The following is a 72,089-nucleotide window of genomic DNA, read 5'->3' as shown; positions in this document are numbered from 1 at the left end:
TTTGCTGGTCACCTGGCCCCTGCTCAGGGCTCACTTCCTCTTACCAACTTCTGCTTATTTTGACTGTTAAGGCTTTTGCAGAATTCTGTTGGAAAATTTGTGTTTTTGAAGTTCTCTTTCATGGGTCTGGACTCGTGGGTTGCTTATCGCTGTTGCATTTTAGCATTAGTATATCTCAGAAGTACTGGTTAACTATCAGTAACCCCCTTCTGAATTTTCTAAAACTTATTTTTTCAATTTAATTTTACTCTTCTGACATTTCTGATGTTTTTGGGAAGAGAGGTACATGCCTGTATTCAGTCAGCCAGCTTTGGTGGGGGGGCCACCCATTCCCTTCCACGGTAACCAGCAGAGTTCTGCTGGGAATCACACCAATGTCTGCCAGTGTGTGACTTCCAGAAGACAGTTTTTCCTTTGTTCTTAAAGTAGGGCAGCCCTATATCCATATCACTTGAATCTTTCCCATTCTCTGCAATTTTTCAAAGATGACTGCCAGCAGTCCTTTTGCTGAGATTGACAACTCCTTTTACTGCTCTGAAAAGTATTTCACTGGAACACTGAAAAAGGCTAAGTGGTTTTTATCATTCCTCACCTATTCAAATGAACTCCAGTTCTCTCTAAAATGTGATTGTTTTATCTTTTCAAATGCTGGAACTTTTCATTGAAGATTTTTTTTTTTTCTTGATAGAAAGAAGAAAGTCAGATGGAAGTTGCAGAGTTCAACTTTTAAAAAATATTTTTCACCTGTTAAACATAACACCATCATTACTAAGGATAAGGAATCATTTTTTGTCTTCATTATCTCTGACCTTTAATTTTTTTTTCCTCAAGGCTAAAGTCATTTAAAACTTTGGCATTCCTGGCATTATTCATAGAGGCCTGGTCACGACTCTAAATTTGTTCATGGTTTTGTACCTCTGCTACTACTTTTTGTACCTGTCCTTTTAAAGTCTGAGTGTTTGGAATAATTTCCCACACCATGTTAGCAGCTCAGGGGCATTAAATGTACAGAAAGAAATTAAAGATCAGAGAATAAGGAGTGAATTATTGGTGATGAAATATAAGCAGTATGAATAACAAATCCTGAAGAATGTGCTAGTAAAATATTGCATGTACAATAGCTCCCCTGCTGAGGTGGTGGATTCCGTCTGTCACCTCTGACCTGTGTGGTAATAACACTTTGCCACTGACAAGACATGAATGAGTCATCTAGACCCGCAGGTTTTACCTGACTTTCACCATGCGCAGAGTTTTACAGATTCCAAAGCGCTTTTATGTATGGGATCACATTTCAACTTTCTTTCTATTGTCAAAACAAGTCTTTGAAAGGAAGGAGGGAGCTAGTAGCCAGTGGAGAATTGACTGTATTTTCAGGTCCAGAAGAAGGAGCTGGGAGGGAAGGCAAGGTGAAGTCATCCACGGGGACACGCAGCAAGTGCCCTCCTTCCCTGGCTCTCTGTCTGTAACCACTTTTTCCCCTCTTTGAAACTCTGTCCCTGGCTTCATTAATACTACATTCTCTTGATTTTCCTCTTATTTTTCTGGTCTATCTCAGGCTGGCTTCTTCTTCTTCTTCTTTTTCTTTTTTTTTTTTTTTATTAAAAGTTGTCATCTTTTTGAAAAGACAAAAAGTTGAAATGGCCAAAATGTTATTTTTTTAATGGCACTTAATTAATCAGAACATTATTTTTGCTGTGTGAGAATTACATATAGATTGTTCAATATGAAAGCTGAAATTGGAGAGGAAAGAAAAGCAACCAGAGGTCTAAGGGTGAAAATGTGCTGAGATGGCCCCTCACAGCTCTAGAATAAAAGGGGGTTCTTAACTAAGGGCAGAAATACTCTGATGTTTTCTCGAATCTATTTAAAAATATGCTAAATATGCTTCTTATTGTATTTTAAAACAGTTTTGCTATGTTAAATTAGTGAATAAAATTCAGAATAATAATAGCCATTTGTAATAAAATCAGGGAGTCTAATTGGAAGTGCTAAGAACTACCTGGTGATGTGCAAACGGTAGACCATTACCTCCCCACCAAGTCGTGTCTGTCTATCTTGTTATTGACATAAAGGGGTCGGATCTGGCAGGTCTAATTTCTGTATCTATTAAAGTCTGCTTTAATTTCATTTGAAATGAATTTTATTGTCTACCTTCCATAGGCCACTTAGCTAGTCTGGTTGACCTTTTAGACTGAGTGTGGGGGTAGGGAAAAGGAGCAGAGATATGTGTATGTGTGTAGTTGGCAGGGCAAGGGGGTTGGGCAGGCAGTGGTTGTTGCTACAGCCTGTTCCCCAATCTCGACCAGTTCTTTTAAAAAACATGTTATTTTTCCATTAACAGATGACTAGATAAAGAAGATGTGGTACATATATACAATGGAACACTACTCAGCCATAAAAAAGAATAAAATAATGCTATTGGCAGCAATATGGATGGACTTGAAGACTGCCATTGTAAGTGAAGTAGGCCAGAAAAAGAAAGAAAAATGCCATATGATATCATTTATATGAGGAATCTAAAAAATAATGGCAATAATAATGACACAAATGAACTAATTATTATTTTGATTTCTTGAATATGTGTTAAGCATACCTGACTGTCCTTTATGATTGGATTACCACATTCTGTTGTTTCTTATTTTGCAGTTGGCTTTATTCCTTTGATAACTGTGTAAGTTAAAAAAGCTAGAGATCTAATCTGTTCTTAGAAGTAATAATTTGTACATATATGAAAACTAAAAAAAATGTGCAGTATACTGTATATATGTATTTACATGCAATGTAATGTGTATGTGTGGTCAAACTGTAATAATTCTACATAATAAACCTGAAAAGGTGGAATAATGTTATTTTTCCATCAGGAAGAGGGAAAATAGAATAAATACCTTAGGGAACCCTACATCAGTATGTCATAAAGAATTAGAACACATCCTTCTAAATGTAATTGAATGTATTTTTTATAATTAAAAAAAACATTTTTTTCTCATGATGAAAGTTATCCATATTCATTTATTTAACTTAGAAGACACAGATAGGCAAATGGAAGAAATAGCACTTATAATCCTATCTCCCACAGAAATCCTTTGCATGTCCTTCCATTTTTCCTGTACCAAATGGTATCATATTATATACCATATTTGTAACATTTTTTTCACATAGCAGTGTTGTTAATATCCTTTGATATCAATCAATATTTATCAAACCATAAAAAGTGATAATTCTTAAAATTCTAGCTTTCATTCCTTTGAAACTAATGATATAATCTTCAAGGCCACTCACACACCCTTGAACAGGCTACTAATGTATTCACATGGTTATGATAAGTTTCTTGTAAAATTTGCAGAAATCAAGTATTTAAAATTTTTTAACTTAAAGAGAGCCCTCTCAAATTTTATAAGCTTCAAGTCTCACAAAATCTGCATCAAGTGATGAGTTCTTTTCTTCCTAATTTTAATTCATTCAACAAATATTTTTAATACTTACTATTAAGTATTAAAAAGCCATGCACTGTTCCAGGGACTTGGGACACATTAGTGAACAAAACAGAAGGAAACCCTTGCTTTTCAGCAGCTTCTGCTGTAGTGAGGAGAGGTGGACAGTAAACATAAGAAGCAAGTAAATTATATGGCATTTTAGGAGGTGATAAGTACTATGGAAAAATAACAGGGAAGAGGACAAAGGAAATCAAGAATTTGGCAAATGGGGGGCAGTCAGGCAGAACTGAAAGGGATGAGTCAGTTCTCATAAAGAGGAGGCTATTTGTGCAAAGACTTGGAGCTCATATTTTTCTGAGAACATTTACACATCCTTTAAATTAGATTAGCTTTACAAGAAGCTGTGAGTTCTTCATAATGAGACACTACTTTTCAAACTACATAACTTTATCGACTATCTGTATTTAAATCCTGAAATTCTTTGCCTGTTAATAGATAAAGGTCTATGTTTAACTTCTGATTAATGTGATGAATAAAACAGCATTATGAAGCTCCATCTCTGGATTAAATGCATAAAAACTGTATCTGTAACCAGTATTAAATACATGTATGCATATACATGTGCATGTATACATACAGTTTAAAATTTTGTTGAAATGCATTTTTGCTTGGTAACAACCTTATAGTTCCACTGACTTAAAAGGAATAGATTTTAAATGGAAATTAGATAAATGACTATTCTGATTTCTTGACCCTTTCCCAATAATCTACAAGAAATTGTATAACTTTGATTTAAAAAATACACAATTTAAGACTTGTCTAGCAAGCACAACTCACAGATAGTAAAATCTGATACTTTTCAGAACTGCAGGAGTACACATTTGAATGACACAGAGGTTCCCAAATTTACAGGCCATTGGTGTACATCTTGAAAAACAAAGGAACCTTTCATCAGCTTAATGCAATTTCTACTAAACCTAAAAATTGATGACACTTTTGAATAAGCCTGATTTTTTTAAAGGCATCTATTTGTGTATAGATTTATGTATAAAAAGCCTGGAATAATGAGCAGCAGAATAAGAGCACTTATTTTTGTGCGTATCTGTAGTGAGCTTATTTTGTGATTATCTGTACCTTTTCCATAATGTGCTTGTATTACTTGAATAAAGATACAATTTTTTATGTTTTGAATGCATCCATATTTAACCTTCTTTTTTTCTATGCAGCCTCAGCTGTAATCCTCACTGCAGAACTTTATTGGAAAGTACCAAGGCAGTGTCTTTCTCTTAGCTTCTTGGTGACACTTTTGAACAATTCTGCTCCTTCTATCTTTCAACAACCTGTCCTCGAGTCATATCACTTCCATTAGTCTCGGCTGACTCTGACCTTGGGGAAAAGAGGTGACCATAAGGACACCGGGATACCCTATGACATTTCTCCTTTCGTTGATATGCTCAGCCTTAACCAACTGTCTGTTCTTTATTTTCACACCTCACAGTGGAGCTTTCTGTGTCCAACAAGGCAACCCAAATGATACAGGAGAGAACCCAGAGTAGGCACGTTTTTTCTTTTTCCAGTTCTATTGTGTAGAATTATTACAGTTTGACTGCACATACACAGTATATTGCATGTAAATACATATAAACAGTATACTGCACATTTTTTTTTAGTTTTCGTATATGTACTAATTACTGTTTCTAAGAACAGATTAGATCTTTAGCTTTTTAAACTTACATAGTTATCAAAGGAATAAAGCCAACTACAAAATAAGAATCAACAGAATGCAGTAATCCAATCATAAAGAACAGTCAGCTGTGCTCACACATATTCAAGAAATCAACCATCTTACTTATAAATAATAAGTAGCTCATTTGTGTCATTATTATTGTTATTTTTTAGATTCCTTGTATAAATTATGTCATATGGCATTTTTCTTTCTCTTTCTGGCCCACTTCCCTTTGAATGACAGTCTTCAGGTCTATCCATGTTGCTGCCAATGCCATTATTTTATTCTTTTTTATGGCTGAATAGTGTTCCATTGTATATATGTACCACATCTTCTTTATCCAGTCATCTGTTGATGGACATTTGAGTTGCTTCCATATCTTGACTATCATAAATAGTGCTGCTATGAACATTGGGGCCCATGTGTCTTTTTGAATTTTATTTTTCTCTGGATATATGCCCAGGAGTGGGATTGCTGGATCACATGGTAAGTCTATTTTCAGTTTTTTAAGGAGCCTCCATACTGTCCTCCATAGTGGCTGCACCAATCTACACTCCCACCAATAGTGTAGGAGGATTCCCTTTTCTCCACACCCTCTCAAGCATCAATCATTTGTAGACTTTTCAATGATTTGTCATTCTGGCTGGTGTGAGGTGATACCTCATTGTAGTTTTGATCTGCATTTCTCTGACAATTAGCGATGCTGAGCATTTTTTCATGTGCCTACTGGCCATTTGGATGTCTTCATTGGAGAATTGCTTGTTTAGGTCTTCTGCCCATTTTTGGATTGAAATGGGCACATTTTTTCTTTTCCCTTTGAGATGATACATTTGGATTTATGAATTCTTGTCAAGTGTAATATTCCCAATCTCTAATGGGAGAAATTTTAGGCAACTTCAGAGAGTTAAGTAAAGCCTGTGAATTAAGGAAATGTCCAAGGTCACATTTCTGGACAAAGTCAGGACCAGAATCCAGTCTCTGATCCCAGTGTTCATGTCTCTAAATCATGTCATGGATGTGAAACCTATTTGAAAAGCAATCTCCATGACGTACTCTTGACTTACTCAGAGAAGTAAGGAAAAATGTGCCACATAGTTCTCTTTTAATGTTCAAGTTCCTCTTCCTAAAGGGTTTACTGAATGACAGCTAACACTCAAGTTGGATGATTCAGAAAGATTGTTGCAGTGTTTAAAAAGAAATGCCCTGGGGGTTTTCATAGAAACTTCTACTTTCCTGAAAGTCTTATGACCTCATCTTTCTCGTTCTGCCCATACACACAAGGGTCACAGTTGATATGAATCAACACTAGATCAGTAAATTGGAAACAAGTGGAACAATGTCATTGTTGTTAGTATTAACAAAACATTAGCAAAAGAAATTGGTGTTGCTTTACTGTGAGCTACTGAAAGCAATAACTACTCGAGGGTAGAGCTATAGTTTCATCTACTTATTGACTTTTATGATTGTAATGCTACTTAGCAAGTTGTTAATTAACTCCTTAAAATCGTTAAGTGTATGCCCTTGATGTTAGGTAGGCATCCTCCAGCCCAAATGATAGATTTGCATGTAAATTCCCTGTAAATTTCACATAAAAATAAAGAAAAATAAGTATAGAAGTAAACATATTTGACAAAATTGCTGGTCAAATATCTTAAAAATTCCATGTGAAAATAAAGAAAATTTAATGTAAAAATAAAGAAAAATTGGTATAGAAAAAAAATGACATGTAAAAATAAATTTTCATGTAAAAATAAGGAAAAATAAGTATAGAAATAAAAATATTTAACAAAATAGCTAGTCAGATATTTTAAAAATTCCACCAGTAGAAAAAAATAAAAATAAATAAATAAATAAATAAATAAATAAATAAAGCCGAGCAGAGACGGAATACTCACAGTATTATAAAAAAGGAACTGATGGAGAATCTAGGCTATACTAAATTCAAGCCATTTTTGAAAATAGCACATGAGTGTAAAAACCCATTGACTTCCACTTAGATTTTTCCTTTTTCTTGTCCATCTTCCAAATTCCTTAGGCAACAGTAGCATAGTAACTGAATGTATTTTGTTGTTGGAGCTACAACATACACAAAAAAACAAAACATGGGAAGTCACATTAATGAAATACAATTTTGGGAAATATTTACTCTAAATATTTTTAACAACGGTTCCTAGAGGCATTCTGATGGAGCTTCTCCCCATCATACTGTGTGATGTGACAGATTTTTTTATTAAAAATCCCAAGGAAAAATTTTCATTATTTCCCTTTGGGGAAAACCCCCCACTATTTTAGTAACCTTATTGTGCAAAGTGCTTCCATCCTTCATCTTACATGGTGACATTTTCTCCTTCCTCTTTGGAAGTAGAAACGATCTGGTTATTACCTTTTGTAACTATTTAAGGTTGTCTTTTAGAGAAACTAAGAGCAATAAGTAGAATCACATTCCTGAGCTACAGCTCAAGACAATCTTTTGCCCTTAAAAATCATGAAACTATTTCCTTGTTTTAAGTAAAAACCTATGATTTATTACTTGACATGCTCACAAGTAAGTTATCACACTTTCACTTTGAATATAAAAATTATCCCACACTTTCCTGGACTGAATTAATACCAACATTCATAAATAAGACCAACAGTAGAAGTGGAAATAATAAATCATTAACCTTGTGAGTAGAAATTGTTCATTGTTTTTCCCTGTTGTGGTTATTAGCTAGAGTTTTCTTATCTGTAAAAATCACAAGTACACTGTGTATTGTGTTTCATGGGATAAAATGACTTTCTAAAACAATATCTTGGGTTAACTCTCACAACACCTCTGTTCGAAATGCATGATCACCCCCACTTTTACTGATGAGCAAAGTCATTCCCAAGAAGATAAGCAAGTAGTAGAAAGATGATTTCAACTTATCATCTTGACTCCAAACTGTAGGCTTTTCCCACAATGTCATTGTCTTTCCTTCCTTTTCAAAATTTTGTGTTCTTCCTCTCAACACCTGTCATTTCCAATTCTGAGGCAAAACAGTTGCACGAATATATTCCATGATGATTATTCCTTGTCTCCTCTTTTGAGGATCTCCAAAGCTGAGGGAGGAAGGATGTTTCTGATCAGTTTTTTCTATGTTACATAGCATTTCCTTTCCCCTAACCTCAAGAAATCCCACAAACAAGAAATGAAAGCTTACCCTCCACTTTTCTTACCCTTTATCTCCTCTTCCTCCTCCCCCTTCTCCATTCTGGTATTGGAAAAGAAATGGAGAGCACAGCCTTACAGACATAGTCTTTTTTTAGTGTGTCCTTTACATTTTTTTTTTAATTTGGTAAAAATCATGTAATAGAAAATCTACCCTCTTAGCCAGTTTTAAGTGTACAGAAGTGTTCACTATATTCACATTGCTGTGTAACAAATGTCTAGAACATTTCATTCTTCCAAAACTGAAACCCTATACCCATTGAGCATCTCTATTTCACCCTCCCCCCAGCCCCTGGCAACTAACTACCCTTCTGCTGTCTATTTCCATGACTTTGACTCCTCTAGACATTTCATAAAATTGGAATTATGCAGTATTTGCCCTTTTGTGACTGGCTTGTTTTACTCAGCATTTTGTCCTCAAGTTTTATTTGCATTGTAGCATGTGATAGAATTTCCTTATTTTTTTTTTTAAGGTGTGTGTGTATAACATTTTTTCTTTATTCACTTGTCAGTGGACATTTGGCTATCTCTTGGCTATTGTGAATAATGCTGCAATGAACATGGATGTGCAAATACCTTTTTGAGATCTTGCCTTAAATTATTTTGGATATACACCAGAAGTGGGATTGCTGGATCAAAAGGCAATTCTGTTTTCAGTGTTTTGAGGAATGTCTATACTATTTTCCACAGATGTTGTGCTATTTTATATTCCTAACAGCAGTGCACAAGGGTTCAATTTTTCTACATCCTTGTCAATACTTAACTATTTTGTGTTTTTCTGATAGTGCCCTTCCTAATGGCTCATTGTGATTTTGTTTTGTATTTCTCTAAGGATTAGTGAGGTTGCCCTGTTTTTTAAATTTAAAATGTTTTCTTTTTATCATTAAGTATATATTATGTGCTAGGCACTGTGTTAAGTGCTTTGCATGCAATAGCTCATTGCTTTTTAAAAGCCATCTTATGTCCTAGCCATCTTTACCTGATGGATATGAAGAAATTGAGAATTTGAGTTTAAGTAATTTTCCAAAGACAGAGAGTTGCTAAATGATGAAGCCAGAATTCAAAACCAGATCTGACACCAAATCTTGTATTTCTAACTACTGATCTATTCTCTCTCCACCTTTTGTTTTCCCCATCAATTCCCTAAGTCCATGATTGGTAACTGATACACAGTCTTACACAAAAGAAAGGGAAAGTAACGTTCACTAAGTGCCCATTTTGTGCTGCACATTGCTACATGCTTTCAAATGTGTGTATGTGCATGTGTTTTGGAGGGAAGTCCTCACATTTTTACACATACAAGCATTTATTTCATTTACATGGTTAGCATTGTAAGTCAAATAGTGCAATGGGAAGAAAATTGTGTTGGACTTCTTACCACAGTCTTTGCAAACTTGAAGGCCTTTTTGCCCCCTACTAGTAAATATACGGTCAGAAACTCCAAAAAGAAATTCCAATTCTAATTAAGGAGTTGATTATATAAAGAAGGAATATCATCAGGAAGAGGGTGCATAAAAACAAACTACAGGAAAGAAGATAATTAACCAGGAATAAAAGGAAAAATGATAAATGATTATGTAAATATAGGAGCTACCAGTTGTCCTGTTCTCTCTGACACTTGCTTTATTCCTGGTGTAAGATGCTTACAACTGCTCCCAGACAGTCTTTCTTGTTCCCCTCTATTGTGTGGCTGCACATCTTATTAGCTCTAAGAGAAATAGGTCAAGAATTAAAGATGTCATTTTGCTTATGTAAGTGACAAATTTAGAGCTGATTGTGACATTAATGGCGACCATAAACCCAAGAAAATTGGGCCATGTAAGATATGATTCTTAACTGTCTATAAGAAGCCCTCAGTACTGAAATCTTTAGCCCAATCTTCATTTAGTCATGAAAAGCATCAAGAGAATAGGAAACCAAAAAAAAATTATACATACGTTTATTATTCAATCCATTTCATCTGTTTTCTCTACAAACTTTTTTTCATTCATTTTGCTTTCTTTTCCTCTTCTGTGTGATTTATTAGTTCCTTCTTTCATACGCTACCTCTCAAGTTTTTGAATGTAATGTCATGATATCTTTTTTTCTTTTAAAGAAAATGGCTTATGATGGCAAATAAGAATGCAGTGCAAGTGAATGAAATAAGAACCATAGCTTCTCTGAGCACTTTATTTCTCTTGCTTAGTCTTAGTTCATTTTCACGTGTGAATAAAAAATACTGCAAACAACATTGGTAAACAAGGAATGCTGAAGCCATCAAGTCATCAGCAGCTGCCACCACCCCCCACAGTGAGGACAAGTAGGCAGCCCGGCCTCTGCAGCCTGAGTGGACTCAGGATGTAAAAAGGCAGGACACTGGGCCTGGATAGCTAGGTGCTTGTCACAGGAATGAATTCAGTGAGCCCAAATGTTTGCTTCCTCCCATGCATAGGAAAGCATTAAATTCTTTTAACTTGAGATGCCTGGTTTTCTTCAATTACCAAGTAATCTTTTAATGTTCCAACCACCCATTCTTTGTTGTAAAGCTCCTGTATATCCTGGCTCCTCCCCTACCTCTTGGGAGCAGTCCCTCAGGGAGATCTGAGAGGCTGTCATCCCAGCTCGAATCCTCCTGTCAAATAAAACATAACTCTCAACTTTCAGGCTGCGCATTTATTTCAGTCAATACTTTCGGCGACCTCACGAAGGGACCCAGAGCAGACTTCTCTCCTCCACCTGACCTCTACAAGGAACCAGAGCCTTGGCACCAGCAGAGGCCCTTTGCACCCATCTGCCTCTTTGGGGAGTCCAGGTGACTTTGAGTCTCTCCTGGTTCTCAGATCTTCCATATTTGTTGAAGATCCTTATTTGGCCGTGTATCCAAGGTACCTGGCCCTCCTGTTGAAAGATACTGGGGTAAATACCTACCCAGTGGAGATGAGCTGGGTGGGGCCTGGCTGAAAGATACTGGCATCTGGACTGAGTGGTTAGGTAAGAGGCTGGTCTAATGCTTCCCTCAATTTGGCTACCTCTGTTGAATTTGTTGGGATAAAAGTAAAATCTTAAGAGAAGCCATTCGATTCCAAAGATGGAGCCCCTCCTTTTGGCCAGCAGGGCTTTCTCAGGGGACTAGGAAACTTGAGGAGTGGTAGAGGCAAGGACCTCATGCCCTGCAGCTGCCCCTGTGGGGAAATCCACTAGCGATTTTATTCTGACAACCTGACTTTAGAATGGGGACTGGAGCTTTCAAAAGAAAAGAAAAAGAAATGAGAGATTACCAGCCTCCAACTAATACCCCAGCCAGGTTTATGTACATACAAAACTTACAACTTAATTGGGAATTAAAGACAATCTCACCCTGAAAATAACCAAGCCAGGGCTCTTTTATTGCATATGCAGTTAAGTTAAAAGACTCTGGCCTGATAAAAACAATTAAAAAAAAATTCTGACCTTACAAAAACAAAAGCCCTTTTAGGGGTGTTGACTGAAATAAATGTGCAGCCTAAAAGTTGAGAGTTATGTTTTATTTGGCGGGAGGACTTGAGCCGGGATGACAGCCTCCCAGATCTCCCTGAGGGACTGCTCCCAAGAGGTAGGGAAGGAGCTAGGATGTATAGGAGCTTTACAACAAAGACCAGGTAGTTGGAACATTAAAAGATTACTTGTTAACTGAAGACATTTCAAGTTAAAGAATTTAACGCTTTACTATGTATGGGAGCCGCTGATGACTTGATGGCTTCAGCATTCTCTGTTTACTGATATGGTTTGCAGTATTTTTCATTCACAGTGCTCCCTCTTGGTCCTAATTCGACCAATATTTTGGGAGGAATTTCATGACCAATTTTGTCCCACGGTGCTAGCAAGGCTCATTCCTAGATCAGGCAAAGATTCTGTTGACATGCCACTCAGTGCTAATTTTGGGATCAGGCCCTGTTGATACTCAAAAATTCTCTGGATCTCCTATCTTTCTAGTCTATTATGATCCAGGAAATATTTTTCTCTCATTGCTCATTCCCATACCTAGAATCACACTATTACGATTATTCTATAATGTGATTTTTTTTCCCCTAAGATATTTAGCCATCTTGTCAGAGGCCTAGTTACACATTGGGAAATATAAGAAACAATAATTTTATAAAATAGAATAAGTAATATTGTTAGTAATGTTAATAAAGTCATAAAAGCATAACAATTTAGAAACAAAGAACCCATTAAAACAATGATTAGTATAATTTAGTTGTAATCTGGTTGCAATAACCATCAAGTCCCAGGGGATCCAGCTGGGGAAGTTAAATTCTAAAAGGATCAGGTAGAGAGAGGAAGATAGATGTTCCATCCTTGTTTACAAAGGCGTACTTCATCAACTTGTAGATCATACCATAAGAGTAAAGGTTTTTGTTTGTTTGTCTGGAAAATAAAGAGTAAAGGCCAGTATGTTTCTCAAAAATCTCAAAGAAAACATAAGATTATCATTCATATTTATCAGTTCATTCAGTTTTATATAATTAATTTCTATATAATTAATTTCTATTATCTGGATGAAGTCATCAGGTTTCCATTAAAGTTTCATAGTTTACCCAGTTCAGTGATATGATCTAAAAGTTATCAAGAACATATTTGCTTAAAAGTCCCTTTTTTATGAATCTACCTGAAGATCTTCATTTTATAAAAACATCAGAGTACAACAATGACTTTATATAAATGACAAGACTTAAAATGGCACGGTTAAAGATTTGATTATAATGCAATTAACAAGCAAATTGGATATTTCTGAGATACAACATTTTAAGATAATAATTAGCATTATGACTGATACCAGGACATATTAGATTCTTAGGAATTTTATACAAATTTTAGAATAGCTATATTAGTGACTTTTCCCCCACAATATAACCTAAGTGTTATCCCCAATTACTTGACAATTTTTTAAGTAAGTCATTTAATATACCACATATGCCTAGTTAGTTTAATAACTTTGGAATATTTCAGGGACCCTGTGAAGCATCCCAAAGTTAGGTGGAAGTCAAAAGAACTTTAATCAAAATTTGATATTTGGGAAGCTTGTTAACAAGTTTTAAAATACTTGGTCAGATAAAATTATAGGTCACTGTGAAATAATAGTTATTCACTTAACCAAAGTGATAATGGTTTTAAAAACAGATACAAATCATTTAAAGCACACTCACACAATCTGTTATCAAAAGCAGCACTCTTAGGAACTTTGTTTTCTTAACATAGAGGATCAAAACCCAGTCTTATAGCAGCCTACTTGTAACGAAATCCATTTAGTCAATCCTGACCATACACAAAACTCTTTTCTCAGAATTTCTTCTCCACAACCTTCTATCACTTTCTGTATCCGTATTATTTTAACCCTTAATTCTCCCATTGAGAAACTACCAACTCTAAGTAGCAAAATGCAGTTTTATCTTTTATACCTTTTTTGCTGAAAACATGCATTTTATTTTTCTGCTGTATACCAAAACGTTTTCTTCATTATTTATAGTGGCTTTAATTATATATTTAAATTAGAACACTTAACTCTTAAAATCCTTAATTTCCAGTGAAAACTAGGAAATAAGCAACTATGAGCTGGTCTCTACAGTAGTGTTCTACAGATTGACAAACATAAATACCAATAATAATTTCTAAAATCATGTGCTTCTTTATAGGAAATCTCTTAGGGTGGCACCAAACATATTTATCAATGGTCCCAAATATCTTTAGCTTCTCTGTAAAGGAAAACTAACATTTAGTAATTAATTCTGTCTGCTGTCTGATTGGGTGACTTCTGTTATCCTCTCTTCTAAGTCACTCATTCATTCCTCTGCAAGGTCTAGTCAGCTTTTGACAACCGTTAGCTTGGCTCTTATCTCTGCCACCGAGTTTTCTGTTTTTAATTGGTTCCTCTTTATAGTTTCAGTTTCCTTTTTGAAGTATTCTCTGTCTCTATTCACAATCTCTCTTAGTTCCTTCAGTGCTTTGATCACTCTCTTTTTCTACTAGATCTTTTTCATGGTCTAGTAGACTGGCAAGGCCTATTGCATTGATCAGGGGATTTCAGGGGATTTCTCTTGTTCTTTTAATTGGAAGTAGCTCTTCTGCTTCTTCATTTTACTTCTATCTCTCTGGCTCTATGGATTATGGACAAAGTCTATTTTTGACCTAACTTACCATACTATTAATATTATATTGTATTATGTTATTTTCATTTAAATAGTTTGTCATAAACTATTTCTCTAATAAAGATATCATTTTTTAAATCTTTTTTTTTTTTTTGCTTAAGGTATAGTCAGTTTACAATGTTGTGTTGATTTCCGGTGCATGGCATCATTTTTGGGGTATAATTTTTATATGGATATCATTTTTATTAGCTATACAACTCTCCATCAAGTTGATGAATATTTTCTTTTGTTACTTGTGTTTGCTCTTACAAATAAAGGTGTAGTTGACATTGTCAAATATATCTTTTCATTCTTATTAAATTTCATCCTTAGGATAAATTCCTAGATATATAAGTGTTTAGTAAAGAATAATTTTTTAAAGTTGTCTTTGTTTCTGATAGGTTATTTCTTTTATTTAAAACATTTTCACAAAAATGCAAGTGATGCATAAATACATACCAGTTGAAAAATCTTTGAGCAACATAGTGAGGCACCTCCAAATAGTGTATATTTTACTTATTCTGGCTGGCCTTCATCTTTCAGGCTGTGTTTTCCTTAAGTATATTAACCCTATAGTGGAGAAACTGACACAGAACTAGTAACTGAAGAAATGATAGTTAATGAGTTGAACAATATCTTCTATCAAAAGATACATCATAGCTACGATGCCCTACTAAGAAAAAAGTACATATACTGTTATACAGATGAAATTTGAAAATAATTGGTATATTTTTCTAGGATTTCACAGTGAATACATTTGCAAAGAATACAGTCATGTTTGCTATGTTAGGATCCTTTCTTAAGGACCTGTAATAATTTAGCTCTTCATGAATTATAATTTGTATCTTCATCAACTCAGCTTTCTATTCTGGAAAGCCCTTAAACTAATCTTATTTCTCCTGATCATGAGCACTCCTCAGCTTTCTCACTCTCATGATGGTTGTTCATCCATTTATCCAACAGAGTTAAGTCTCTTCTAGATGCTGAGAATGTAGCAGTGTCTAAGAGACAGATAAAATCTCTCTTTCCAAAGAGCTTATATTATTGTTGAAGGAGACAGATAGTACAAGGCAGATAGGTGGACATTGTTAGGTTGTAATAAATACTATGAGATAGTAAAACAGGAAGACAGAGACATTACTTGGGCCATAGGTTGGGGAAAGAGGGCTGTAATTTTAGGGTGCTAATGAGGAGGCAAAAGATTTGTCCTGTAAAGTAGAAAGGTGACCAGAGGGACTTGGGTATAGTAGATGGGCAGAGACTAGCCTGCAGAAATTGTTGGGGCCTGATCAGGTTGGGCACCATGGGTTATGCTAAGAAATTGGATTATATTTTGTTTGCAAAGGCAACCTTACTTGTTAAGTAGGAGAGTGAAATAATGTGCTTTACTTTTTAAAAAGGTCATCTGGCTGCTGTATGTCTTGTCCAAAGTCAGTGATGTCTCGTGATGACATCCAGTGTGTAACATATATTAAATGCTGAACAACTGATTATCCATTCTAAGTCCAGTATCTGCTCCTATATAGTTTCTCCTACTTAACTGTGTCTTTTACCCACTCCCCTTACCACAAGGAAAATTCCTATTCTTAAAACTCAGCTGGAGCATTACCATTCTGGGAAGCCTTCCTAGTCTACGGGGCTGAGTGAAGTACCCTCCTCTGTACAGCTTTTGGATTTCGTGTTCACTCTGTTATAACATGACTATGCCTTATTGTAATTGTTACTTGTTGGATGTCCCTCCCTCTATACAATGCTTAGCAGTGCCTGTTTCTTTTTCTCAATGTTTATAGACTATGTCAGATGATCTGCACATATTCTGTTCCATCTAAACTGCCTTTAACTGTCAGTGTATTTCATTATTTACCCAACTTTGAAGCTGACTCTAGAGAAGGCGACCTCTCTAGAGAATCTTTCTGGATCAGCTCAACCCAACTATGTACCCCTTTGACACTATTAAAGCTTCACTCTAGATGATTCTTATTTTCTACTAAACAGTTGGCTTCTAACTACCTCCAAATTAAACCTATTTTTATTATTAGACATGAGTTATTTGAAGAAAGAATTACATCTTACCTATCTCTGAGCTCCTGGTCCCTATTGCTATGTCTGGCCCTTAGCAAACACTCAATAAGTGGTAATTATTGTGAATCTGAGATTCTTAGAGCAGTGATCACTGATATTTTCCATAAAGACAAACTAAATCATGAGAGATTTAGTTTCTCCATTCATAGTGTTTCCAAGGAACAAATACTTTTTAATTAGAAAGTATACTTCTACCTTTGCAATGATTCATAGAAATAAATCTTCACATGTGAAAAACTGGATAGTCTAGAAAGTTTAGTCTTATACACTAGAAAAAACAAATAACCTCTTTTTAGTAGTTGCTAAGAGCAATATATCTAATTTTTCCTAACTGGCAGTGATTTTGGTGATGATGTTCAAATGTAAATGCATAGAAATGAGTTTTCCTGCCTGTGCTAGAAGGTCCATCTCTCAGACTTGGAAGTTCAAGAAGAGTTCAAAGGGACTGAAGTGAAAATTAGAAATGTTCACACAGAGATGAGTCTGCGTTTTTAAAATTTTTTTATTTTTGAATACATGGACAGGCATAATAGGAAATTCAAAATTCAGCCAAATGTATGTCTGCACTGTCCCCCTTTCTGGTTAAAGGAGAAGCAGCTGAATGGCCCTCTGGGCAGGAGATCGGCATCCCGGCACCCACTTCCCTTTCCCTCACTCTCACATTCCTAAACCAGCAACAACCACAACCACAAAACAAGTGTAACTGGAAAGGATAACAACTAAACCAGTGCGCTGGCAGGGGAAGATGGGATTTTCAATCACAGTTATTGGAGAGAGACCAATGCTGGCATGGCCATGCTATAAGCTTACAAATCAAACACTCTTGAAATCTTAAAAAAATACTCAAGAATAGCAGAGGTGACCTTGCTTCCTTAATGTTCCATCAAAGGGGAGTGCAGAGGACTTGAGAAAGTCTGTGTTGGTTCAGGATTCATTTCTTCTGTCTCTGGTCAGTCTCTAGTCCTGAGTCTTAGGTCCTTCACAGGTTAAGGTGCTTATGCTTTAAGGAAGCATAAGGTGCCCGGTCTTCTCTGGCACTAACCAAGGCATAAGCCTCTGCATTCTTTCCATTAACACTGGGTGGACGCATGTGAATATTCTCAAACAAATGAATATATAAATGAGTGGGACAAGAGAGGAATTCTTGCCAGTGCCAGTTCCTGTAAGATACACTTACGATTTCATTACACTGAAGAGACAAGCAGGGACTCGTGTGAATCACTCCATGTGATCATGCTTAAACTGCACCAGGGGTGTCTTTATTGTGAGACCACACAAAGAGCCTGAAAAATGGGTGTGAAGAATGAGAGGCTTTACTTGTCATCAGCCAGATGCTCTACAAACACAAAAAGTGGTATTTCTAATGTAAATCTGCATGGCAGGAAAGAGAAACTTAGAAGGAACATGTAATGAGGTACTTTTTTTTTTTTTTTTCTGATTACTCCAGCAAAAAACAAAGACCACATAGGAACAAGATAGTAGGACAACAATTCCTCCAGACTTGCAATTTTGCTCAGTCACTTATTAGGAGTAAGAAGAGTGGGATACTGGTCGACAGGAGCAAGTGTGGCCAACTGAGATTTAGCACAACCGGCAGACCAGATAACCAGAGAAAATGATGAACTGCAGCCCAATTATCTTAAACTGAACAGAAGTAGATCTCCAGTCACCACTGGCAAGAGGAAGCGTGATGAGGTAGAAAAGCCATGGAGGCTGGAGTCACAAGACAAGATTGAGTCCTGAGCTCTGCTACTTACTACGATCTTGGGTAAATCTGGCAGGTCACTTTGAGCTGGTTTATTCAACTCAAAGGAAAGGCTAATGATGCCATTAGCAGCAATACCGTTACAGGGTTGCCTATAGGAAATGTGATAAAATGAGCAAGGCTAATTTGTTATTACCATTTCAGTAAAAATAGATTCCACTCAAATGATCATAAGAACTGCTGCATCACTATGACTCACAGTCCCAAATTAGAAACATTTACCCCAAATCTTCTTGCAAGCACACCCACACCCTAAACTCTTCTTCTCCCTTTGCAGTTAGTTTGCTGAACAGCTGTCTGATTTCCCACCATGATTCTAGCCAGCTGTTAAGCCAGCTAAGACAGCCAATCAAGGGATCTGAAGTCTACGACAGGACGGAACTTCAAGTACTTTGGGAAAGGCGATGTGTGTTAGTATTGACTTTTCACAGCCTGTTTTCCTGTGCTCATCAGTTGGCTCTTTCCCCCGTGGATTCATCCCCAGAGCACTTTTCCACATTTGTACTTCGCTTTGCAATTATCCTGACTAACAACTATGTGTAGTATGTGACTTTGCTGAGCTGCCTGCATGTAAACCTTGCTTTCCCACATCTTGGAAAAGATTGACTCTTTTTAGAGTCAATTTTAAAAAGATCATATTGACGCATAACTAGTGGAAGACAAACATGACCAGAGTCCCTATTTTACATTTGAAACCCTTGAACTAGGTTTATGGTTAAAAGCAAGACCAAGAGATAATCAAAAACACTTGGCAGCTGTGCGTTAGCGCCTCTGAATATAGGAAACTGTCGAGTTCCCATAGCTTTGAAAACAGCCCACAACAATTCGATTCCTAACCAGATGCCATAATGATTGATGAGTTCAGTTCACTGAAACAAGGCATGGCCACTTTAATAGGAATTAGCCCTGAACATGGCCAAGGACCTTATTACCAAATGTCTGGGGTGAAAAAGTAGGGAGCAAGGAGAATAAGAAAAGAAAATGACTGTAAAAAATGTTTTCATCTAGATCAGACATGCCACATGACCCTGAAAACTCATTGAACTAAAAGTTAATGGGAAACATATCATAGCAGTAAAAATACTTTCAAAGCAATATAGAAAAGTATAGAAGTGGTACAGAAAACAGCATAGTTCTTGTTCTATTTTAATAAAAGAAAAATATCTATTCTTAATAGCCAATACAAGGAAACCATCTCAATGTCTGTCAATGAATGAATAAAGATGTAATATACATACTGAATATTATACACATATACAATGTTCTGATTGGTAAAGTGCAGGAAAGTAAATCCATATTTTATTCAATCTTTTTATGTTCTTTTCCAACAATCAGAACATCTGGTCATTTAAAGCATATTCTCACTCTAACCACATAAATCAGTAAAGACTCATGTATTTGAAAGACAAATGAAGACTTCACAGAGCAAATACATTAGATATGCCACTTAGTTTTACGAAAAGCTATTAGAAATTCCAGAAAGGAAAGATACAAAGCCTTGTGCTTTTCTCTCTGTTCAAACAATCGAAGAGTTCTGCGGCTGTGACTAGTAACTGATAGATACAGTCAAATTTCCTCCGGGGGAAATTCCAGGCCTGACCCCTCTGCCTCTTCTAGTTTGAGAATGCCATTAGCAGAGTCAGTTAGCAGTCCTGTGTCAACAGGAAGTTCTCTGATTAGCTGAAATGGAGCTCTCTTCTCAGGCTTGACTTGAGCAAACCATAGTTTCCACCTATGATGTTGCTGGAAAGCCCAGACCGTTGTATCTAATTGCTTGGCATTGTTCCAGTAAAACAGGGCATATGGAATCTTGTATTTATATTTAAGGAGAAAGGGTGAGAAAGAGTGGTTGTGGTTTGGGATGGGAAATAAGGAAAGAAGATATGAATTTTCCCTGCGGGAAACAGTTTTGGTTAGGGAAACATCTTAACCAGTGTGAAAGTAGTTGTCAAGTTATTTCCTTGGGAATTGAAATCTTCTTCCCTTGCCTGATTAGACGATGTACTAACCTCCCTTTTTCCTTTCTGTAGCTTCAGTTCTGTCTTAGTCCTTCTGTATTGACTTCTAAAAGCCAAAGCTCCTTTTGAGGCTGGTAAATATGGCTAGCATTGCTTAAGGGTACTTTACTCTGAAATGGACTAATTCTATTCCCTAATGATTGTTACATGTGCACAAGATAAAAGAGATATTAGCAAAGAGGGAGGTTCTTTAAACAACTGCAATGGAGGAGATTTCTTTTTCTCTGCCGTTAAAGGCATACCAATTCTTAAAGAGTTTATCTGAAAGGCATTGATCATTTCTCACCATGAAGAAACTACTACATCTACTTGATATTCCTTTGGTAGAATTCTTACATTATCTTAGTAAAGGATGTGTTCATTCTTTGCCCATCACCCATGACCACACAAAATATTTAAAAGAGAACTAAATGGCAGGGTACAAATCAGGGGTAGAGCATATGACTGAAAAAGAGAACTGAAAAAAATGGAGCTTTTCAAATTTCATCTCCCCCCACCACTGGAAATGAATGTCCCCTCCTTACTTACATAGTTTTTTTTTCTTATGAAGAGTAAGCTGTTACAAATAATATCATTCTCCATTTTAAATTTCCTGATATAGTTCCAGAATCCTGGCTAACTTAAACTTTTTAAAATAACTTATAGATACAAAAGTATATATTGTAGAAAGGGGAGTAATCTTCAGGTTTGTCCATTTATTATTCTTTGGTTAGTCATTATCTGCTTACTGTCTTTCAGTAACATTTTCTTTATCTAGTCTTCTCTTTTCTTGTTCTTGGTGATCTCATCAATTTTTATAATTTTAAATAATGTCTATATGCCCTCTCTATTTTGATGACTCTCAAATTTATTTATCCAGCTCACATTTCTCTAATCACAGACTTGCGCTTGATATTTTGGACGTCTTGTTGCAATCTCAAACTCTTGGTATTTTTCATGCCAAACCTGGTTGTTCTCAGTTTTTTGTATATCAAAAAATGACAATATTATTTGACTACATTTAAAAGCTAAAAACTTGAGGCTCACCTTGACCCCTCCTTCCCCCCATTCCCATAATTCCATAGTCACTATGGGGACAAGACTTTTTGTTCTATCTCCAAAATATATCTTGACTCTGCCACTTCCCCCTATCTCCACCACCAAGACCCTCATCCAGGTCACACAGCCTCCCACCTAGACTACTGTATTGTAATAGCCTCCTAGCTCCACCTCCCTTCCTTCACTCTTGATCTCCTAAAAAATCTATATTTGCATGGAGTAGCCTGTGTGATTTGAAAAATAATTCAAATCATTGCATGACTACTCTTCTAAAAACCCTCAGAAGAGTTCCCTTTGCATTTAGGATTATACACACACAAACACACACACACGCCTTTCCATGGCCTGTATTGGGGCCCAGGGTAGGCCACCCCGAAATATGTACAATTAATGTTACTTAGAAAATGACTAATGCAAGAGGGACACTTTACCTTCCTTTCTGTCTCCTTGAAACAGGAAATAAACCTCCCAAATGAAAGGCACACTCCCTGCATCTGGAGGTGGAAACCCTTTATCACCAGAGGTAGGAATTTGGGGCAGAAAAGCCTGTATAAACAAACCTTGTTATTTCTTTACTAATTTGCTACCTGTTGCCGAGTCCAAACTCATTCTGCTCACTGCATGACAGGCCAATAAATCAGGAGATGAGGTGTTGGGACAAGGAATAGTGACTTTAGTCAGAAAGCTAGCAGACCGAGAGGATGGCAGACTAATGTCTTGGAGAACCATCCTGCTCTAGTCAGAATACAGGCTCCTTTTATACAAAAAAAAAAAAAAAAAAAAAAAACAAAGGAGAGGGCGAGGTAGGTTGTTGCAATCTTCTTGCTGCGGGCGTTCTTTGTTCTTGCAGCTGATCCTGTGGGCCAGGTCATGGTGTCCCTGTAAACCTCCAACAAAACAAAGGTTACTCTCTACCACACACCCAAGCCCAGACTCTGCTTCAGCCCCTTACTAAGTCAGCAATTAAAGCCAAAGTGTCTTTGTTCTCATAAAGTAATTTTTCCTTTGTCTAAAACGTGTAAAAGCTCCCTGTTTTCATCACTTCTCGGGCCCCATTTCTGTAAGATCTGTGTGCACGCAATTAAAATTTGTTTCTTTATCTCTTGTTATTCTTTCTTGTGTCAATTTTTACTATCAGTCTGGCCACAAGAATTCAAGAGGGGTAGAGGGAGAAATTTCCACCTTCCTGACACTTGTAAAATCCTATATGATCTTGGCTTCCCCACCCCATCTTTTATAGTTTCAGTCACACTGACCCCCTTCCCACTGCTTACTTAGAAAAGGCCATGATTTTGCCATCTCAGAGATTTTGCATTTCTTACTGTCTCAGGCTGAATGATCATATCCTAGCAAGGCTGGTCCCTGCTTCTCATTTAGGATTCAATTTCAATGATGCCTTTTTATCAGTTACTCTAAGATAAGTTTCCACTGCTAACTCATTATTACTATTTCCTTTTGACCATCAAAGCTCATAACAATCTGTAATTATTTAATATATTTATTTGGTTGTCTTTTTGCCCCACTATAATGTAAGCACGCTAAGGATGGATATGATGCCTCTCCTTATTACCACTGAAACTTATAAGCTCTAGTAATAAATAATAGGCACTAAATAAATCTCTCTTAATATGAGCACTCTCACTTTGTTAAGTATTTAGGTAATGGGGATCCCCAGGCAGAGAAGGTGGAGGAAGGGGAGGATGGTCCAGAAGATGGTGGTATGCTCTCCCTCAGCATAAAGAGGTTTTCCTTCCTCTAAATGAATGCCAGCAAGAAACCAGTTAGAGCCCAACAGACGCAACTGGGTGGTAGTGCAGCTGCATGGTACGGACAAGGACCTAACCTGACATGATGCATATACAGTTAGCATCGCAGTTTAGCCCCTCCATGGATTTTCCTGTGTGCATCATGGGTAAGGACATGCACAAAATGGGATGAGCATGACTAAACACTCCAGGGACAAGAGCTGTCAATCAATCAAGAGTCCATCTCTAAGCAAGGCTGTAAGAGGAGGGGGAATGCCGACCCCTCCTCTCTGCCCTTGGAATCAGCCTGCCTCCCTTTCTTGGGGGTGAACTTTCTCTTTGCTAATTAATCCTTTAAAATCTTTTGCTACTGAACGCTTCATCTCCCGTCTGAATTCTTATTTTTGGGGTATGACGAGAACTGGGGTCTTTTCACTTCTGTTTTCAGGGTAACAACTTCACACCAAAGTCTTGGTTATTTGGGTTGGTTTTTCAGCACAGTAAATTTATTGCCAAAGGCAATTCTATGTACCCGATGTACTGTGAGGCCGAACAAAACAAAATGTTGGAGTTTGGAGCAGAGAAAAGTTTATTGCAGGGCTAAACAAAGAGGACAGGTTGACTCATGCCTCAAAAAATCTTGAACTGCCTAAAGGATTTCAGCAAAACGTATTTAAAGGCCAGGTTCCTTTGGGAGGTTCTGAGGGGATGATCAGTTTCTTTGCCTTTCAGCTTCTAGGACTGCATTCTTTGTGTTTCTTGGCTTGTGGCTCCTTCCTCCATTTAAAAGCTAGCAGCAGAACATCTTCAAATGTCTCTGCTTCCTTGGTCACATACTTTCTTTTCTTCTGCAGTAAAATCTCTGTGTTACTTCCTCTTTAAAGATGCTTGTGATTATGTTTAAGGCCCTCTACGAAATTCAAGGTAGTCTCCCTGTCTCAGGATACTCAGTTTAATTGCATTTGCAAAGTCCCTTTTGCCATTTGAGGCAACATTTCCAGGTCCCAGGGATTGGGATTGGGGTATCTGCAGCAGCTGTCATCCAGCAGTAGGGGGCCCATGGGAGGAGACTTAAGCCTGGGGGCCAGGGAAGGCTGGTTGCAGTGGGAGATGCCAAAGATGAGACCTTCCAGAGAAGGCTCGATTAGCTAGTAAAGGGGAAGAGAAGAATGGTCTTTTTAAAGTAAAATAAATCAGAGAAAGCTGAGGCCCAGAGGACAGCTTGGGTTTATGGGAACTCTTGGTAGCTTGGGTTGATCAAGTTGAACAAGAAGAATTTGGGGAGATGAGAGGAGGGAAAGAAAAATAGAGGCCAGAATGTGAAGAGCTTGTGTCCTGGGGTAACGGAAAAATAATCAAAGTGTTTCAGAGGGGGGAGGGACAGACCCAGCTTGTGCTCTAGAAAGATAACTCTGGTTCCAGTTTGGGAAATGTACTGGGGAAGGAGCAATCATTCATTTATTCAATACTCAACAAACATTTTTTCCCAAACTACTAGGTTTTCAGCTGGATTTATAAAATCTATTTTAGTAGGGATAAGACAAAAAGAGGGTGATAAATAATTAAAGCAAATGTTTACAGTTTGAGAAATGGTACAAAAGGAATACATGGAGTGATGTAAGAGAGACTAACTCGGAACCCAGCTGTGGGTATGGTGCTAAGGGAAGGCTTTTCCAAGGAGATGAGATATGATCTAAGATTGGAAGGGTAAGAAGATGCCAGAAGATACCTGTCAAGAAAGACATTATTTGTGAAAGAAAGAGAATGGATGCCAGTAAAGCCAGCAAGAAGGAGAAGCCAGTGTGTGTTTTAAGTCAAAGAGTGACTTGGATCTGTTGACTTTTAAAATACTCGATAAATGTATAGAGAGATGCAGTTTATCTGATATATGATAATGCAATGAGGATGGAAAAAAATCAGATTAAAAATATACCTTTGGAAATAGAATTGACAAGACATGATTAACAGGATATAAATGGTGGGGGGTTCAAGAATAGAGTAAGGAGAAAGCTAGGGACAGAAAAGTAAAGCTTATCTGAATAGATGGTGGTGTGATTCACTGAGATACGAAAGCCAAGAAAGAAAGCGAAGTAGGTTTTGGGTACATGGTGCCATGAGGAAAGCAAAGGCCAGTTTTGGAATGTGAAGTTTTCTGGGGAGCATTCAAGTGGGCAGGCCTACTATGAAGCAAGTCTGGAGTTTAGGAGAAAGGGCTGGCTTTGAGAGTCACTGATATCTAGATGACAATGAAGACCATGGATGGGGGATGAGGTAGGACAGAGGAGGGGTACAGCATAAGAAGATAACAAGGCCCAGACTGAACTGAGTAAGAACTTGACAATGAGAGGACCAAATGTAGGAGAAAAATAAGGGATGTGTGATGTCACAAAAGGGAAGAGGACCCCTCTAAAAGGAGGGAAGGGTGAGCCACATCAAACAGAAGGACTGAAAAACTCCCCCTGGAATCAGAAACTAAGATGTGCTAGTCATTTTTGGCAAGAGACATTTCAGAAGAGTGGTTAAGACAGAAGCCAGATTAAATGGGCTAAAAAAGTGACTAGACAATGACTATGGAGATAAAAACAAACAAGAATTGCTTATACTTTTAAGAAGTCTGGCCACACTAACTTAAACTATTGGTGGGAGTGTAAATTGGTACAGATGCTCAGGAGGGAATTTGGCAATATTTACTAACACTTACAATGTTCATACTCTTTGATCCAAGTAGTTCAGTTTCTGGACATAATACTTAAAAATTGTGTGGAAGTAAATATATCTTTTCACATTGTTTCCAATAGCAGAAATTTGGAAAAAATTAAGAGTCCATCAATAGGGAATAGAATAGATATTGGTACATTGCATAATGGAATATCATACAGTGGTTTAACATAATGATGTAAATTGATAAATACTGACATAAAAATGTTTATGAAGCAAGTTCCAAAACAGTATGTGTAAGTAGTTTATGGGAAAAAACAAAATCTGGAAACCGAATCCTGGACTGTGAACTGTGGTTATTTGGCTGGGGTGGGGGGATCACTGCGTTCTCTCACTTTGTATACTGCATATGACTGGAATTCTTTATTTTTACCTGGTTACTTTAGAAAACAGGAGGAAAAAAAAGAAATTTGGCTGTAATGGAAAGAGAAAGGGGGAAGAAAAAGGTAGATGGAAAGGGAAAAAAACTTTAAATATATGAGAAAGTCTTGAGCCAGTTTAAGTCATGTGGGAAGGAACCTGTAGATGTGAGCAGTGGGAGTATGGTGTGAAGGAAAGCCACTCCAACAGGCAGGAGGAGAAACACAGAAACAAAAAATTGTTCTTAGGAGGAGGAGTGCTTCTGATATCATATTGAGAGAGTAAGAAGACAAAAAAAAAAAGGGTTTGATTTAAAATTGTCTGAGTTATCACCTAAAAGCATGAGGGTCATTTAATGATATCCTCCATTATTTAATATTTTTATGTTGTTTCGCACTTTTTATTGTTTTGGGCCAGCATTTCTCAAAGTGTGCCACTGAGACTTCCTGTGACCCTTTCAGGGGAGCGCATGAGGTCAGACATATTTTCACTATAATTCTAAGATATTCTTGCATTTCTCACTCTTATTCCCTCACAGGTGAACAATGGAATTTTCCAGGGGCTACATAGCACATAACTGCAACTGACTGAATGCATATACAAGAACCCACCTCTCTTCTATTTACTTTCTTTAAGCATTTAAACATTTGCAAAAATGTCATTCTAAGTGAAGTAAGCCAGAAAGAGAAAGAAAAATACCATGAGATTGCTCATATGTGGAATCTAAAAAAAAAAGAAGAAAAAGAAAGAAAAGAAAAAGACAAATGAACATAAATACAAAACAGAAACAGATTCATAGACATAGAATACAAAGTTGTGGTTGCCTGGGGGGAGGGGGGAAGGGACAGACTGCGAGTTTGAAATTTGTAGATACTAACAGGCTTATGTAGAATAGATAAACAAGATTATACTGTATAGCACAGGGAAATATATACAAGATCTTGTGGTAGCTCATGGTGAAAAAGAATGCAACAATGAATATATGTATGTTCATGTATAACTGAAAAATGGTGCTCTACATTGGAATTTGACACAACATTGCAAACTGACTATAACTCAATAAAATAGAATAAAAAACAAAAAGAAGATTTTTTTAAACTAAACCTATTCATAAACTGGAAATCTTCTGAAATAAATGCTGTTTTATCTCAACTGAAAGAATAAAAACATTTTGCAAAAATGTAAAACAATACCACTCTTCTCACCATTTTTTTTTTTCATTTTGGAAAATATAGTTATTTTTCATAGAGATGTAACAGGCATATTACTATAATTCTAAAATAAATGGATAAATATTTAAACTTTTTCTCAGTTTTAGATTCTACTGTGGATTGGTGAACATCACTGTGGAGACTTCTGCCTATGATTACTACCTTAGAGTATTGTTGGATGTTGCATTACTGAGTCAAAAAGTGTGGAGACAGAACTAAGTGTAATGTGGTATTCTGGATGAGATCATGAAGCAGCAAAAGGACATTAGGTAAAAACTAAGGAAATCTGGATCAAGAATGAATATTAGTTAATAATAATGTATCACATTGGTTCATGAGTTGTACCAAACATACCATACGGATGTCAGATGTTAATAGTAGGGAATACTGAGGACTGAGGATAAGGGAATCTATATACCAGTTTCTAAATTTTTCTAGAAATCATAAACTATTATAAAAAAAATAAAGTTTGTTTTTCAAAATGAAGTGTATTAGTGCCCTAGGGCTGACACTAACACATTACCATAAATTTGCTGGTTTAGGACCAAAATAGAAATTTATTCTTTCATAGTTCTGGAGGCCAGAGGTCCAAGATTATGTTGTTCAGAAGCCTACATTCCCTCCAAACGCTATCAGGGAGAATCCTTGTTTGCTCTCCCAGCTTTTGGTGGCTTCTGGCATCCTTGGCTTATGGCTGCATCATTCCAGTTTCGGCTTCTGTCTTCACATGGTCTGCTCCTCTTCTATCCGTGTCTTCTCTTCTGTCTTTTATAAGGACACCTTGTCATTGGATTTAGGGCTTACCAAATTAATCCAGGATGGGCCTCATCTCAACTTCCTTAATTTAATGACATCTGTAAAGATCTTTTTTTTCTAAATAAGGTCACACTCACAGGTTCCAAAGTTTAGGGCTTCAGCATATCTTTGTTTTAGTCCACCATTTGACACAATTCATGAAGCAATAACAATAATATAAAAGAATGTACCAGTCAAAAGCTGGGGAATAGTGCAAAAATAAGTTTGGTTTTAGAATGTACAATCTGGGTTCTTCTTTCTTACTGTACTTTGCCCACTGGGCTCTTTGCCCCAGAGGAGCACTCAGATTTAAATGTAACTTTCTTATACATGTACTTTTATAAATGTAAATTCGTTTACATTTACTTTGGTAAAAGACCTGGGAAGAGGGAATGGGCTGTAAGAGATTAAAAAGACTAAAGAGATTAGTGCACGTGTGTATTGTTTCCTGATGTACCTCTATGCTAAGTCCTGAATTGTGGCTGGAACACAAAGGATTTCAGTAAATTTTGTGACTCAGTGGTATGTCTCTGCCACTCTTTGGCATATGTATCTCTACATCTATCTATGAATCTATCTATGTATCCATCATCATCATTTTTAACTGTCCTAGAGGTATATATTTTCCTCTAAAACTAGTGTATAAGCAACTTGAGAACACAGGTCCACGATCATAATTCTTTCTAGACTGCACAGTCCCAACACATACATTTCTGCACGATGGGCCCAATAAAGATGGATTAATTCTGATATCACCCATGACTGATTCATCTGTGAGTCTTGCTCGTAGTTGGTATTCCCCCTTTTGGTTGGGATGACATTTCTTTTAGTGTAAAAGAATACACTGTTGAGTTTCTTATAGAAGCTGCTCTAATGTGTTATCAGGGATTTGGCAGAAGAGAAAGGAAGAATCTACTTAGTAAGAGAAAGAGTTCCAGAGCTAATTAAGGAAGTCAGGGTGGTCAGAGCATCTCTGTTTGACACAGCAGACTTCTTCCTACACTGTGCAAATTAATACCTCGGGAGGCCTAGGGGAAATCACTTAGACCTCCATAACCTCCCCTAATCTCAGCTTCCTCATCTATATGGTAGGGATAATAATAGTTCTACCCTCATAGTGTTTTCAGAATTAATGATATTTGCTCAAACACTTGGTAGGGTAAACCTAGTACAGAGTAAGCATTCAAAAAATGTAGCTACTATATTACTGTTAACCAATTCCAGTTACAAAAATTACCTCTCTGCTAAAGACTCTCACATTTAAATCTCATGTCTGGTGTTCTTTCATGATTTTCAGACCACTGCCTACTTGATGTCTACAACTGGATGTTCAAAAGACTTTTCAAATTTATTATATCCGAAACAGAGCTCTTTATTCCATTCCCCCCAAACCAAGCATTAATCAAAACCAAACTGAATCAAAACAAAATTTCTTCCTACTCTCTTTCCTATCTACTAAACCACTCAGGTTCAAAACCTAGCAGTAACCCTTTATTTTTCCCTCCCCTCATATCTAATCCATTACTAAACTGTATTGGTTCTAATCCTAAAGTGCATGTTGAATCTATTCATCTCTGTCTAAACCATCCCACTCGAGTCCTCACCTTCTAAGTGGAATCTCATTCTTGCCCCTCCCTTCCTCCACAACACACTCTTCACAGAACCATCAAGTGTGCATACATTTCTCTTAAAAACTCTTCAGCCATTTTCCATCATGTTTGGAATAAAATTAAACTCCTAAAGGCACTTCAGGTTTTGGACTGTGTTTGATCTTCAATCATCTCCTATCACTCTTCTCCACAGCCTTCTAGCCATATTGCCCCCAGCTCTTCTTTTTGCCTGGAAAGTTCTTGCCTCACTCATCAGCATGGCTGGCTCATTTTCCTCCATAATATTGAAGTGGGAGGGAAGGGGGCAGGCACAGCCATTGAAGGAATGTCACAGCCATTGAGGACAGGACAAAATGGTTGGGACCAAGATGGCAGAAGATCTGACTTCCAGTAGACCTTGAGCCTCATGGTGCTCCCACAGGGCCATGACAGTTCCTAGGCTGACCACAGAAGGTCAAAAAGTGGGCAGGAGGGCATTTCCTGGAAATCCTCATCCCTTCCTCAAAGTAGTTGGAATAATCCTGCTACTCACTAGCATGTGAAATTACTGAGCCCATAAAACCTAATAAATCTACACCTCTCAGTCTCGCTCCCTCTCACCTTTCTGAGATGGCCCACATTCAGCCCATGGAGTGTGTATCTAAGCCATTTTCCCTTCTGAGTGAGACAGACTGCACTCTGCCCATGGAGGGTGTACCTCTCTAAATAAACTGACTTTCACTTTACCAGGCCTTGCCCTTGAATTCTTTCCTGCGTGAGGCAAGAACCTATTCTGTTCCAACAATATTGCATGGTGAAGTGTCACTTGCTACAGTGCTTCCTACCACCCCAAGCAAATTAATTCTTTCCATCTCTCAAATCCTTTCTCTCTTGAGACTTTGTTCATTTAATTTTTAGCTCTTTCTATAATATGTAATTATCTTCTTTTTTAATTTGTTTGTTTGCTAAATCATTGTTTTACTCAGTCATGAAAAGCTGATTTTTTCTTTTTTTAGTTAAGGTTTGAATTAGGTTTTCAAAAATGCCTAATTTTGGGTAATTAGTATCAGGACAAATACAGATTTAAGAAAAAGATGCTTCTCACTGTTGGAGATAATTTCCTCCCTTCCTTTTCTTTTTTTAACTCAGAGCATTTACTTTAGAAAATTTTCATTGTAATTACTTTCTCATTTCTTTAGAATGTATTTAAATCCTTTTGGAGACTAGATAGGCCGTTGGTCATCTCTCGAATGCAGAAGTGTTTTTCTCAAGAGCTGGGGGGCCATCTCTTAGAAATGCAACACCAAGGAAGACAGTGTCCTTCCTATCTCTTAGTTTCTGTGAAAGGATCAGGGCCTAGTCTGGGGAGTTGGGTGCCTGGCTCCAAGTTGCTAAACTATCTTGTGTCATAAAGATATAAAAAGTTTATTTCTTCCTTTGGGTAAGAGCAATTAGCTAACACTTTTACCAGGTGAGTTCAGGATGATACATGTATGACAAACTGTGCTGTCAAGTCCTCTCACTTGAGAACTAGTTAATGTTTATCTTGAGAACATATATGAATAGGTTGTATTTGTTTGGCTGCATAGAAGGGTAACACTTATTTCTGTCTTCTAGCCAGCAGCCTGTGACGCTTATTGCATTGTGATTTAATGCTTATCCAAAACTAAACTATTGTTTTTCTACTACGTTTGTGGGGAAAATTTGTGGGCTGAGAAAAGATTTTATTTTTAATTCTATTTCCCCAACATCAGTGGTAAATATACTTTAAATTTAAAGAAAAAATTAATTTTTAAAAAATATTTTATTTATTTATTATTGTATTATTTTTATTTTGGCAGGGGGGAGGTAATTAGGCTTATTTATCTTCCGAGGAGGTACTGGGGATTGAACCCAGGACCTTGTGCATGATAAGCATGCGCTTTACCACTTGATCTGTACCCTCCCTCCAAGAGAAAAATTAATTGTTAAGTGATTAATAAAGTTATATCACCATTGGCAAATATGTAGTTAATTTTTTTTTTAGAAGTTCTAATTATCTTTTGTGGTGACACAACAGCTTCAAGGCAATTTTCAGTGTTCCAATCAATTTTCTTTTCTTTTCCCATTCTTTCATAGAAAATGCCTGTGCAGGTATAGTTCTTTAATTTCATTTGGCAATCAGTAAAATAATAAAAATTAACCCATAATAGCATTAGGAAAAGTGGTTTATGAATTAGTGACAAAATAAATCTTCTAAAGTAGTTTTATTTATTTAAAGAGCATATTTACTAGTAAATAAACTAGTACAGAGATATCTGACTTTCTCCACATTTGCTTTCATCACAGAAATATAGTAGACAGTTCACTTTATTCATTTAACAGCATAATTTTCTTTACACAATGATAGTGGCAAGACTGATAATACGACTTCCAATGGAGAAAAAAGTAATCTAAAAGAAATTTTATGTAGATTAGTGATTAGGAAATAGCATACCTCAGATAGACATTAATTTAGGAGTAAAGTAACTGGGTTATCTCACAGAACTTTAAAATCAACACCTTGTAAGGGAGGAAAAAGTTTTCCTTAACCTTCTTTGTTTTTTGTTTTTATTTTGTTTTTGGTTTTTTTTTTTGCCCATAATAGTATCACTATTTCATTCAATTATTATTATTATTATTATTATTATTATTATTATTATTATTATTATTTATTGAGTTATAGTCAGTTTACAATGTGTCAGTTTCTGGTGGACAGCACAATTTTTCAGTCATACATAAATATACATATATTAATTTTCATATTCTTTTTTACTGTGAGCTACTACAAGATCTTGAATACATTTCCCTGTGCTATATATAAACTTGTTTATCTATTCTATATATACCTGTCAGTATCTACAAATCTCTGACTCCCAGTCTTTCCCTTCCCACCCACCTCCTTTCCTCAGCCTTCTTATGGCTGGATCTGAACATTAAACTGACAAACATGGTTTAATAGGAGAAAAGCATACCAAGTCTATTAAATTGTTACATGTACATGGGAACCTTCTCAAGAGACTGAAGCACTGAAGAAGTGACCAGAACAGTGAGATTTCATACCTTTTAACAACAACAACAAAAAAAAGTGAAAAAGTGATAAGAGTTTGGGTTAAGAGTAATAAATGGTGAAGAGAAGACAACAGTCAGTTTAATGTCTGGTTTGTATAGATTTTTTGGTCCCCAACTCCCTGTCTCTGGTGAGAGGCCCTTCCTTCCTCCTGGTACAGGGAAGATGCATTTTATGTGGGAGTTTTGTGACCTGTTTCAGCAAAGAAGGGTGAGGCCTTCAGAGTGACCTTCCTGCATCTGCTGTTTGCTCCGACTGCTTCCGTTGAAGATACTCACTACGCTGTATTTTAGAGTAGCGTGTCCTGAACCCCATCCGCCTAAAACCAGAAGCCTCTAAAGTCTGCATCTCCTGCAGGTTCAGAATTTTAAAAACTGTCTTTTTTCCCCTCCAACACTGCTCAAGGGGGGAAAAAAATCCCTGGGATTGATTACGCTGTCAAAGACTGAGAATAACCTGTAATAGAGGCTATTTCTTTCCCAGGATTTTATTTACTCCTGAAACTGTCTGTTTACTGATGTAAAAGATGAAACATTTCTTTTTGTCAAAAAGGCTTTTCTCCAGTAAGCTTCTGTATCAGGAGGGATTTTATCTATAACATTCAGGAACAAGGTGCAGTTATTCATGTTTCTAAATTAATTGAACTGGCTCAGGCTCTTACCGGAGAGGGTTGGTGGGAATTCTGAATCTCGCTCACCCTTCAGAGCCCTGAATGTTGTGCCCAGCCTGGCAGGTGGAATGGCGGGAACGCTCAGGCTCCAAGGACCGCATCTGTACCACATCCACGGTACTCACTTGCTCTTTCGCTACCTGAAGTGAACAAGCCCAACTGTCCACTGCTATCAGCTCCTCCTATCCCCACCCCTCATCCTGGCAACTCTCGAGGGCTGTGCCTGCGTGGGTCCACTCTTTTAAACCCAAGAAAATCTTCTCAAACCACTGTCTACCCTCAGAGCATCAGGAAAACTGCTTCTCAATTGGGGCTTAAGACTTTCATGGGCATCGTCCTACCAAAAAAAAAAAAAAAAAAAAATTAGAAAATGTGTATTTTACAGCTACATTCTTACAAAGATTGGTATAATCCTAGATGTATATGTTGCTGTTATATTTACTTTTTTTCCTCCTAATTTTAAAAGACATTAAAGTTCAAGCATATTCATGGGCCTCAGGCTCTGAGCTGGCAGGTAACAGATAAGTGGATCAGACTCCAGGAATTGGGATCGTTTCCATCTTCTTCCCTTAGGATAGATTCAGCTCCATGGCTCATGATGAGCCTAAAATTCTAAACTGTTGACTCACTTCTGGGAGTAAAAGAGACTTTGAGTTTTGAGTATTTTTAACCTTTGTGGGAGGCCTGGGTGAAATATCTCTCCTTTGTTTGTGACAAAGTTATCCCCCCCAAAACTTGAGACAATTTTTCAAAAAATTTCCCCTTTAATCCTCATGCCATTCTGCTAAGCGGGAGAGGTGGAAACAAAGGGGGTAGCCATCTGCCAGCTGAGACCTTTCCTAGCGATTGCATCCTTTTTTCAACCCTTCTCACTGAGTGTTGAAAAACTACTAGGAAGAGAGCCTTGGAGGCAAATGTGAGGGAGGGAGGGGTAAGGTGAGAACTCAGTGGCCTTAGTGAGGGGGAAGAAACTTCAGACTGGAAGTGAAACATACTTGTGGTTGTTTTGTTGATAGGGTCCCTGTTCACCGAGGGTCTCTAAAGACCCTCAAAAAGGAATCAACCAAAGATTAGGGGAGTTAGAACTTCGGACAGTTTATCCACCATAACAAACAGCCTAGGTTAGCAGTTGAGAAAGAAGTGAGACAGTTTTCAAGAATGAACAGTTACTGGATTATTTCTGCAGCAGGACGTCCAGTTCTCCGAGGACGCCGTGAGGCTACCAGAAATCCTACCGATAAGCCCATCGTGAAGATCCGGGTTCACCTTTATAATAAAGATGGTTGTGTGATTAAAAAAAAAAAAAAAAAGCGGCAACGGGAGCGGGTGGGGGCGGGGCCGGCGCCTTCAACCAATGCCCAGTCCAGCGAGCAGCCGCGGCTCGGACTGGACTGTTCCTGCGCCTTTCGCGCCGCCGGCTGTGTCTCCGTCTGCCCCGCCGACCCGCGCCCGCCGGCTTCTTTCCGCAGCGCACCGACCTGCGGCCGGACGGGGGATGCGCACCCCGCCGGCCTCCGTGGGCCAGGGCAGCGAGGTGCCAGACCCCACCTCTGCTGACGGCGAGCTCCTCCTCAGGGAGCCCGGCTTCTTTCCCGAGGACGAGGACGAGGCTATGACGCTCGCCCCACCCGAGGGTCCCCAAGAGTCGGACATGGACGGCCCCATGGAGAGCACCCAGGGCCTGGAGGGGGCGGTCAGGATTCCTGCCGAGGAGAAGGACGCGGGCCTCGGGGCCCTGTTCCTGCCGGAGGACAAGTCCCTGGTCCACACTCCGTCTATGACGACGTCAGACCTCTCCACGCACTCCACCACCTCGCTCATCAGCAACGAGGAGCAGTTTGAAGACTATGGGGAGGCGGATGATGTGGACTGTGCCCTCAGCAGCCCCTGCCCCGACGACGAGACCAGGACCAATGTCTACTCGGACCTGGGGTCGTCCGTGTCCTCCAGCGCGGGGCAGACGCCTAGGAAAATGCGCATGCGTACAACAGCGAACTGCTGGATGTTTACTGCTCCCAGTGCTGTAAGAAAATCAACCTGCTCAATGACCTGGAAGCCCGACTCAAAAACCTGGAGGCCAATAGCCCCAAACGAAAGATCTCTAGCACAGCCTTCGGACGGCAGCTCACGCACAGCAGCAACTTCCGCAGCGGTAACGGCAGCACTGAGGACCTCTTCCGGGACAGCATCAACTCCTGTGACAACGACATCACAGAGAAGGTGAGCTTCCTGGAAAAAAAGGTGACAGAGCTGGAGAATGACAGCCCTACCAATGGGGACCTGAAGAGCAAGCTGAAGCAGGAGAACACGCAGCTGGTGCACAGGGTGCACGAGCTGGAGGAGATGGTGAAGGATCAAGAGACCAAGGCTGAGCACGCCCTGGAGGAGGCCCGGCGCCACCGTGAGGCCTACAGCCGGCTGGAGCGGGAGCGGGGCACGGAGATCGAGCTGCTCAACACCAGGGTGAAGCAGTTAGAAGAAGAGAACACTGAGCTTAGAACGACAGTGACTCGACTCAAGTCACAAACAGAGAAACTGGATGAGGAGCGGCAGCGTATGTCTGACCGGCTGGAGGACACCAGCCTGCGGCTCAAGGATGAGATGGACCTGTACAAGCGTGTGATGGACAAGCTGACGCAGATCCGCCTTGAGTTCCAGAAGGAGCGGGAGGCGACGCAGGAGCTCATCGAGGACCTGCGGAAGGAGCTGGAGCACCAGCAGATGTACAAGCTGGACTGCGAGCGGCCAGGCAGGGGCCGCGGCTCGTCCTCAGGCCTGGGCGAGTTCAGTGCCCGGGCCCGAGAGTTGGAGCTGGAACACGAGATCAAGCGGCTCAAGCAGGAGAATCACAAACTGCGAGATCAGAATGATGACTTGAACGGGCAGATCTTGAGCCTCAGCCTCTACGAGGCAAAGAACCTCTTTGCCACCCAGACCAAAGCCCAGTCTCTGGCTGCGGAGATTGACACGGCCTCTCGCGATGAGCTCATGGAAGCCCTAAAGGAGCAGGAAGAGATCAACTTCCGGCTGAGGCAGTATATGGACAAGATTATCCTTGCCATCCTGGACCACAACCCCTCCATCCTTGAGATCAAACACTGAGGCGAGGGGGCTGGCCGCAGAGTGGCCTCGGGACCCCTGGACCCTGGGATTCAGGGGCAGACCCCGCATCAGAATGCGGCCCGGGTCAGGCCTCACACACACACACACTGTAAATGTTTTGAGGATCACAGTTTAAAATTTTTCTAGTAGTTTCTATTTCATAGTAACTTCTAGTTTTAAAGATATACCTACCCAAATCTCTCTATGGGTATTATTTATACTTATTTTAAGGTTGTCTTCTGTTTAGTCTTTAATTTTCTTAGTTTTTTTTTCTCCAGATGTTAAATTTGGGGATCCTTTATACAACTGGTATCCTTAAATGTAAGACTTTGGTGGGCATAGTGCCTTGCACCAAGATTTTGTAAGCAGGGCCTGAGCAATACCATACTGTTTCTATGTAAGGAGAGAAGACATGTCTCTTATAATATTTTACTGTACTTCTTGCCAAGAAAAAAAAAGGTGTGCTTACATTGAAATACACATTTTAGCTTGAAAAAACAAAAGCCAATGCTTTAAAAACAGACCTGGACATAGAAATTATTTTGGTTAAACTTGTAGATTTCATATTTTTTCATAATAAATTATGTGTAAATACTTAAAAATATTTCAGTTATGTTCCTTAGTGACTAGGTGAATGGCTGTACCTAAATAGCGATGATTAATTGAGTTTCATCAAGTTGAAGAGAGGAAGCCTCTGGTATTTTGTAGGCTTTTTCCCTGGCCCAGCACCATTCAACATTTTAATTAGTAACTTAGAGGAAATCACAAAAGGTAACTTTGTCAAATTTGTGGACGACAAGCTGGGAGATTCCAGATTTAGGAATCAAAACTGCACACTGAATGACTGGAACTAGAGATAAAGTTAGGAAAACTAAGAGTGATGAAGGCGAAATGTTATACATGGGCCTAAAAACCCAAGGAGGAATAAGGCAAAACAGCATAGATATAAAATACAGAGGGTTTTTAGCTAAGGGTTATGTATCGATTCAGCAGTGAAATGTGACTGCTAAAAATGGGCTTTTAGTGTGTTAACAATGAGGGAAGAGCTGTCTCTACTGTGCTGCTAAGACCTAGCTGGATTGGCAGCACTGTGTGCAGTTCTGGGTACCATACTTTGAGAGGAATGGAGATTATGCCTCTTAAATAGCCACTGAAGGAAGGAGGGATTATTCTGCAGCAGGAAAAAATAAAATAAAATCATCAGAAACAGAAGTTTCCTGGAATCATGGGAAGTGCTGCCATATGGAAGAGGGGTTAGATTTACTCAATAGCAAAACTCACCTGAGTGTATTTTAAAGATCTAATTAGTTTTATTAAGTGATTTAAGAGTGGGGCAGCATCCCACCTAGTTAATAAAAGGGGCTTCAAAGGGCTACAGAAAAGGGGGAAGGTTTTTAAAGGCAGGACAAGGAAGTTGTAAACAAAAAGGGTTGTTTTGGGTGAGGTCATTTCTTTTTGGGGGACAAAAGGGGTGTATGTGAGGGACAAAAAGCAGATGGGGGGAGGTCTATATGGCAGATTACCTCACTGGTGCTGACCAGACAATTCCAGATGGACATTTCTAGAGAAGGCTGGGACTGCAATTAGGTTAGGTATTAAGCCCAGTTTGGTGATGTGAGCCGGGCTCAAGTGACTGTTTTGGGCCTTTGGTTTTCTTTTTAACAAAACTATCCCAAGGTTTGGACTAGGACCAATAGAGACATACAACAGGGAAATAAATGTTTAAATCAGTGTAGATGTTGGTGCCATCAAAAAAAAAAAAAAATCAATAGTCAATCTAAGAGAGAAATGGAAAATTTTATTTTAGCCAACCTGAGGATTATAACTTGGGAGACAGTCTTCCAGAAAGCCCTGAGGACTGTCCTGTCTGTTAGAGGTCAAAGCATAATCATATAAGCTTTTGAGACAAAGGGTTATACATCAAAGTTACATATTGAGAGTTTACATAGTCTAACAAGGCAAGTATTGTGTCATCATGACCCCTTACAGGATTGGGAAAGGAATATTATCTCCTAAGAAGTTACTTTGTGGGCCCCAGGAGAAAATAATAATAATACTAAAATAAATAAATAATAATCATAATAATTATTATTATTTGGAGAGTAGGCATTCCTGTGTCTTCTAAGGAGATCGAGTTACTGTACAATGCAGATGCATAATTCATAGTACAGGGGAGGGGGTAGTGGCTCAAATGATCAAAGAGATAATTTTATGTTTAAAAAATTTCTTGTCTTGCCTTAAAAATAATTGTATTTCATATAGGAAAGAACTATCTGGTAGAACTACCTGGAGATGAAGTACATTACCTTGACAGGCAATAAATTCCCCCATCATCAATGAAAGTTTTGATCACAAGATACATGTCCAATTTAACATCATTATTGTAGAGGAATTTGAGGCATATCTGATGAACAATTATTCCTTTCAACCCAGAGATTCACTGATTCTGACATCAAATTTTAAATGGTTAAGAACAAAGTTGGCAACAAGGGTAGAGGCGGTGTAGAATAATTTTTCAGAAAAAAGGATTAGAAGGGAGAACAGGTCAAGCAAAGGAATTTTGTTGTTAAAGGAAATCTGGGTGTAGGGATTGGACAAAAAAGATCCGCTGGAAAGAGAGAGAAAAGCAGGAGGTAGTTTGGGAAGGAGGCTCTGTGGGAGACGGGAGGCACAATTTTAGGGAAGAAACACATTTCTGAAACCAATGTTTGTGAGGGGGCTAAGCATGAAAGAAGTCTCCTGTTCTCCCATTGGTCCTACTTTTTCTTCATAAATTAGTAAATTGAGTAGTTATGTTGCTGAAAGATCAGCCCCTGTCCCAGATGGGCCAAATAACCCAGAGACAAGGTTTGGAGCTTAGAAGAAAAGAGGCAGCAGCTTTATTGCTTTGCCGGGCAAAGGGGACTCACCGCAGGCTGGTGCCTTCAACGCTGTGAGCCCACCTAGGGGATGGGGTGGGGTGGGTATAGAGCCAGAGCTCAAACAATAGAGCATCGATAACAATCAGCAGAATCATTTTCTCATTAGATGACTTAGAGTGGCGTCATGATGGCTCCAGGCCACCAAGTCTATAGAGGCTAGTGGTTGTCACTTTTTCAATCTCTTTACCTCATAAACACTCAAGGCGTGGTCTTCTTGGTGTTTAGCCTACTTTGTAAGGTTACAGTTCTGTGCCCTTCTCCCTGGAGATCGACTCAGATTCCTAGTATGGTTATTACTTTTGATTACTGAAATAAAGTAGAAACAGTAAGATTAATAGCTTTAGTTTCAACAATGGGCCGGGAGCTGTGAGTAGCAACAGGTTGGTCTTGTCAGTTGACCGTTTTAAGGGCAAGCCTAAGAATGAGCAATCTGTTAGCCTAAGTGTGGCCATCTTATTAACCTTCCTTCAAAAGTTGACCAAGGGAGAGTAAGGGCAGGCAGAGGATTAATGAGAGAGGGAAATAAAAGCCACCTTCTTCTTTACTATAACTTTCAGCATAATTTAGTCTTGCTTCTTGTCTCGCCCCACATCAGCTCAGCTCTTCCACCGTTAGAATTCGTTTGTCTCTTCTGAAGTTCTTCCTTAAAGAGCTGAGTTGTAGATTCTGATCTACTGATCTGATTGCTATGTTTAAGTGAAGTGATCATTTCAAAATGCAAAATGTGACTAAAATTGTTCTGGAAATTGAAGTTGGATGAAAAAAAAGTAAACATTTCTAGTTAAACTTCAGTCCTGAAGCTAGATTCTGAAGACGTGACAATCAGACAGAAGGAAACAGATCTTTGAACCTAAAGAGAAATTATTTCACTCAATTCTGTCGAGTTTCTTGAAATAAAGGACCTTAAACTTTAGCATGCATAAATGGCCTGGAGGGTTTGTTAAAACAGATTCCTGGACTCACTACCAGATTGATTTAAAAGGTCCGAGATAGGGGCCACGAGTTTGCATTTCTCACAAGCTCCAGGAGATGCTAATGCAGTTGCTTTGTGGACTACTCTGGGTAGCACTGTCTTAAAATACAGTGCAAAATGTGCCATCTTTACCATTATCTATCATTGTCTAGTTAAAAAAAAATACTATAAAATTTTGTTTTCTTCCTAGAGTGATTGAATCTTAAAATCATTCTCTTACTACTTCTGTGGCTCACATTCAGGTGTACTACCTATATTTTAGTACTTCAAATTGTCTTTTTATTTGAACACTACAAAATAAAAACTTTACATACTATAGAGATGTAGGTCACTTTCAAATGAAATACAATGAAAAGAACTGTAAAATTCTTGCAGAATATTTTTCTGTCTTCTTGTTAATAACAGATGATAAAGGGGATAAAGGATGATAACACAACTCCTTTACTTAATTAGAAGGCTCAGAATTAAAAAGAGCTTCCTTACTAGGTGACTCAAATGTTAATTTAGTGGTTTGCATATTGCCTACAACAATCCTATTTACTAGCTCTAATTTGCTTTACATCTTGAATATGATTTCAAGTATCTTCCTCCTCCCTTCAGCTTTCATTCCACTGAACCATTAATTAAAGAGATTCTTAGAAAGTGTCTGTGCCAAGCCCTATTCCATACTGACAGATCATACTCGGAATACCCTGTTGCAACTCCCCCTAAACATCGTGTTGTCAAACATGGGTTACAATGAAAACTGGCTGCTGAGATGGCAGCAGTTCTGTATTGGATGGGAGCTCACTGTAGATTCATCTTGATCCTTCACACCACCTTCTCCATCAATACATTGATGTTATCTGTGCAGGTAAAGTTGGCAGAGCTGAAACAAAGGATGGCTACATCTATGCCTCTCTTATATTAAGTTATGGGAGAGAGTGGCTGGCATGCATGGAGCCACAGGCATATAGGCTGACTGGAAACCTGTCTTTCTAGAGCTGGGCAAAGAAAACGGAAAAAACTGGGCAGAGCTCACTTTATCTAAATCCAGATACCATGTCATCAAACTGATATAAAAATCAATTTGAAACCATCAAGATTCAAAATAATTTAAAAAAATGTATAAAGGGGAAAACCTCCAAAAGAGGTTTTTTCCCTCATTTGCCAAATTAAATCTTTATCCAAACACTTTAAAAACAAGCTATGATAAAAGATAACTCATATACTTAGTTTCTGTCTTTCCCTATTAATTTCCATATTTCTCAGAGGAGCAGTAATGATGCACCACAGGTTAATACCCAGCTCCAAAATGGAGATTACAATAGTTACTTAAAAAAATATTTAATTGCCTCAAGGCCATTTACTCATTTTTATTTTTTCATACTATGGGTCATACTGTAGAGCCCAACTTGAAAGTCTGCACTTTCAAATGTATCCTGTATCACACGTTGTACTGACAGACATTTTCAGAAAAGGGCTATTATTCCTTCTAACTTTTCACTTTAGTGGCATAACCCACTAACCAGAAAAAAGAACTCACACTATATCTTTATTATTGGCATGAACAAGTTAAAATTTAAAAAGCAGTTCCGATAGTATTACGCAGCAATTAAAAAGGAGGAGTTATATCTGGACATGATCTGGAAGGCTGCATATGATGCAAAAATCAGGCTGCAGGATGATACAATGATGATAATATTAAGAAAAGATCTTTTCCCAAATGAACGTATACTTTGTTTTTATTCTTTTTTTTTATACACTTTAAATATGAGCCAGGAAAAAAGGAATAGAACCATACACATCTGCTGTTAACTTTGGTTACCTTGGCTGTTAGCTGAGGCTAGAAATGGGGGTAGAAACATATATAGAAAGATTAATTTTTTTCTTTATATACTTTGTATGGCTTTATCTTGGAAACAATTTTAAATAATTCAATAAATAACATTTAGAAGTGTAATGTGGATAACAGTTTAATGAACAATGCTTTTGGGAGGACTGGAACCAAGGACTATAGGGGAGGAATGCTTTACTAACATTTATTTAAGTATATAAAAGGTACATGTCAAAAAGCCAATTATCCTAGGAAAGTAATAAATAATCCACAAAGAAAGTGAATATGAAAATGGCTTCCTGAAAAACACATGAAACCTAAAGACACTGTTATGTACAAGAAAAATATAATTATTATATTAAAAAGATAGTTTCAATTAACCAGACAAAATAATTGAACTATGTAGCAAAATGTAAACTTTCTACTGTGTTAACTTAAAAAAAAATACTATAATGTCATGAAAAGAGACTAATATTTATCTGAAGAAGAAATTTCATTCAAGTTTTTAATACTCATGTGGATCTTATATAAACAATATGATCAAGGCAATAAAAATACAAAATACACTTTTATAAACTGAATTTTCTTCTTGAAAAAGAGTCACTTATAAGCTTTTATTCTGAAATAAATTTAAAGATGATAATTGAGAAACCACAAGTATCTCTGGGTAAGGCTGAAGACCCATTTGCTTGTTGTCCTTCAACTTCTGTACTATAACCTTGGCAAATTCTTCCCCTTGGATGTCACTGGTGTCCAGCAGTTGTCTGACTTTTGAGGTCCTTGTAGGTTTAGTACTAATGAGCTCATAGTCCTCCTTCATTATCAGATCCCTGGACAGAAGGGCATCCAGTGACTGGTTAAGGCAGGCTTCAGTCATCTGGCTCACAATGTCTTCTCTCTTACTCTGAATCCACTGCTGGGCTATACCAGTCTGAAATCGCTCTGTGGGAGGGCAAGGGATGACAAGCAAAAAGGTGGGGACATGTATACGGCTATGAGTAAAATCAGATGAAAAATGAAATAATAAAGCATAAAATCTAATTTTACTAAGATTGTGCTAATATGGAACATTACCAATATTTTGGCGGATGCTATTAATTTTCAGGAAACATTCAGATACCTGGGTTACCTCCTCCCTTCCCCTCCAAGAGAAAGCACAGCCTTTTTATATGCTATAAATCATGGGGGCAAATATCAAGATTTTTTCAAGTCTTTTTTTTTTTGAAACATAAAGGATACCTGCACATTTGTTAAATAAAAGTATATTTACCTTCAGTAACATATTAAGTCACATCTCCTCTTAGCACTCCCTTCCTAAACAGAGGTTCATGGAATACCATTTAGCCCTATTATTACATGTCAACACTCACATCTTTTGGAGTTGGAGATGCTTTTCTGCTTATGGTACATATTTATCATACTGAAGAATTAAAAACAAACTGATTGCATGGCAAATCTATAAACCTACTGAACATATAGCTGTGAGGTGGCACCATTTATGAAGGGTTTCACAGTAGATATCTACCTGAATTTCCCTCAGCTGAGAGTGGATTTATTATTGCTAAAGAACACGGGGCAGTCTTGTGATCACAGCATGCTGCCCTCTGAGCCACAGAAATGTTACTGTTCCAACTGTGATTTACTGGACACTGACGCAGCACAGAAAAATCTTGCGTTTTTCCTGTAAAACAAAAACATCTTCCTTAGGGGGTAGTGTAATCCCTTAGCTATTACTATTGGCTAAAATATAAACAGCTGAGTCATACAGAAGGTAATATTCAGTGTCTTTAATTTTTCACTGCATAAGCTGGTTCATAAACCTAATTCTACAAGTAAATATTTTTTTAGAACAAAAAAGGGTTTATGCTGAATGTTTTTACCATACTCCTGTCTATGCCTGCCTGTCCTATGTACATCATAAACCATGGAACTTCACTTCTTCCTCTAGTCCCATATTTTTTCCTTGTGTCATCTTCATCTTTTGCATTTTGAATGTATCCTCTAAATTTATATACATGACACGTGTCTTTCCATACTCTCTTTTGGTCATCTTATTTAACCTCAGGGCCTCAAATCACCTCTCTTCCCAAATCCATGGAATTAGATTTTCTGTCTTCACTGAACCTTAGTCTTACATTTTTCAACAGCCCACTGGCCATCACCCTCATATGTGCTGCTGAGCACCTCAAATTAAAAAAGAAACATTAAATTATTCACTAATTATTCATTAAACATTAATTATTCATCTTAACCCTAAACCTGTTTCAACTCCTATTTCTATTAATAACATCAGTGTTCTCCCAGTCACCAGGCTAAACAACTTGTTCAGCTTTATCTTTTTGTCTCTCTTTCGTCCTGCAAGTGAAAAATCATCAAGTCCTATCAGTGTGTCCTTGTAACATCCCTTACACCATTCTCACCTTTCGGACTCTGGGGCAGGTCTCATGACCTCTCACCTGCACCACAGTAATAGACCAACAGTCTCCTAACTGCTCTCCTCACCTCGGGTCTCCTTTTCTTTCCAAAATATCCTACGTATTCCAGCCAGGATGAATCTTCTTAAAGCAAAACATTTTAACACATCACACCCTTGCTCAAAAATTTGCAATAGTTGCTCCCTACCCCGAGCAAAAGAGCCGGAATGGCTTAGCCTCGCGTCCTAGAATTCACGATGCTATGACTCCACCCTCTTGATCTTTTATCTCCTTCCATTTACCCTCTTCACCAGCTAAACCCAACTACTCACTGTTCTCTGTGTTTTCTTGCTTCTTTGCCTCTATGTTGTTCGTTCTGCCTGGAAAGCCCATCCTGTATAACTACAGGATGTCCAACCTTCAGCCAGATATAACTTCTTCATGATGACAACATGGTGTAGTAGAGTGACATGAAAATATTTATCAAAAGACCTGGCTTCGAGTCTTGGATTTGCCAGCTACTAACTATGATCCAGAAGTCTTGATCCTAAGAATCTGTAAAATGAGGAATATCTCCCTCACAAGGTTGTTGTGAAAGTACTTTGTAAAAACTGTCACTGTCTCACTGTATCACCATAGTCCTGTATCCTTACCCCTTTCACAACACATTGCTTGCTATTTCATACTATAATTACTTTGAAATGTTTCTCTTCTTTCTTACAAGAGATTCTTTTTATATCTTTCTGTAGTGTCTAACATAATGATCTTTATATTTAAATGTATTTGTTTAACATTGCACTACTATTTCCACATCTTTAGACTGTCATTTTTTAAAAATGAGTTATGAATGCAAATGAAAGACATGTTCCACACAAACCATGACTGTTTGCCAAGAATATGACCTTGAAAGAAAATGAAAAACTTGCAAGTAATACTGATTGGAAAAATTTACATACTAGGTAAAAAATCATTGTCTTGAGGAGCTGACAGGAACCCCGAGGTTCTAGGAGAACCAGTAGTTTTACGGAGCTGAGAGGAGTCACACGATTCCTAAAGTAAATGGAAGACAAATGATTCAGGTTAATGAGAAATCATTTTTAAAGTAATGCAGCTTTCATTTTTAAAAGGTTCTTTTGGCTCATTATAAACAAAGAATTAAAACTACTAGAAATTAGACCTTACAAAATTAAAGAAACACACATATAAAATGACAAACAAAAATGAACTTGATTTATCAAGTCAAGTTAGGGAGGGTGGGGCAGTGATTAAATATATTAGAAATCATTATTTTTAATATTTTATACATAATCTCAGAGGCTCTGTCCAGCCAAAGAGAAATTTGCAACCTGCAACTCTGATTGCCTGCCGATTTAGAGCAAATGCCTATTATCAATGCCTTGGTTTCCTTTAATATCCAGGAGTGAGAATCCATGGAAAAAGTAATGCAGAACTTGGCCCCAAGCCTAGCTCTGTCCTGGATATACTGCCTAAGCTTTGACAAGGCATTTAAACTCTCTGGCTCTCAGGTTCTTTTTCTGTAATATCTATCTAAAAACATGCACGTGTGGGTCAAGGATCCAATGAGATCTGTATAGAAGGATGATTCAAAGACTGTGTACTGTGCTTTAAGGTTCATTTTGAAGGTATTATGACTTTTCTAGAATCTGTAAAGAGGACATATCTTAAAAAAAGTCTTTAATGTGAAATAAATGTGAATGAAAGCTACTAAAGAGATCTTTCTTTTTGGATATTAATCATCGGAAGAGGTAAGAACAAGGCAGGTATTTTAGCTCTTTTACATTTGGATAAGAAGGTATAAATACAGTGGCCGAACTGTAATCAATGACTTGCCTACGTAGCATCCTGAACACCATCCATTATATAAAACAAAGACAGGGACAGAAGTCAATGCCTAACAAAGAAGCAAGGACTGCGATTAGTGAGATGAACAATGAACTGAGAATTAAAGAGAGCTGGATTTCAGACTCACAGACACAGGACACAGACTTGTGGTTACCCTGGGGGAAGGGGGTTCGAAGGGATAAACTGGGAGTTCAAGATTTGCAGATACTGACAGGTACATATAAAACAGATATACAAGTTTATACTGTATAGCATACAGAAAGGTATTCACTATCTTGTAGTAGCTCACATTGAAAAAGAATATGAAAATCAATATATGTATATTCATGTATGACTGAACTATTGTGCTGTACACCAGAAATTGATACAACATTGTAAACTGACTATAATTCAATGAGTTTATTTATAACATAATTTTTTTTACCTCCTGTGGACCATGATTTACAGATATGTTCATAGATGACTCCATTTTCTTCTTGTCACAAAGGGGAATGGTACTTGAAGCACTCTGTAACTGGAATGAATGCACACATGTATGTACTTGAATTAGAGGTGATTAGAAAATATATGAGTGAAATACAATCTGCTTAACATATTTTATATGTTTATACAAAATCAATAGAAAGAAAATGTCAATCAGTTCAGAATATAATATATAACTTAAAGGTAGAGACAGTGTAGAATAGGGGAAGTAACTTTAGTGACACAGGCTTTGAACCCTGCCTCATATTAATTGGTTACCTTGAGCAAATTTTTCTCTTAAAATGGAATAATATCCACATGCAGGATCGGTCTAGAGATTGAGATAATGAGTATACAGTACCTGGTTCAAACAAGGTACTTAATAAATTTCAATCCGTGTAGCCACCCATAATTACTAAGCATTTACTTTACTTTAGGTACTGTGATTGTATGTACTATTATTATTTTTCTTTTTCTAGATAAGAAATTGAGGAAGCGGAGTGCCTCAATGGAATGATGGGTGCCAGTAAGATCTGGTTTAGAATCCCACGATATCTAACTGTTTGTTTTTGGACATGAGACCTAATCTTAGTTTATTTATCTGTAAACTGGAGATAAGAATGCCAATTTTACAAGATTCCTATAAAGAGGATTAGAAGTAATATATGCAAAAAGGCCCTAAGATTACTTTGTAAGCATTAGATAAATTATAGCTATTAAGCAGCTGATTTATTTAAATATTATACCTTTGAATTAAAATTGTTTAGTGATTTACTCCGGTCTCTATAAACCAGGCTTGAATTAGCTGCCATCACTATTGAGTGATTTGAAACAAACCCATCTGTATGCTTTTCTTCCCCAAACCAACATAACGTCAACTTCTCTACAGAACTTTAGAAGCTGGCTGTGTAGGGTGTTGTGTAATGTACTTCCCTATACTTCAGCATCTTGTCTATAAAACGGAGATGGGCGGTATTCTCTCCCTAACAGCTTTACAGAATTGACACAAGGATTCAAAAAAGAAAAAAAAAAACAACAAAAACTACAACAACTCTGACTGAAAACAATACAGCAACTTAAAAACACTGACTGATGAAAGTAATGCTACTGTTAAGTGGTATTCAAGTACTTGAGAACATCCATCTTAAAATACTTAATTTAAAAAGCAAACGTTTCTCCCCCAAATTAAGTTTTAAACAGAGACCCTAGTATTTAAATTGGTTGGGGACAAAAAAGGAACTGAACTGTTTCCTCTTGCATTTTATAACCAAAGTACACACTGGGCCTCTATTATTAATAAAAGTTCTACAGCCTAACATGGCAATAAACCTCAGAAAAACCCAAGATAACTGAATAAAGAGAAATCCAATAATCCAGATGGCTTTTACTCCGTGTATATCAAGGCTTTAGGGAAATAAACAAAGATTTAAAAAGAAAAAAACCCAAAACTAGTGACTTAGGGCATTCATTGTACACAACTGGCATTTGTTACATATTTTAAATCTACATTTGACATATGGGAGGTCTGGAAATGTCTCTGAAATCTAGAGGTGGCCATTTGAATGAAATGGAAAAACTCTTTGGAGACAGATTAAAGACAGTATTCACAATCTCTGGTGAACGTGACTGCCCCAGTTCTGTAGCCTGTATCTGTGGAAGGCATATGGATAAAAACTATAAACTAAACCAAAAATCTCCATGGTTTACCATTCTAACTTTCAGCATTCCGTTTACCAATTTACCTTTGTTTTCTTTAGCTGAATAACAGCTTCAAGAAAAGTTATCTCTTCAAATGTTCTCATAATGGGTTCAAGTTCTATTAAACATTCTAAATAAGAAAAAAAAAAGTTAAGTTCAGATTGCTTCTAGCCATTAAAATGAAAAACATAAATGTTAATATTTAACTGATAAGGCCCTAAGTCAATTTTGCCCCAAACTGATGACATTCCATTGTCTTCAGACCTTTATTACAGGTATACAGATAGAAATATAAACCAATGGACTAGAATTGAAAGTCTAAAAATAAATTACGGTCAGTTGTTTTTTGACAAAGCTGTTAAGGCAATGCAATGGGGGAAAGGACACTCTTTTCAACACATGGTACTAGGACAGTTGGATATCCACATGAAAACAGATAAATTTACTCTTACCTCACACCGTACACACAATTAACTTGAAATAGACTGTACATCTAAATGTAAATATAGGAGAAAATCTTCATGGCCTTGGGTTAGGCATGATTCTTAGATATGACTTCAGAAACAGGATCCATAAAAATTTTTTTGTAATTGGGCTTGAAAAAAAATGGAAAACTTTTGCACTTCAAAAGATGTTATTAAGGAAAATGAAAAGACAAGCCCCAGACTAGGAGAATACTTTCATGTGTCATGAATCTGCTAGAGCACTTATATCCAGAATATAAAAAGAACTCTGAAAACTTAATAAAAAATTACCCAATTTAAAAATGGACAAAAAACTGAATTTCACCAAAGGAGATACACAAATGGGTATATGTAGCCATGATCTGGACTGGATCATCTAAGGCGGGGGGGGGGTTGAGATAACAAACAGTAAAAGACCCTTATCAGAGCTCTGAGGCATCCCAACAATTAGAAATTAAGTAGAGCAAGAGAAAAAGAGATTGAGGAAGACAGAGTAATAGGGAGTGTAGTCTCTCAAGTCTTGGAAGCCATTAGAGGGAAAGTTCTAAGGAGGGAAGAGTCAGCCACATCTATCTACTCTGTGGAGAGACTGAGATAAGCAGGATTTTCCAACATTCCCATCCTCAGTAACTCGAACAAATGCAGCTTTAGGGGAGATAGGAAAACAGAAGACTGATGTAAGTTTGTCAAAAAATGCATTAGAGGGGAAGAAGTAGAGACAACAAGTATAGACAATTCCTACAAGGTGTTCAGATCTACACAGAAGTAGAAAAATGAGGTGGCAGCTGACGGACAATGTGGGGTCAAGAATTTTTTTCCTACATGAAGATATGAGATAATAATAGAATACATCTGAATGACGGCTGAATGACACAGTAGACAGGCAATACAAGAGCAGACATAAAGAACAGAATGATGGAAAGAGGAAGAGAGAGGTGTCCAGAGCACATGTAACACTGTTCACATTTGTGTTAAGTATACAAACACCTTTTTCCACTGTAAAGAGATAAGGCAAGAAAAAGATGGATCAATTATAACTAGTAAGTTTGTAACCAGCATAACTATGAGGGAGTTCTCCTTTGTGGTTTCTATTTTCTCAAAGCTCAAAAGAAATATGGCGCATGGGGTGCAGGAGGTTTAAGAAGGGAGCATGAAAGACAGTATGTGTTACCCCTGTCTTCTCTTCTGAAGTTCAGAATCCATCAAGAAAAGTCACAGAATGACAGCCGGTGATCAAAGCATCACCTTTATTACTGATAGAGCTAACTGGAATACGCCCCTGGTTTCGATGTCCAGCCAGGGGCTTGGTAACGCTTTGCTCTTGCAGGGAACAGCGTCACTCACTCAGCCACCGGCCTCACCTGCTTCCATATGAAGGAGCAGAAAATGTGTGCATCCCTTGACAAGTCTACTTCTAAAAGCAGGAGAAAACTGAGAAAGAACTAGATAAGAATGCTCAGTTTTGCTCCAAAATTAACACATAAGGAGGAGTGCTGAGGGGCAGAGGGAAGCTGGAAATGTTCTTCCCACACTTTTCTTCTTGGGGATTGAAAAGGAATTTCACCTTCACTTTGGAAACATGAAGAATGGGGCTGTATCACCGACAGCAGCATAAGCTGATTGTCTAAGATAGCAGTTCTCAAACTTGCAGGACTTTAAGGTCTCAGAATCCTTCAAAATTAGTAAGTACCCTTTTGTATATGTCAATCATATCTAGTGATATTTACTAGATTAGAAATTAAAGCTGAGAAAACTTAAAAACGTCATTGTGTAAGAGAACACATCCTGTTGGAACAATGATATTGCCACCACACCTCATTTAGTCTGTTTTTCCAGAGGATGAGAGTAAAAAGAGAAGATAGTATCTTAGTATTTATTATTTTGAAAACAGCTTTGATTTTGTGAACCCCTTATAAAAGTCTCAGGGACTAACCCTGCCGTCTATCCCCCCACCCAGGGGGCCCTGCATTGTGTCTTAAGAACAGCTGATCTATGAGAATGGAATAGATGTATTTGAGAAGTGTAACAGGATTGCCAAGAATTGTTTAGCACCTGGTTTTAGCCATTAATGTAAAGAGAAATCAATGAATTCCACTTCTGGCCAAGACGAAGCAACCAGGACCATTTTACCCTCCTGCCTGAAGCAACTGTTATATTAGCAAGACAAGATACATGAAACAGTGTTTTTGAAGACACTAGATATCAGGCAACCAAGGACAGTGATCTCTGAGTGACAGGAGACAATTGAGGTGAGCCGTATGATAGCCGATTGCCCATGCTTACTGCCTTGAGAGTTTCCAGCTATACCACAGGGAGAGGGAAATAACATGGGGCCCAGTGGATGCTCAGAGTTGAGGAGACAAGGCTGAGAGTTTGGGCAGACCAAGACAGAGTGCATAGGACAGAGTACCAAAGAAAAGAGGTCCACAGAGAGAGACTGCACAGGGTTCCTCTCAAATATTCAGCAGTACTGAGCAATGCAGGGTGGAGAAGTCAGTAAGCCAAAATCCAGCATCTTCAATGAATAGGGGAAAACCAGGAAGTCTGTAGAGAAGTAAGTATTGTCTAATGGTATGGTATGATCTCCAGAAGAGCTAGAATTTTCAGAGAATGGAGAAGAAATTACAATTTGGAAGTGACTCTGGGGACAAATCCTCTTACATGGCTCTGGGAAATAGATAAAATGTTACTCCATTATTATAGCAACTTCCGATTTTTTAAAATACAATGCCGATGAGCACTGGACATAACTTTTGAATGCAAAGTATATTTCATTGCTTTTTCAGTTGGAAAGATTCCCAGTCTATAGCTTGTCTTTTAATTTTTAAAAGCATCTTTTGGAATAAAATAACGCCATTTGCAGCAATATGGATGGACCTAGAGATCGTCATTCTAACTGAAGTGAGCCAGAAAAAGAAAGAAAAATAGCCATATGATATCACTTATGTGTGGAATCTAAAAATAAAGAAAAAAAGGACATTATGAACTCATCTACAAAACAGAAATAGACTCACAGACATAGTAAAGAATCTTATGGTTACTGGGGAAAGGGGTTGGGAAGGGATAAATTTGGGAGTTTGAGATTTATAAATACTATATATAAAAATAGATTAAAAAAGAAAACAAGTTTCTTCTGCAGCACAGAGAGCTATAATCAATATCTTGTAATATCTTGAAAAAGAATATGGAAATGAATACATGTATGTACATGCATGACTGGGACATTGTGCTGTACACCAGAAATTGACACATTGTAACTGACTATTTCAATTTTTAAAAAAAGCATCTTTTGAAGTGCAAATATTTTCCAATTTTTTCAGAAGCCTAATTATCAAATTTTTAAGAAATGGATCTTGTTTTCGATCTCATATATAAGAGCTCTTTGCTTAACCCAAAGTCATGAAGATTTTCTCCTACATTTATACTTAGCTGACGATCCATTCTACCTCTAAAATAAATCTTAATTCTACCTGCTTTTTCTATCTCTAGGATTACCACCTTAATCAGAAAACTCCTACAAGAGTCTCCTAGCTGGTCTCTGAGTCTACGTTTTTCTCCAGTCAATATCCACGTAGCAACAAGAGTGGTGCATCCTAAACTTAAATGAAATCATGCCATTTCCCTGAAAAACTCACTTTAATGGCTTTCCATTGCACCTGGAATAAATTTCTAACCTTTTTATGACAGCCAACAGCCTTGCCTACTGCTCTAATCTCATCTCATAAAATAAAAACAGCACTGAATTAAAAAAACCTTTGAACTTGTCATCCAACTTGTGTAATATTTCAAGAAATATTATATTCACAGCATATTCACTATTTTTAAAATTCAAAACATCCAGATTAAAACTGTACACTAACTTAAGAAAGACGGTCTTTCATCTGGATTTTGTGCCCATCCGCTTTCTATTAGAGAGACCATCAGTGCTCGATGAGGTATATCACACGGCAAAGTTTCTTCCTTCGTGTCAGGTCGATGTCCTTGTGACACACTATACATAATCTGTAAAGGATTGGTGACTTCTGTCAAAAAAAATATATTTCATTCATTAGCAGTATATTATGATCTAATATATTAAATACATTCTAAAGCCAACTGAATGAAAATGAGAGAATCTTAAGATCTTAGGAATAATTCATTACTTCCCTTTCTGTCAAAGGAATAAATATATCTCACCCACTGCCAGACTTGCTGCCTCTTGTGGGAGGAATTTTTATGTCTTTGATTTTGGGCTTGGCCATGTGACTTGATTTGGCCAGTGGAGTATCAAGAGGGCAAAGCAAAGCAGAGTTTAGAAGGGCTGAGCAGAACCTAGCAAAGCCAAGAAGGGCCACAGCAACTAATATCTAATGTGAATGAGAAAGAAATGTTTAGTTTGTAAGTGACTGAGATTTTGAGGTTGTCACACAGCAAACTGACCTAAACAAACCTCAAAATAGATAGCCAATATTATCAGAAAAATTAAAAATTATTCTTCAGCTGGTCTTATAGAAGTACTAATTAAATGTTCATATAAAGAATTTTATAGGTGGACTGAATCTTAGAAATAAGAATTCAAAATTCTTATTTTGCAGATGAAAAAATGAGGACTTAAGAAATTTAGTGGCAGAACAGAGCTAATTATCACAAGAAGAATCTACAGTTTTCTGATTCTTAATCCAGTACTTTCCAATATATGGTAGATTCACAGTGATACAGAATTCACACTGATAAGCTTTTCTAGTGTGTTTTCCACAAAATGAATGGTAGGCAGATTTAAGATAAGTGATCTTTATTTAGATAGTTCTGAGCATGGCTTGCTAAGATTATATCACCTAGAACAGGGAAGTCAAAGTATATTTACCTTCAAAAGGGTGTTTTCTGGATAAGACTTCCCATGTGATAACTGCATAGCTGTTTAAGATAAAAATACACGATTTTTACATTATAAATTAAGTATGCATAATAAAACTACAATAGTACTGATTTTAAAAGCTGACTCTGGAGATACCATTTTTGAAAGTAGCAAGGCAGTGAAATGCTGCTTAAAGAACCACCATGTAGATCCAAAATGATGACTGTTCATATACAGCTTTGTTTTGAAAGGGAATTAATACAATTTGAAAAATTAGGAAATTACTGTAATAAAAACTTGAAGTTCTAGGCTAGGATAACTTATTGTGGATTCTTCAACACCTAGATAAGCTGTGCCCTCTAACACATGATTTTATTATTCACATAAAATAAAGACTAATAAAAAAGACTGTCTCCTGTAACCCTGTTCTGTTCTTCCTGGTGCAAGTACAGTCTCCTTTAGCAGTGTTACGTGTCATCATCACCTTTTTTTCTCCTCCCCCCATCAAGGTCAAATATGATAAAAACCCTTGAGTATTATAAACTGATAGGACAATAAGATACGCTTTTATACTTCTTAAGGATGTAAAAGTTGCTTTAAAGCAAGACATCTTTAAATTTAAAGATTTAATATTTAAAAATATTAACCATTATCTCTAATTCATTTTCACCACACTTATGAGAAGCATAAAAATCATAAAGTGCATTTTCAAAATTCTGATTGATTAATCTTTTTCTTTTTTTAAGACAAGATTAACGCTGAGCAAAAGTAACATACTGTACCTGTATATATCATGCTTGACACTAGCCCTTGATTTTTGTCCAGGTTCATAGTTTTCAGGTGGCATGTAAATAATTGTCCCTCCTTCTGGGGCGGATTTACTACTTTGTGATTGGGAAAGGGACATCAAGCGCCATTTTGATAAACCAAAATCTGCAATCTGCAAGGGAAAAAAGAAAGTCATTTAATAATTTTCTCCTTAAAAAAGTCCAAGAATTGGTTGTCATTTAAAATTTTTCTCCTTAAAAAATAATCCAAGAATTGTCTTTTTTATATTCATTGTATTTAGATGAGACCAGAGCAAATGTTATATATTAATATTTTATTTCTGTACATTCCATCAGTTTCTTAACAAATTGGGTCCCACAGTGCTGACCCCAGTAACTAGAAGCAATACACACTGACCTGAAGTTCAGCAAAATATCATAAATTTTAAGAGGGAGACTAAGTTTTGAGAAATCAAACGAGTATTTTTTGTCCTTTATTCTGAATGAGCATACACACCGAATACTTTTTATGACAAGTAGCTTTATAGCATGTGCTTTCAAAATTGACCTCTACCTCACAGAACTGCTAAACGACTCATTTCTAATATGATTGTCGTGGCGTGTTGTTTTACAACTCAAGTTTATACATTCTTATTTACAGTGCTACAAACAGTATCCTTAATTCTGAAATAAGTAAAATCCCATAAATCATTATCATGTAACTGATAACCCACCACCAAAAGAATCCCTGTTGACAATACTCTAGTTAGCATATGAAGCATACGTCCACACAGGGAGCACTTAGAGAACTACCAGTGACAAACATTCGGGATTTTTGATATGTCCTTTGTAGTTTTATTTCACTTATAAATTTTATGCAGATATTATACATTATCTTATAGCATTCTAAATGTCTAAAACATCCCCCCCCTTTTTTTTAAAAAGAAAGACAAACATGTAAGGACAGAAACAATATTTAGTGGACAAAGGAGTATAGGAAAACTTTGAAGACATTTATTTTAAATTACGTAGACCTTTGCACCGCATAACTTAGGAACCAACAGAGTAGAATCAGCTCCATCTAACACACCGTTTGTGTTTCAATCATTTAACTCTTAAATATTTAATAATTTTAACAGAAAAAATAATTTGTTTACTCTTTAGATAAGTTTGAGATTAAAAAAAAAATTGTGGTCCCACTCCAAAAAGGGAGGGAGTAGCCTAAAAGAATCTTTCCTACATTAGCAAAATGAAAGGGTAAGTCTCAGAAAAAAATTAGAAAAGACCATGAGGGAACATGGTGCCTGTACATGGAGGGCTAAGCTGAATTGATTTCTAAGGGCAATACAGCATGGACTCTGGAAGAGGGGTTCTGGATGCCTGGTTATTTAGAGTGATGCTCTAATTCTACCAGTTAATAAGCTGTGCGACCTTGAGCAAGTTTTCTAATTTCTCTGGGCCTCACATTACCCAACTGTAAACTGGGGATAGTAACAGTGTCTATATCACAGTGCTGTACTGAGAAAATTAAACTTGATTTTCTAAGCAAAGCACTTAGAACAGTACCTGGCACATAGTAAGTGACCCATTTATGTCGGTATTATTGTTTCATACGTAGGAATCAACCTCTAAAGGTTGCTCTCATTCATGTAAAGCCAGCGAACACAGTGTGCAGTTTCAGGGCCTTTAATCACTTTTACGTGGTATTAAGACTCTGAGGACCTTATATCCCGCACTCCTACTTGCCAGTCCAAACTCTATTCCTCCCACCCATCCTCTAAAAACAAAACAGTACTCCAGCTGCACATCTGCTAGAATACTAAGCATCACTTTGAGAAGAAAAGTTTATTTATTGAAAAATGCTAAAAAAACTTAGATGTGGTCTCATCTTATACCTGAATCATAAATTCCAAACTATTGGGCAATTCAAGCTACTGGTTTGAATATGGTATTGGACAAAAAGTATTCTGAGCTGGCTTCCTTATGCGCTCCTTTGACTTCACCTAAGGGCGTCATTCATGTGTTTTCAAGCCTCACCTAGAAAACTTCATCAGAATCCCCCCTATTAGCTAATTTAGTCTGGCTTTCACATGGAACAACATTTCTCCCCTTTCTCTATTATAAACACGATATACAAGAGACATGATTCATTAAATCTGGATGTTCGATAGAAGAAAATACTGAAGACGGTGATGAGAGGAATACGAGTTCTGTGATTTCTTGAGGGGCTTGATAAATGTATCATTCAGCAATGAAGACAGAATAGGAGCCTTTCCATTCTGCACAAATCTTAATATGCATTTCAAAGCTAAAGGCTTTCTTTTTAATAAAAAAGACAACAAAAGCAATAAGGATTTACTGCATAGCACAGGGAATTATATTCAATATCTGGTAATAACCTATAATGGAAAATAATCTGAAAAAATACAGCTGAATCACTGCTGTATACCTGAAACTAACACAGTATTGTAAATCAACTGTGCTTCAATTAAAAAAAGATAAAAAATTAGAAGACATTAAAACACACTACTCATAAAAATCATCCATAATCTTATCACCCTACCAGAACAGCTATTTTAACACACATAATACTATCCATTTATGTAAAACTATAAACTTATCATCAATAAGAACCCATAAAGAATAACCTCTAAGTATTTTGGTTTCCACACAGGACTGACAGAATAGTAGAGAAAGTAAATATTGTACATATAAATATTTTCATTTCAAAGAAGACTACCACTGGCTCATTTCTAAGATATACTAACGGACACCTGACCAGCAGATGACCAAACTGAATGTATTCTTTTTAAAGTAGGAAAATCTCAGTTGATCTTAATTGGTGGTAAATGTTTTGCTTTTAGATACTGTGTTTCTGGTTAGCATTCCAGTAAAAAAAACTTACTTCAGAAAACTACAGCAAGGTGTGAATTCCCATTTAATTTCATTAAGTATTTTTAAAGGTTTTTTTGCACTTCATTTAAAGGCCCTTCCAAGAAGACAGGTAGACCAGAAAACTGGTACTTCTTCATGAGTCACTGATACATTTTGACTTTTAAGGGACATTTATAAAATAAAAAGGAGAGACACATAGGACACATGTATAAGTGTCAGTAATTTATAAGAAGGGTATCAGAAAGGTCACAGTTGTGTATGTGCTAAAATTAATAAAAATAAAAAAAAACCACAAAGCCAAACTATTTTAGATTCTATTCATTTCAAAGAAAAGACCAAGGGTACCCAACTGATGAATGAAAATGAGAAAGTAAGGACCATCACCCATTACTTTGCTTCTGTGCTCTCCACCACGAATAGTTTCTGAACTGAGATGAAGAAAAGGAAGTCAAAGGAGATTGAAAAGTTTCTAAAGTACAAATCTCAGGTCATTTAGAACATATGCAAATGCCTCCACGGTGATGCAGCGGGTACTAAAGGATATGAGGAAAGCAAACGTCATTCTGGTTTTTAAAAAGGGGAAAAACGTTGACTTTCGTAAATCTACACACTGGGAGAGGCTATCCATTAATTTCAGGTTGAGAAAATTTAGAAAGTTTATTTAATGAAAGGAATACTTTATGAGTAATTAATGAAAGAGCCAGAAAGACTGAAGGAAAAACAAACTGTATCATACGAGGGGTCAATTTCAGAGCTCATGTGACATTTCTCAAGTGCTCCGCACGTCCAGCACATCACTGTTGCTTCACAAAGTATTTACTGAAAAAAGGAATGATGAGTTTCATTTCCTTTTTTGAGAGCAGGACTGCTGTCAGAGAGTAAATGTTGAAACAGTTTGTGTATTATAAAGTGTTCTGAGGTACTTTAATAATAATACACTTGACTGTTAAATGGTCAGACCTACCTAGTATATACAGAAGGTGTGGAACTCATTCATTTGTTCATTCAACAAATACTTATTGAATGCTTCTATATGGCATGTGCTGAACAGATGGTAGTTTAAAATAGACTAAATTTCAGTCTTCACGAAGCTTATACATTCTAATTGGGGGAGATGGTCAATAAACACATTAATAAAAATGTTATGTCGAGGGGGGAGGGTACAGCTCAGTGGTAGAGTGCGTGCCTAGCAGGCATGCGGTCCTGGGTTCAATCCCCAGTACCTCTATTAAATAGATAAATAAAATAAAATTACCTCCCCCCACCAAAAAAATGAAGTAAAATAAAATGTTATGTCAGATGATGAAAAATACTATGGGGAAGCATTTATCAAGGAATGAGGACGCAGAGGAACTGGGTGACTTGTCAGGAAAAGCCATTTGGATACTGAGGCTGACAAAGGTGAGGGAGTAAGCCACAAGGACACCTGGCAAAGCAGTCAAGCAAGGACTTTTGCAATATTCTTAAGGACAAATGGAGAAATAGGGGCTGTATGGCAACTCTTTTACGAGTATTCCAAACAAAATGAATGCTTATTCTCCCAAAGTGCTAATTAATAAAAGGACTGATACTGGCCTGAAGGGAGGTTTTTAGCATCATTTTGTATAGCTCTGATTAGAGCTCTGTAGTGGTTAGTATTTAATAATGACTTGAAAATACAAAAAGCCAGTGAATTAAATCTGAAGATGACACAAAGCTGGAAGACAAAGTTGAGATCCTTGGACTACAGAAATAACATTCAAAGAAGTCTTAAGAGCTGAAGTTATCACCCAAATCTAACAAGATAAACTGGTGATGTCCAGAAAGTATTCTGTAAGGTACATGGTAAGGATGTATGACTTAAGTAACAATACGTTAGAAAAAGAAACCTCTTAAATGCTTTTTGCTGACACTGAGCCCTGTCTGTTGTTACAGGATTGCTCCCCAAGAGATGAATTATTAAGGAACTATGAAGTGAAGTACGTAGGACCAGGGAAATGATACCCCCATTCAATTCTATATTCACCAGACCACATAAAGGGTACTTTGTTTTGTCCTGGAAATACAAATTTAAGACACATTTGAACACAGATGCGTGTACATAGCACCTGGGATTAAAACTCATGTAATAAGAAAATTGTGTGAATGAACTAAGTATGTTTAGAAGGAAGATGGACAATACACTAGTATGTGCGAGGGTCAGAAGGGCTGTCAGGGGAAATAAAACTGAACTTTGAACTCAGTTTATCACACAGAATAGAACTAGGACCAAAGGGCAGAAGCAGCAGGGAAGAAGTTTTGACTGATCATATAAAAAAGTCAGTCATTCAGGTCTGGATGTTTAAGACTCCCCGCCACAGACTAACCGCCTTGGGAGAGGAGGGATGTCTAAGTGTTAAAAACCATTAAACGCAAGAATGCAGATAAACTTTGTTTTTTAAATGGTATTATTTAATTGTTTTATTTTGGCAGAGGGGGAGGTAAATTAGGTTTATTTATTTTTGGAGGAGGTACTGGGGACTGAACCCAGGACCTTATGCATGCTAAGCATGCGCTCTATACCACTTGAGCTATACCCCACCCCCTAAATTTTTTTTTTTTCAGTCTGTACTGGTTTAATCCATGTCAAATCTAGTTTACAAAGGGAAAGGACAAGTACCTTTGTATAGAATATACAGACACAGCATCACACCATGGGGCCCACGAGAGGGGCAAGGGAGACAACACTTTTCCTTGGGAACGGCAGCTCTAATCCCAGGAAAGGTTCTCGGCAGAAGGCTGGGCAGCCAGAAGCACCCTCATTCAGCCCGTCTCAGCCCCTGCTTCAGCTCGGCTCCCATCTCCTGTGCCTCCCCCCTCCCCCAACTCCTTACGAAGAGCCCCAGGAGCTAAGACTAAGGAGAGGATCATGTCCCTTGGGGCGTGTGCCCCATGTCAGGGAGAAGAAATATACACCACTGAACACCGAGCACATGGGAGAGGGAAGGGACACCAGAGAGAGGGAGTGGGAGAGGCAGGCACCCCAAGAGGTGGGTGGGCCGAGCCCCCAGCCAGCCCTGAAGGAGGCACTGCTTCCAGGTGTTGGTAACAAAAGAAGAAAATCATACAACCGGGGGAGGGAGAGGGCCAGCTGTCCCATTTACACACAACACTGTAAACATGCACGGCCTGTGGTACATGAGCTTCAGTCTGGTGTTTGCATGTCTGTCTGTCCATCTGTCAGTCTAGGGGCTGGATCTCAGGAGCCTTGCCGGGCTACTCCCCACCCCCGCCTCCATGCTGCACCCTGGAAACAGAACCTGAAACAGGTATGGTCCCCAATCTTGGTGGGAGCCAGCAGGCAGGGCCTGGGCCTCAGCCCCCACTCTGGCTTAGAGTCTTGTGTGTGTGCATGTGTGTGTGTGTGCATGTATGTACACGGGGAGCCTGTGTGCAAGTATGTACAAGGAGGGGTCATGTCACAGGCGGAGCAGGTGGGGCTCAAGGCAGGCCTGCCTTGGGTGGCTAGCTCACAAGCAGATTCTCCGTACGTCTCCAGGTGCTGTGATGGTGTTGCACTGAGGGCAGAGCTTCTTGGCACCCAGGGTCCGCAGTCAGCACTCCTCACAGTGCACGTGCCAACACTGGATGGATGTTAGGGGCATCGAGTATGAGTCCATGCAGATGAGGGATTTGTAACGGTCCCCACGGGAGAGCTGCCCTTCGAGTTCCCTGACCCGAGCCTTCAAGGGCCTCAAACGTGGTCACAGCTGAATCTTCAGTGATTTTCTCGATGTCGCTGTTCTTGCAGGTCTTCTGCATGGCCCCTGCTTGCAGGTCTCACCGTTGCTGGTAGATGGCATCTCATCACTGGCCCATTTCGAGAACTCAGGCGTGATGCGTGTGCTGGGAAGGCCGCCATTTAGGACTGCGCCCCGGAGTGCCTCTCGCTCCTTGGCTTCGCCAGGCTCCTCGCCCGGGCAGGGGATGACGTCAGCCTCCGTGTACTGTGGCTTCGCGTACTCTGGAGTGTCATCCCCATCCACATCCAAGGCAGCATCACTGTCCGGATTCTCCTTGCCACCGCACATGACGAAGCCAGAGCCTCGGAACCCACCTTCCAGGACAGTGGTGGCCCGTATCCGCTTCTGTCCACACCACTCATACTCCTCAGAGCGGTTGCAGTTCTCATGCTGGATGTCCGCGGCATCGTCCTCAGCCACGCAGGAGCCTTCCCTCTTAAAAAGGCAATGCTCCACTTGCCTACTCATCTCCTGCTCCGATCCTGCCAGGGGCGGCTGCACAGTGGACATACCTGCCCTTCATCTTGCTTCCTCCGTTTCATTTTCCCAATCCAAGCATTCAGTCGGTTCTGCCGGTTGGCTCGCACTCGCAGGAAGGTCTACTCCCTCCCTCCCGCCGGCCCGCCTGCTCCGCCGGCTGCTCCGGGGCCCTCGGCATAGCCGCCTTCGACTGCTCTAGCGGGACGCCGTGGCCGCCGCGCGGTGCCGCCCCAGCCCCGGCCTCCGGCACTGCGGGCCCCGCGGCCGCCCGGCCTGCGAGGGCGGCGATACGGGCGGATTGCCCCCGGCTGCCCGGCGGCGGCGGCGGCACCTCAGCTCCTAGCGGCGGCGGTGGCCATGTTGTCTCTGCCTAAATTTTTTTTTTTTTTAAAGTAATTACCTTAACATGAAATTCATTATCCAACAAGATATTTTGAGTCTTCAGGTCATGATGAAGTAGAGGAGGATTCATATTGTGCAAGTAATTTACACCTAGCGCAATTTCATGCAGGATGCGGAATCTCAATGGCCAAGGAACATCAGGGTATTCATTTTTCTTCACATACATAAAAGAAACAAAATAGAAATTAGTGGCCCACTTTCACTGCATTTCCACTTAGGAAAAGAAATAGTCCATGAGGAAATATAGTATAAATATTTAGTATAACTAAAGATAGGTCAAAATATACGCTCTTTTTTATTACATAGTATCAATTTGACATTGTTTAACATCCTTATATCTCATTTTCCTCAAGTTTTGGAGAAAATAATGATGACTTTACAGTACTAATAGATCCTCTTAGTTTATATTGGTAACTACATGGTATGCATATTTCTTTGGGTGACAGTTTTTAATTATATTTCATCTGTGTAATACACAGACACATGTAATTATACTCATACCCATCTCCCCATTCCATGGCTTCTGTCAAGTAACTTGTGCCCATGCACGCACACCTGAACACATACATGTACACAATTTGTTCTTATTGAAAATTTATATTTTAATTTTCCTATTAATATAAAACCAAACTTTATTATATAATAATCATTGCATCAATTAAAATTATGACTATGTTATATATTTACTAAGCATTAATATCTCATACTTTTAAATCATAAAATGAATTTATTTGCATTCCAGCTTGAAAAATTAGCCTTTGGGAGTTTTGTTTTTGAGAAGGAGACAAAAATCATCTTCATTTCTAAGTGTATATAACACAGAAACATTAAAAATGTAATGTTCTCTATTTCTTGGTACCTACAAGTGAGAGTCATCTGAACTTTCTTAAATGTTTTCTGAACATACAAGTTACTACAGCTTCCCAGGTGAATGAACACACTCAGAAAAATGAGATGATGTGGGAAAATCTCACAATGAATCATCAGGGACCATGCTACTGGGTACATTTTTCTAAATGAAAAAGTATGCTTCTACTGGAAGTTCAAAACTGTTCTTGAGAATTTGTTTTGTTTGCAAATTGGTCAGCCTACTGTTCACCGATTAACTCACTTGGTAGGGGAATAACTCAAAATACTTTGTGTTTACACTGTATTTTGATTTTTTCCAACAATCTTTTGTGAGGTTGGGGGAGGGTGCTTCAAGACAAATCCTACCCTAATAATACAATACAGGACACCAAAAGAAACACAAAACATACATGTTGACCATTACTTCCTCTTGTATATATGGATCTCCATCCTGTGGACTAATTAAATCTTTCAATCTGTGAAAAGGTATTTTTGCTGAAAATGATGCAGTTTAAAGGAGTAACAAGCAGGATCTCTCTGCTAGAGTGTTACATGGAAGCTTTTGATCATGGGTCCAAGCAGAAGAACACTCACTCTGTATTTTATGATTCCTTCTAGGAGGTAGCAAGCCCCCGAAGGAGGCTCTAGAATTTCTACTGAGCTCCAAATTTGGGTACCAGACTATCTGCTGGGGTGCTGGGTATGACAGCATTACATACAATGTTTGCTTATATTCATAAAAAGTGGGAAATTGTGTTTAATTAGTATTTGTATCTTGACTGTTTTGGTTACACAAATCTTACACATTGACACTAGTCACTTTACTTGGTCCTTGTTTTAGGTGGTCCAGTCACAAACAGAATGTGATGTATCCTGAAATAAAGAGGAAGTCACTTCATGACTGGGTGACTGTAGCAGCCAGTCTCCCTAGTTTGCTTAGAGAATGTTGTGACGAGTCAGAATTTAGGAGTGTCCAGTGATTGGGTTTTATAGATTATGTTCCCCAGTTTCAACTAAACCAACTCTCACAAAATAGATTGAGTTATTTGAAAAATATTTCATGAGAGAAACTGCAGGGTGGAGATAATAAGATCAAACAGCAGATGAACACATACATTTTGAGAATGAGAAGCCCCCGAATTTGTTTACTGATGGGGTTTGCAGTCAAAGCCAGAGTAACTGGTACCTTGAGAGAAAGGTAAATGGCTCACGCTATTGTCTATTACAGGAAAAGTTCAAGTATTTGATACTCAGAGATAGATCTATGTGTTCTACTTACTCAGAACTTCATGACCTTGTATTACTAACATCTGATTTGAATCCTAAACTGCCTTTAACATAAAATAAAAGCTGGCTTAATACACAATAAATTGTATAGTGTGCAGAGTTTAGGTCCTTTAGAATGCAGGGGCTGACTCGTTATTTTTAACAACACAAAAGAAGCTATAAATGGTGAACCTTTACCACTGCATTTGGTTTTCATTATTCTTATTTTGATTCATTTATATATCCCCAAATAATCTGACCATATATAAAACCAAAGCACCACATAGCTTGAATAATAGAATTACAGCCACTGAAAATGTACAATACTTACCCTATGCAGGAGTTCATTTAATGATCCATTTGGCATATATTCAGTAACTATTCCCAAAAATTCAGGCTCATTGCAAATTCCCAAAATTGGAAGAATGTAACTAAATCTAGCTTTGTGTAAAATTTCAGCTTCTCTTAAGACATCAATTCTTTCACTAAAGAAAGAAAATGCAAAATTATTTCAAAGTAATGAAAAACACATAATTATTATGCCCCTAATATTAATTCACCCTGGATTTTTTTCATTCTGTAGCTTTTGGCCTCATGTAAATTACACAACTTGTCTGTCTTAGTTTCTTTGTATTTCAAGCAGGGACAGTATCTACCCTCTATATTCCACAGGTCTGTTTAGAGACCAAAATAACTTCTAAAAGCCACTGACAGAAAAAAGTGCTATGTACAGATTATTATACTTTTCCTAGAAAAGGGAAAGAACACAATACTTAACTAAGTTTATAAAGTCTATCTATATTAGAATGACAGGTGCTTGAACTAATTACACTAAGTTTATGTTGTTATTAGAATGATCAAATTTGATTAGAGAAAAGAATCAAGTTTGATATTAAATGTTTTCATTGTATGGTTGCACACCCTGGAGCTTAAAACACTTAAAGGTTGTAGATTTTAATGACTAGCTGATAACAGTTGTGTAACGGACAATATTGCTTAGAAATTATGCATTGGAACTCAGGAAAAGTACACTGAGAACAGGTAAATGCTGTTTTAATCTGTTATAACAGATCCCTGGTTTATTTGCTTATTCACTCATAAAACAAACAAATATTGAACTTCTACTATGAATAAAGAACTGTGCACAGCTATTAAGACTATTAAGTTAAAAAAAACAAACATAGTTTGTGACCTCAAGCTGTCAGAAATCTTTTTAAGAAAACTAGATACTCATTGTGGTTTTGATTTACATTTTCCCAGTGATTAGTGAAGTTGAGCACCTTTGCATATTTCCTACTGGTCATCTGCACGTCTTTGGATGTGTTAATTATACTGACCTTGGTAATCATTTCATGATGATGTGTATGTATATCTAATACTCATGTTGTGCATTTTAAACATATATAATTATATTTGTCATGTATTCCTCAATAAAGTTTAAAAAAAAGGAAAGCAAATAAAAAATGAAAGAAAACTAAATAGTCAAAATATAAGATGGAATATGATAAGTGCCGTCAAAAACAAAAACAAAAAATAAGCAAGTAAGTAACCAAGTAAATAAATAAATACAGAACTGTAAGGAGATCAGAGAACTAGTAACTTTGGGCTAAGGATTTCTACAGTCTTGAAGGAGCTATTTCAACAGGACTTCAAGGATGGATAGAATTTCAATCATCAAAAAGCACGCATCCAAGGTGGATGTGCATTTCTTTTTCATCTTTGTATCCCCAGGATCTGGAACAGTGCCAGGCACACAGAATAGTCTCATAGATACCGTATCAAATGTATTCAAAGCAGTTAAAGTGAGGGCTATACCTGGAAAATGGCAAATTGTTTAATATAATCAATGTGTAACAGTATGTAAAGGAAGTGAAGGTGGATAGGGCAGGGTATGGCCTCACCTTAGAGCCTTAAAACTGGGTGAGGGTGTTCACACTTTATTTGGTAGTCACTGAGTTGCGACTCAAGTTGCAGGTTTTTGAGCAGGGGAGTGACATGAGTGGAACAAACTTTCAGGGTGATTACTTTGGCAGCAAGGTGTAGAATCAGCAGAAAGAGGCAGAGTTTGAAAGCCAGGTGTTAGAGGATTATAATATTGGTTAAAATGTGAAGCACTGAGAATCTGGAACCATAAAGGCTGCAGTGGAAATGGAAAGAAAAATACCAGCTGAACAGAATGCCAGGCTGTGGTGACTGACTGACTGACGGAGGCGGTTTATTTGCATACATATGTTAAAAAAAAGGGAGGGAATTGGATTTGTCATCAATTTTTACTGCAGATGACTTGGTGTTGGTAGCAGCAATGATAGAAATAGAAACATCTCTAGGAGGAGCTTATTAGGTAAGTGATGATGTAATGTAAGTTAGTTGGTGCTTAAACCACCCAAGCTCTTGATGAATGGCTGCTGGAAAAAAAAAAAAAAAAAAAAGCAACAGATATTCCAGACCAGACTATGAGGCCTGCTTTAAAAACATACAAAACCAAAAAAAAAAAAACAACAACAACAAAACAAACAAACAAACAAACAAACAAACCTCAGTCATCTATATTTTGAATAGGTAGTATATTCACATTTCAAAATTCAGGAGTTGCAAAATGTATAAAGTAAAAAGCTTCTCTCCCCCTCCCTCTTCTTCAGTTACTTAAATACCCCAACTGTGAGACAACCAACTCTCTCTCTGTTTAAATTTATATTCTCTAAGCAGAAACAGTTCAGTGTTCGCCTCAAGAGATGTGGTCAGCAACACAGTTACTGAGAAGCACCTTTGCAGGGAGGCAGAGGATGGACCTGGAGGTTCCTGGAGACTCTGAGGAAGAACGCTTCAGAAGGCAAGCCGGGGGCATCTCAGTGATACTAAATGTACTCACTCCTCCTCCCATCAAGAGGCTGAGGCATCTTCCTTCTACTGTGATTCTGTTATGTGCCGGCCACTTTAAGTGGACTATCACCCTAAGATCAACCATCCAAAGCTGGTTTCACTATCTCCACTTTACACACGAGGGCTCAGGTAAACTAACAATTTTCTAATGGTCACACCAACAACAGGTGACTGGGCTGGAGCCAGATCTGAGTTGTAATTGGGGGACTCTAACTGTGGGACTCTTAATGCCTTTGTTCTTTCCATTCACTGATCAGAGAAGGAAAAGTTCTTGAAGTCAGATTGCAGGAAGAATGAGTGAGAGTGGGAAGACAGAAAAGCCAGAACAGTTTAAAAAAAAAAGGTTTTTGTATTTTTAAAAATAAAAACAAAATACAGCTTCTATAGGCATATGACTAAAATTATCCAAATCAAAATTTCGGTTACAAAACAGGTATGCTGTCTACACAGGGTGTCTGAACAATTAGTCAGACATCTCATAGCTGGGAGACTGCTGGGGAAGGTCTACTTACTGGGCAGAAGTCAGGTTACAGAGAATGACTAAATCACTAAAATAAGAACACGTAACAGCACATAAACCTAATTTTCTTTCGGGCGATCCCAAAGAACAATGCAATCATCGTCCACACCAGAGCCCAAGAAGTGTATGTGTTGCTCTTCCCACTTTATAAGTGAGGAAACAGACACACTGAGAGTCAACTGCAGAGCCCAGCCCCACGCTCAGACTACATAAATGCTGCTAACGTTAACGTTCTAGGTGACAAGCGTGAGAAAAAAACGTGATGTCGTAATACCAGTGTTTCACTGGTTCTTAAATGGCTTCTTTGATGACAAAATTAATTTCCTACCCAATTTAGTGAAGAATTTTAGATTATGAAAATTGTTGGTGAATATGGAAAGGGATCTCCCTCTTCATTTCTTGGCCCCAAATGGCACAACACTTCGATAAATTAAAATCTTCAGAAGCAGCATCCAAAATGGAGGGATTAGCTGGCCTTAAAATACCTAATGAGCCCCTCAGTGCTAGATTTCCATGTATTTTCATACTTGATTCTAAAATACATCCACCGTCTCTGATAAACCTGCACCCTTCAAAGCTGACCACATACACATACTTGCCTAGAACTTGCTCCACAGAATTCCAAGCCCGGGGTAAACAGACACCACACCCTGAATGGTAACTAGACCTGGATTATGATACCCAAAAAGTGGGGACAATTTTTAGAAGTGTCTCAAATTTACTGTGAGATGTAGCCCATCCAAACCTGACAGGAAGAGAATAAAGAAAAGCCACAGGCACATTAAAGTCCAGTAACACCCAGGGCTGAAGCTGAGGAACTGATCGGATATTGGATACTGACAGCCTCCCGGCCAATCAGGCAGCGAGCATGATGTGTTTTCACTTTAGACGGAGGGGGAGGAGAGGACAATGTTGCAATCATGGATGTTAACTCACTAAGAACTCAATACAGGTCCCAGTTAAATCCCTACTGGAAAGAAAATACACAAAAATAGACTCACTGACTAATACATTTGGTCCAAGGGTTTTTCTAGAAACAGAAACTAAGTCTAGCCCTCCCTTAAAACTCCGACATTGCACTAAAACTGTTCCAGGATGTGAGTGACGTTCAAATCTTTTGGCCATTTAACAGTCTTTTGATTCAGTTTATTGTTAGCAAAAATAATACACACTTCCTCTGGGGACCGGCTTCCCTGTGAGAGGAGAAACTAAACTGACTTGAGTTTGGTATCTAAACTTTCATGACTACACTGTAATAAACCAAAAACAACAGAAAGCACAAACCAAAACATTCCAGACACTAGAGTACTGCTGTTCAACAAAAATATAACATGAATCACATACACAATTTTAAATTTTCTAGTGGTCACATTAAAGAGTAAAAAGAAACACGTAAAATGAACTTTAACAATATCTTGTATGTATCCTAATGGATTAAAAAAATCAACTCAGCATATCAGTACAAAAGTGTTAATGAGGCATTGTAATTCTTTTCTTTCTTTCTTTCTTTTTTTTTTTTGTAGTACAAAATGCTAGAGACCTGGTGTGTATTTCACAACTGGAGTACATTTTAGTTCGGGCATCCACATTTCAAGCGCTCAACAGCCTCCTGTGGCTAACAGCTTCTTATTGGTCAATGCAATCCTAGAGACCGACCCCCCCTCCCCAAAAGGGCCAAAAAAAAAAAAAAAATCACAGCAAATAAAACCCAATTTCAATAAAGAGGGCGTTTAGAGTTGGGCTGTGATGGCTGATTTTGAGTATCTGCAGAGAGGAAGTCCAGAAGTAAGAAAACAGAGGGCAGTGAAAAGAGAGGGCTGCATCTCCAGAGAAGCCAGCTCTGCCCACCAGGCCAGCCCCACGCCTGAAAGACGGCCTGGAGGTGTGGCGGGATGGGGTCGACCCCACAAGTGATCGCGGTCGTTTGGGCTCCAGAGCCCGCTTCCCCCCGGGGCTGGAGCCAGCGGCGTGGGGGGACTCAGACTTGGTGACTTCGAGAGGGAAGCGCCCGGGCGCCTACCTGTCGAGCAGCGGGGTGTGGATGTGCAGGTGCTTCACGGCCACCTGAACGCGCCAGTCCGCGTGGCGGGCGGACGACACGGTGCCGGACGCGCCGCGGCTCAGGTAGCGCAGGTCGGCCAGCTTGTGGTAGGGGATGCTGGGCAGGGCGCTGCAGATGGCCTCGTGGTCCATGGTGGCGCGCGGCGCGGGCGCTCGGGGCCCGCGGGCCGGGTTCCGGCTGTGCCCGCCGCCCCCCGCGGCTCCGCCCCTGCGCGCGCGGGGCCGGCCAGGCCCTCCCGGCCGCCGGGCACTGGGTCACGAGGCCGCCATGCCCCGCGCAGCCCGCGCCCAGCCGCCGCTCTTCCGCAGCCGGACGGACGCCGCTCGTCTGGAGCCCGGGGCCCCTCTGCCGCGGCGCAAGCTCCCTCCCTAGGGCCCGCCCGGCCGAGCTCCTCCCTCCCCCGCCTTCTCAGGCGACGTCAGCGGTGGCCGCCAGGGCGGGCATGAGGGCCCCGCGCCCGCGGTCCTCCCAGCGGCTCCTGCCTGGCCCAAGGACGGGATCTCCGCCTGGTGGCGCGGCCCCGGCGATCTGTCCCCGCGCTCGCGGGGCTCCCAGGTGCGGAAGGGAGCCAGGGGCGCCCACTTCGTCTTCTCCACCCCTCCGCTAGATTTGAAAAAGTTTTCTTTGGAGGAAAGTTGCTCTCAGCAGCCTCCTACCTGGCCAGCAAGCTCTCACCGAGGAGAGAAATCTCCTCTGGGCCGGGGCTTTCCCGAGAGGGGCCATCGGGGGGCTGGCGGGGTGGCAGGGGCGGCCAACGAGTACTGACTCCACCCCTGGGCAGAAAGCCGCCCTTGGTGAGCCCAGTGCTAAGCTCCGGTGCCTATCTGGGCTCCAGTGTCCCCCCACTTCCAGATGCTTTAGTCCTGACAGGGTGGGTGATAAACCCTGTCAGGGTTGTGAACAAAAAAATTCTGCAAACCAAACCCGTGAACAAAGAATGCTGAAGCCATCAAGTCATCAGTGGCTGCCGCCACCGCCCAGTGAAGACAAGCCTGCAGCCCCGCCTCTGCAGCCACTCACAGTGGTTGCCTCTGAGGGGACTCAGAATAAGAAAGGACAGGACACTGGCCCTACATAGCTAGGTGCTTGTCAGAGGAATGAATTCTATGAGCCCAAATGTTTGCTTTCTCTCATGCATAGAAAAGCGCTAAATTCTTTAACTTGAGATGTCTGATTTTCTTCAGTTAACAAGTAAACTTTTAATGTTCCAACTACCTGGTCTTTGTTGTAAAGCTCCTGTATATCCTAGATCCTCCCCTACCTCTTGGGAGCAGTCCCTCAGGGAGATCTGAGAGGCTGTCATCCCAGCTCGAATCCTCCTGCCAAATAAAACATAACTCTCAAATTTTAGGCTGTGCATTTATTTCAGTCGACAGAGTTTAGCCCTGTCAAAAAGTTCAGATGTTAGTTCCAGTTGAGTGCTCCTCTGCTAAGGATCCATTTTCCTCCCTTCTCTCTGAAATCCATAATTTTAGACAGAGATTGAAAAATAAGCTTGAGATAGTCCATCCTTGTGATGCCAGGTAAGACTGCAAAAATTTCTTTCTTGTAGACCTGGGAAGAATGCAATCAGTGTTTAACACCAAAACAAAACAAAACAAAACAAAACAAAACAAAAAAACTACCAACATCTCTTCATCTTTTTACCTTAAACAGACACCTTTCCCCTGAAATGACCATTTTCCAGAGTGTGAGTGCAAATATTTTGCAATACCAAGTCAATATCAAGCATTTAATGAATTCTAAGGCAACAATAATAAGGAATGCTTGACTTACTTCTGCCCGCAGAGGGGGATTTCTGCCTATAGAGAATCAATGCATCCTATATTTTTGAGTTATCTGAAATGAGAGTAGCAATGTTACATTTTACAATGAAGGGAAGTTGTAATGAAAGAGTGTGTTTTAAATTTTGATCGTTTAAAATAAAATGTTTAGCTTTAAAGATATGGTCTGATAATCTGTGCTTTATTGCTTAAGCTTTTTACTACAAAGAGTGCTGAGAAAACTTTCCCTACTCATTCATTCATCTCATCAGTTAACAAACTAAGAGTTCCAGAAAAAGAGAGCAAAAAGTAAGTAGGGAGGAAA

General features: G+C 38.5%; 1 protein-coding gene and 2 pseudogenes across 1 annotated transcript; 1 reads left to right on the top strand and 2 right to left on the bottom strand.

The window, feature by feature from the left end:
* Positions 1-33,432: 33,432 nt before the first annotated feature.
* LOC105064738 (rab11 family-interacting protein 4 pseudogene) lies at positions 33,433-37,193 on the top strand (annotated as a pseudogene).
* Positions 37,194-42,274: 5,081 nt separating this feature from the next.
* On the bottom strand, positions 42,275-70,348 carry RIPK2 (receptor interacting serine/threonine kinase 2). Its single transcript, XM_074354852.1, has 11 exons — positions 69,960-70,348; positions 64,871-65,024; positions 62,423-62,578; positions 54,902-55,059; positions 54,129-54,178; positions 53,146-53,307; positions 48,866-48,951; positions 47,086-47,175; positions 45,755-45,848; positions 43,910-44,065; positions 42,275-43,326 (listed from the first exon to the last, which is right to left on the bottom strand). The coding sequence occupies exons 1-11, from the start codon at positions 70,130-70,132 to the stop codon at positions 42,989-42,991; spliced, it is 1,617 nt and encodes a 538-aa protein (XP_074210953.1). The 5' UTR covers positions 70,133-70,348; the 3' UTR covers positions 42,275-42,988.
* LOC141575508 (E3 ubiquitin-protein ligase RNF220 pseudogene) lies at positions 60,190-62,416 on the bottom strand (annotated as a pseudogene).
* Positions 70,349-72,089: the final 1,741 nt, after the last annotated feature.

This window comes from Camelus bactrianus, chromosome 29 (assembly GCF_048773025.1).
Source record: "Camelus bactrianus isolate YW-2024 breed Bactrian camel chromosome 29, ASM4877302v1, whole genome shotgun sequence".
Taxonomy (NCBI): domain Eukaryota; kingdom Metazoa; phylum Chordata; class Mammalia; order Artiodactyla; family Camelidae; genus Camelus; species Camelus bactrianus.
Note: the sequence above shows the minus strand (reverse complement) of the source record. Positions and strands in the feature narration are given on the sequence as shown.

What these genes read in the sequence shown, in the direction of transcription:
- RIPK2 (XM_074354852.1), bottom strand. Translation starts at nt 70,132, where the DNA reads ATGGACCACGAGGCCATCTGCAGCGCCCTGCCCAGCATCCCCTACCAC. An exon ending in TAAATGAACTCCTGCATAGG is followed by an intron (nt 62,579 to 64,870) that starts GTAAGTATTGTA and finishes ATGTATGTGAAG; the next exon opens with AAAAATGAATACCCTGATGT. An exon ending in TGAAAGACCGTCTTTCTTAA is followed by an intron (nt 48,952 to 53,145) that starts GTTAGTGTACAG and finishes TTTCTTATTTAG; the next exon opens with AATGTTTAATAGAACTTGAA.